The following is a 72089-nucleotide window of genomic DNA, read 5'->3' as shown; positions in this document are numbered from 1 at the left end:
ATATTACATCCAACTATAATTGACTTAAAATTAATCTTGATGAACTCAACGACTCGAATGAAACGTCTTTCAAAGTATGTCATGAATGACTCCAGGTAATATCCTTAAAATGAGCTAATGCACAGCGGAAGATTTCTTTAATACCTGAGAATAAACATGCTTTAAAGTGTCAACCAAAAGGTTGGTGAGTTCATTAGTTTATCATAATCAATCATTTCCGTAATAGTAATAGACCACAAGATTTCAGTTTCCATAAATATCCGTACACTCGCAAGTGTTTAAAAGTATTCTATAAGTTGTAGGCACCCGGTAACAAGCCTTAACATTCATGTTTTACCCTCTGAAGTACACCAGATCAGGTGTGTTTAAAATAACCTCGAAGTACTAAAGCATCCCATAGTCAGGATTGGGTTTGCCAGGCCCAATAGATCTATCTTTAGGATTCGCGCCTACCGTACATAGACAAGTAGTTTAATGTTACCAAGCTAAGGGTATATTTCTGGTTTAAACCCACATAGAATTAGTTTTAGTACTTGTGCCTACTTCGTAAAACATTTATAAAACAGCGCATGTATTCTCAGCCCAAAAATATATATTGCAAAAACAATTAAAAAGGGAGCAAATGAAACTCACAATACTGTATTTCGTAGCAATTATGTATATGACGGCACTGAAAATGATAAACGTTAGGTTGGCCTCACGAGCAATACCCTCGATCAATACCCATAACCTCCATAGCTATAACCCATAATTTCCTTAGCTCTATCCCGTTTGAAAACTTATTTTGAAATCGTCCGAGTATAACTCCGTCGTAGTATTTTATGTATACTAATAATATCTTGAAATAATACAAAATATATATATATATATATATTTGTAATTCGATTGAGAGAGTTTAGAGAAATATATTTTCAAGTTTCTATGAAATAATGAAACCTATTGAATTCTATTTATAATAGATTTTTGAATTATTAAAGTGAATTATTAAAGTATGAATTATTAAAGTGAATTATTAAAGTATGAATTATTAAAGTAAATTATTAAAGTGAATTATTAAAGTATGAATTATTAAAGTGAATTATTAAAGTGAATTATTAAAGTTAAAGTAAAATAAAAGTAAAGTAAAGGTAAAGTTAAAGTATAGTAAAAGTATAAAACTATATACGTATAATACGCGTATAAATATATATAATATTAATTTAAATCGTTATATATATTTAATAAAATAAAATATAAATATCGTTATCTTTATCATGCTGGTTAAGTAATGAGTTGTCGAAAGTGGTTCTAGATATTTATAAAAGATATATACGTTTTAATAATAAAGTTCTTTTTAAACTAAAAACGTTTTTTGTACTTTTGAAACTAAATCAAATAAATATGATAATTTTGTTTTCCAAAACAAAATATATTTAAGAATTATTTTGTTAAAAGGTTAAAATAATGGAAATCTTTATACCACAAAACATTTTAGAAAAGTAGAATTATATATATTCATAATAGGTTTCAAGTTTTTAAATTACAGTCTGTTGGTGAAGCATGGGATAAAGTCCAAAGGTTAAATAAACGTATGAAATCATCTTAATGAAAAATGTCGAGTTACTTAACTTGTCGATATCCAACATCTAAGTTATTTACACTCCACGTTCTTATTTTCATATTAAATAAAATGAAAGTTAACATAGTTATCTTATCAAGGTCACGAGGAAAATATTATAAAACATGCCTTGGAAATTAAACAGGAATTTCCACTAACCCTTGTCTAGTTCCCGTTAATTGACACATTTGTTCTTATTTATAAATCACTTTACCATTTTCCAAATATTGTCAAAAAGAATAGATTTCTTAAATCACAGTGGACCTCATAACATAGGCCCGTAATCATATCATAATGTATCTGATAATTCAATCATTTGATATTATCTCTTAATTCTGTCGATAAATATATCGAAACAAATACGTTCATGTAAAGTATCATATATCTAATACTTTGTTAATGTTTTCAGTTAATATTATATATTATATATACATATCTATATACTCATAATTGTTCGTGAATTGTCGAACACGGTCAAAGGGTAATTGATTACATAAATGTAGTTCCAAACTTTTTGAGATTCAACATTACAAATTCTGCTTATCGTGTCGAAAACATATAAAGGTTAAGTTTAAATTTGATCGGAAATTTTCGGGTCGTCACAGTACCTACCCGTTAAAGAAATTTCGTCCCGAAATTTGATCGAGGTCGTCATGGCTAACAATAAGAATGTTATTATGACGAATATAAGTTGATTCATAGGGTTTTATCATGATTGAGAAATATGGATAAAATAATTCGATTACTCGAAACATATTAGTGAAGCTATCGTAAAAGAGTGAAATGAGAAAATAGGGATTCGTCTTATCTTTTGACGTCATCACGGTTGATCTCCGGATTAAAGAAAATCTTTGTAATCTATATAGGATTTGATTCTTCGATGATTAAGGAAATTATGATCCTCTTCGATGTAATGCGATGATTCATCTCAATTTTTCTGTCGGATATTTCACTATAAATCCACCTCCTTCGTTTCCTTTTAATTTACACCTTCTATTCTTTCTCCCTCAATTTTTACTTTAAAATTATTCGTCAATATGCTTCATCCAGTGCTGATTCTCGATATACTCCTCACTTTCATATCTGTCGTTCTTCTTTTTCATCTACCTCCGGAAGAATCTATTTACTTCTACTATACTCTTGGTTTTATAGTGTTTTTTGTTCTCCCGTGTCTTTATATTGCTATATTCATCGATATATACGGTTTATAATTTCTGGGTTGTTGTTGGGTTTTATATCTTCCCTTATATTTCGATGTCCCTGCTTCTGTCTTCTATAATCATTGTCATCCCCAATTAATGCTCTCTTTTATTTGCTGCGATTTATACCCCAATTTCTATTTCGGAGTTTTATCCTTTCGTTTCTTCTTCTTGCGATTAAGCACCGCTTGTAATGGTCCAGAATTCGCATATATGAATTTTGGAATGAACATTGTTAATGTTCTAAGAAGGAAATTGTAATGGCACGATCTTGACTTGTCAAATTACTAGAATACCTCGGATAAGGCCGAATCATCAAGAAATATTTTCTTGATATTTTAGAGGTTAAAGAGAATACAAGAGTCGTGTAACATAGAACATGATGACGTTATAATCTGTGAATCATCACGTTCCATTTAGAAACTCAGCATGACTTACTGTAATATAATCACGTTGATCAAGTGTCATTATATTATACTAGTTCATGCTTCAGTTCCCAACACTACTTCAAAAATATTCCTATTTTAAATTCGAAAGTTTCAGAATTTAGAAACTAAAATAGTTTCTTTAATGATGTAATACAGACAGCACGAAGAGGTAAATGATTTCAGATAAGAATAATTATGGAAATATCTTCAGAAATATGGAGGATATTTATAATGAAAGATACGATGATATCTTAAAATTTCTAATATCAGAGGATGATGAAGAATATTGTCCGTAAGGGTTTAGAGTTAGGAGCAAGGTATTCGATAATGACTTCAGCAGACATGGAATCATTTGGATTCTTTGAAGGTAGATTTCGTCCTTGTGATTTATCCACAGCCTTCTTCATGGTTTGCTCAATCCGTATTTTTCAGTACCAAATCTTCTCTTTTTCTTAGCTTTGCTAACACACTACTCTTTATCATCAAACTTTATACTATTAAGGTCGTTTATATTTTTTGCTGCTTCATCAGTATTTCGAGAACTAGTTCGCAGTTAATCATCAAATCTTTTGCTAAAATCATGTTGAGAAGGATGCTATCTAAGAATTACTCAAGAAAAACGGTAAATTTCTACACCTAAACACCATTTAATCCGAAATTTGGTGTTCTTGAGTCATTTTTTTCCCAATTTGATTTTGATGCTTTTTAGTGTAATTAGGCTTAAATTGTTTATGTATTATGCTTGTATAACCTAGATTGATGCTGTTTAACATGATTAGAAGCCTTAAACTTCAAATTTTGAGTAATCTAGGGTTTGTGTTCTTGAGCAAATTTGGGGCTTTTTGATATAAACAGGTTATGGCCGATTTTTGTCATGAATTGTTGCTAAAATAAGTAATGTAACATGTTTAGGTAGTTAAATGATCCAAACTTTGAGCCTAAATATGATTTTGAGAATTAAAGTGGACTTTTTCAAGTCTAAAATTCATGAACTTGATTTTTGAAAGATAATGCCATTTGAGACTTGTTTAATTGCTAGTAATGATTATTTTGACATGTTATTTGAGTTGAATGCTTATGAACTTGGCGAACATTTTCGTATATGCTTATTTGCAAAAGTGTAGATTTGATAAAAATGTGAAAATGAGCTTAAGTTTGATATAAATTGATCATGTCATTGTAATTATTTTGATTGATGATTTTGCTGACACTAATGCATATTTGGATGCACAAAAATTGTGTTTGATGTGTTTTGCAGACTGAAAGGGGTGAATCTTTATCCCAAGCCCGCAATGCTCCTGCTGAGAATATGGAACAACAGGAGGTGGATAACTACTACAAGCAGGATATACCTCATCCAGTCATGACCTTTTCTGATATGCACTTGGAAGAGTTGCACCCGAACCTGAGATTTGACAAACTTTGGATAGATTATCCAAAATATCAAAGGGGTTTACATACTCTTCATTCTAAGGTTGTTGAGGTACCGAGGGTCATAGAATGGGGACCCTTAGAAGCTGTAGAATTGGCCGGGCCAATCAGGGAATTACTTGTACAGAGGTATGGTAATTCTACTTTTAATGACTGGGTACGTTTATTCACCATGCGTAGACCTGTATATAAAGTATGGTGTGAAGAATTGTTATGTAGTATAGAGTTGAATGATCGGGTAGCTAGTTTAACCGATCGTTCTTTTATTAGATTTTTGTTAGGCGGTTCGATGCGCCACATGTCTTTACTGGACATGGCTCAGGCTTTACGTATATATACGCCTGAGGAGTTAGCATCCGCTGATTGTAGAGGGTTGATACTAAACGGTAGAAAGATAGATGAAAATTTTGATACACACGGTGTGTGGAGTCAAATGACAAGCCATCACCGTTTCAAAGGGGGAAATTACTCTTATTTGGATATAGATAGAGCCGAATTAAGAGTGATACATAGGTTTTTAGCTAATTCGATTACACAAAGGGGTAAGAACAAGGAAAAAGTAAATGAACAGGATTTGTTTTACCATATGTGTATTCGAGACCCACAAAGCGCTGTAAGTATACCATATTGTGTGGGTTATTATTTATCAGCTATGGTTCGGGGGATGCGACCGCATAGCATAATAGGAGGTGGTATTTTTATTACTTTGATTGGTGAATATCTCGGTGTGGATATAAGTCGGGGGGGATTATTAGTAGAAGAACCGGAACCCCGCGATACTATAGGTTTAAATGTATACCATGGTGCAAAAGTTTTGAAGAGGCGAAATAACGCCGCAGTACGATACCATGGTAGACATCCACAGGTGGAGAGAAACCAACATCAAGGTAATGTAGGAGGGGGAATGAGATGCAAGAAATGCAAAGGTTTATAGCTTCTCAGGAATACGAAAATGCTAGACAGAGAGCATTTGAAGATTGGCAAGTTCATCAGAACCAAATCATATCTCATTGCCAACATATAGGTAGAAACTATATTCCTACACCGAAACCCATATTCCCTCCCTGGTCTATAGATATGCAGCCACCATATCCTACGTATAACCCTGCCGAAGCATTCTATAGCACCTATGGTTATGCCTGGAACCCCTATTGGTACCAGTATCATCCCTAGTATACTTATTTTTTTTTTTGTAATTTGTAATTATTGATACGTTTAATACTTTTGTTAATATTGTAATCATTTTTATAATTATCTAACTTTTATTCTTAGATTTTAATAATTTTTGAATGTGGGGTAATATACCAAACTTCAAAAATATGTATATATGTTTGCAGTTTATCTTATGTACACAACAGGGTAAAACAACGCATTTTCAAAGACTAGCATTAAGTTCAGCAAAAGCAACTAATTTTGACGACAAGATGCAAAATATATGTGAAATAACAACAAGACGGAATGAACAAATGATGTGCACCATTTATCATTCAGCAAACAAACATCAATATATTTGGAAACTTTGGTAAAATTTAATCATTTTCACACAAATCACCCTCAATAATTTAAATTGTTACTGATTTCTTGCAAATGAGGGCATTGCAAGATCTTAAGTGTGAGAAGGGGTTAAATTCTTTCGGATTTTAAAATTTTTTACTTTATACACTTGGTTACCATTAAAAATACTAGTAAAGCAGTAGTTGTATTAGAATCTAGTGCTCTCTGATAATAAAGAACAGCCCTAGTCTTATATACTGACTACCCAATTCTAGTAAAATTTTTCAAAATTTTCAATTAAATGAACTCAAAATCATGTTTATACATATTTATGAACGATAAAACTATGTTTTAACACCAAAATTATTGTTACCTCGGAAAGGACATAAATTGAGAAACAAACCAAAATGTTAAAATTCATTTAAAATGGAATAGAGGACGATAAAAAGGAAAATAAAAGCCAAGTGTGGGAAAATTTACCAAGTTATCTTAAACATATGTCACATATATCTGTAACAAATAACTGAAAATACTTTTGCTTTGGACTAAACTAAACTGTTTTACCCGATGAAAGAAAAGAAGAGATGGATCTACACGATGAATCAATTCCATCATTAAAAGGAAGTAAAGTCTTCCGAAAAAGACACGCGCTTTTTGATTTAGGTCATGAAGTTGTCGTCCAGACCAGCTGTAGGTTGACGAAAAATCTAGAAAAGTCATCACTAAAATCAGCAGGAAATCCACGGACCTCAGCATCAAACAGGGTCGCCAAGTGGTCAGATTTATCCTAACCATGAGAAGGATTTATCTCGTACAATGAGGGGGGCACCGTGCAAATTAGCTTGATAAGACTAATGAATCAGATCCCCAGAAAGGATAATCTCCTTAAAGATCAAAAATCAGCTTTTAAGACTGATATTACTCAATCCTAGAGATTGACCTTAAAGATTGAGAATTCAAACTCATGGAATTCAATGATATCTAAACTCGAGCTTGAACGAGAAAATATTTTGATCAAAAATAAAACCGATTTGTTTTCTGAAAACCCTATTTTCAATGCGTTCATTACCATTGAACGTAAAATCCTAGGAATTCACCTGGAATTCATTAGGTCACCTGAACTAAATCGGGTGTCAACCGTAAGAACGGTGGTTGCATAGCATGGTCAAAGACAGGACCTTGTGCCAGACCGAAAAAATCATAAGGGTGAGCTTTACTATTGCTCCTACCAAGGATAGTAATTGCGTCCGACACGTTATAGACCATAATTAAAAGCATGTCAGGGGACATTGCCTTAACAGTTGCTTGTTCATCGCTTTCCTTTACAACCGGACGGTAGTTTACCGAAAGGTAACATACGGGACAAGTAAACTGGACGTGTTGCTTTCCAAATACAAGGTTAGCAAGTGGGTGACACAAAACCGCAAGTTTTGAGCTAAAATTTTCAAATCTGAAACCCACCAAACCCACAAAAATATTTTGCAAACACCGGTAAAGGGTTATCCCGGAAAACTTATCTAGGGTAAAAACTAGATTTAATTTTCAAAAGATCAAATGTTTTCATAAAGATCCAATTTCCTTAATGGATCTAAATTTTTATAGTCATGTGGGACTGCAAACCATATCGTTACTACCATTGTTTATACCGCCATATAGAAATCACTGATGTACAAAGTGTGAAGAATAAAGAAGTGATTCTAGTATTTTAAGACGATATTGCTTGAGGACAAGCAACGCTCAAATGTGGGAATATTTGATAATGCTAAAAACGAACATATATTTCATAGCATTATTCCTCAAGAAAGACAAGCTTTTAGTTGCAATTGTTCTATTTACAAGTGATATTCGTTTAAATAATAAAAGGTGAAGACAAAAGACAGATTCGACGAATTGAAGATGCAAACGACCAAAAAGCTCAAAAGAACAAAAGACAATCAAAGAGGTTCCAATTATTAATAAGAAACGTCTCGAAATTACAAGAGTACAAGATTCAAAACGCAAAGTACAAAATATAAAATTGTACGCAAGGACGTTCGAAAATCCGGAACCGGGACCAGAGTCAACTCTTAACGCTCGACGCAACGGACTAAAAATTACAAGTTAACTATGTATATAAATATAATATAATATATAATTAATTATATTAATTATATATATATTATATTTATAAATAAAAACCGTCGGCAGAGAAAGACTCCAAGGGACTGAGCTGTAATTTCATTCTCCGCGACTCGCGGAGTTTGAAGGCAAAAATGCCGCGAGTCGCGGAGCCCCAAAAGTCGACTTTTCCTATAAAAGCAACCGAATTCTGATCGCAAAACATAATCATTTTCTTCTTCTCTCATATATACGTAAAATATATATATATAATTTATATTTTAATTTTAATTTTAATTATAATTCTAATAATAAGGGTATGTTAGCGAATGTTGTAAGGGTGTAAGTCGAAATTCTGTCCGTGTAACGCTACGCTATTTTTAATCATTGTAAGTTATGTTCAACCTTTTTACATTAATGTCTCGTAGCTAAGTTATTATTATGCTTATTTAAAACGAAGTAATCATGATGTTGGGCTAATTACTAAAATTGGGTAATTGGGCTTTGTACCATAATTGGGGTTTGGACAAAAGAACGACACTTGTGGAAATTAGACTATGGGCTATTAATGGGCTTTATATTTGTTTAACTAAATGATAGTTTGTTAATGTTAATATAAAGATTTACAATTGGGCGTCCCTATAAATTACCATATACACTCGATCGGACACGATGGGCGGGGTATTTATATGTACGAATAATCGTTCATTTAACCGGACACGGGAATGGATTAATAGCCACTAGAATAATTAAAACAAGAGTGAAATTACATTCAAGGGTAATTGGTGTAATTGCTAACAAAGTAGTAAAACCTTGGTTTACACGCAGTTGATAACCTGGTGTATTCATTAAACAAAGTATTAAAACCTTGTTACAATTCGAATCCCCAATTAGTTGGAATATTTAACTTCGGGTATAAGAATAATTTGACGAGGACACTCGCACTTTATATTTATAACTGATGGACTGTTATGGATAAAAACCAGACGGACATATTAAATAATCCAGGACAAAGGACAATTAACCAATGAGCATAAAACTAAAATCAACACGTCAAACATCATGATTACGGAAGTTTAAATAAGCATAATTCTTTTATTTCATATTTAATTTCCTTTATTTTATATTTAATTGCACTTCTAATTATCGCATTTTTATTTATTGTTATTGTATTTAATTGCACTTTTAATTATCGTACTTTTTAATTATCGCAAGTTTATTTTATCGCACTTTTATTATTCGCAATTTCATTATCATTATTTACTTTATGCTTTAATTTAAGTCTTGTATTTATTTTTTTTTTACATTTGGTTTTAACTGCGACTAAAGTTTTAAAATCGACAAACCGGTCATTAAACGGTAAAAAAACCCCCCTTTATAATAATAATATTACTTATATATGTTTGTATTTTTATAAAAGTAAACTAATATAGCGTTGAGCTTTTTTTAAAAAAGATTCCCTGTGGAACGAACCGGACTTACTAAAAACTACACTACTGTACGATTAGGTACACTGCCTATAAGTGTTGTAGCAAGGTTTAAGTATATCCATTCTATAAATAAATAAATATCTTGTATAAAATTGTATCGTATTTAATAGTATTTCCTGCAAAAAATTTAATAATATTTTGTATACACCCCCTACGACATCAAGTATTTTTGGCGCCGCTGCCGGGGAAACTTTCTAAACGCCGGAAGCGCAACGCTAATATAAAAAAAAACGTTTTAATTATTCAAAAATATAAAAAGAAAAACAAAAATATAAGTATTTTTAAGATTTTGTTAAATATTTAAGTTTTATAAGTTTCTTTATTTTTATTTTAGTTTATAAAAATATAAGTTTTATTTAAATATATCTTTTATTTATATAAAAACAGAAAACAGAAAAAAAAAAATAAATAAATAAATAAAGAAAAACGCGTCGAAGATTAAACCTGTCATCTGAATTTCTGAACCCCGCGAGTCGCGAGGTTTGAATCTTTAAATACCGCAAGTCGCGGAGGGGACCGACACACAGGAAGCCCTAATCCTGCATTTATTACGGATTATTATTAATTATTATTATTATTAACCCTAATTATTATTATTATTATAATTAAGTTTATTTTTAATTTAAGTTTTATTTAATTTATATTTTAGTTAAATTAGTTTAATTAAATTGTAAAATTAATAGTTTTATTAAATAAATAATATAAAAATAATATTTTTATAAAAATTGTAATTTTTACAACTTTTTGTATATTTTTATATTTTGTCCCTTTTTAATCATTGTAGCGTAATATTTGTATTTTTCACTCATATTTAATTTTAAACTTAGTTTTTGCCATAGTCATTTTTACTCCTAGATTTTTAGGCTTTGCCGTAGAATTCCTTAAGTGCTTTTTCTTTAGACTAAGATTTAGGTACTTTAGAATTTTGCGACGCCTTTTTAAGTTTTAGTTTCTTTTTAAGTTATTTCCATTTGGGATTTAGTTTTTCCTGTAAGCTTTAATATTTTTAGACACCTTTTACTATGTATCAATTATCATTCCAATTAGTAATTTCAATTTGCGATTATAATTTTAAGTTAGTTGTAGTAATAAGGTTAGGTTAGTCAAGTATTTTTAAGTTTTATAAGTTTCTTTTATTTTTTCGTCACCTTTTATTTTTCAACCATTTTTTTCTTTTTCGACCTTTTTCGACGAACTCTTTTTCTTTCTTATTTCTCGCTATTCTAGTTTTTAGGACATAGATTTTTATTCTACTTCTTATCTAAATTTCTTAAAATTACGAAAATTTATTTTAAGTGGTTAAATTAATAGACATCAAAATTTTCTGGTTCGTAGTAATAGTTGGATTTGTACGTGGACCGGGTTATTGGAGACAAACAGTCCTCAATTATATTGAGACCAAACGAATCCTGCCCCTCTGCTGCATCTTTTGGCTATTCGAAACGTGGGCAAAAATCAGAAAAGTCTATTGATTGGATAACTTATTATAATTTTTCTTTCCTTTTTAAAACTAATAGGATATTCAGTGAATGCACCGAGCAAGACGTTCAACACCTTTTGTACGTTCACCACCTGTAACTAGATCAAGACATTTAGCAAATATAACCGCCGTTGATTTTTCTTTAGAATCGTCATCCAGTCGACCAAGTACTTCAGTTCAAATTTCCGATAATCCGTTTTTTGAACCCGACCTCACAATTGAGAATCTGGAGAATATTCAGGAACGGTTCGTAGATCCTGAACCATTAAACTTTCCTCCGGAGCCACCAATCATTCAAACAGAGATTGTTGAGGAACGAACCATTAAATCAGAATCATCTAGTGATACCGATTCAACAAATTCAATTATGGAGAATCTGGAACCTTTAAGTATGGAAGACCGAATGAGAGCTAAACGCACTGGCCAAGGTCACGCAATTACTCATCCAGACATTAATGCGCCAGATTATGAAATCAAAGGACAAATTCTACACATGGTAACTAATCAATGCCAATTTAGTGGTGCGCCGAAGGAAGATCCAAATGAACATCTACGTACCTTTAATAGGATCTGCACACTATTTAAAATCCGAGAAGTGGAGGATGAACAGATATATCTCATGTTATTTCCCTGGACTTTAAAGGGAGAAGCCAAAGATTGGTTAGAATCGTTACCTGAAGGGGCGATTGATACATGGGATGTTTTAGTTGACAAATTTCTTAAACAATTCTTTCCTGCATCTAAAGCCGTAAGACTTCAAGCAGAAATTGTTACGTTCACACAGAAGCCAAATGAAACTCTATATGAGGCATGGACAAGATATGGAAAGTTGTTAAGAGGATGTCCGCAACATGGTTTAGACACCTGTCAAATAGTACAAATATTCTACCAAGGATGCGACATCACTACAAGGAAAGACATAGATATAGCAGCTGGTGGTTCTATTATGAAGAAAACTGAAACTGATGCTTACAAAATTATTGATAACACTGCTTCCCACTCACATGAGTGGCACCAAGAAAAAGACATCGTTAGATCATCTAAAGCAGCTAGAGCCGATTCTAGCCATGACTTAGATTCCATTTCCGCAAAGATAGATGTTGTGGAGAGACGAATGGAAAAGATGACTAAAGATATTCACTCAATACGAATTAGTTGTGAGCAGTGTGGAGGACCACATTTGACAAAAGATTGTCTCAGTATTGAATTAACAATGGAACAAAGAGAGAATATTTCATACATAAACCAAAGGCCTGGAAATAATTATCAGAATAATTATCAACCGCCAAGACCGATTTACAATCAAAACCAAAATTATAACCCAAATATTCCATACAACAACCAACATGGTCTTAGCAATCAACAAGTATCCAATAATACTTATAATCAGCAAAGACCTAATTTTCAAAACAAACCACCACAACAAACCGATGATAAAAAGCCGAATTTAGAAGATATGATGACGAAGCTAGTTGAAACTCAAACGCAGTTTTTCACATCTCAAAAACAAACTAATGAACAAAATGCTCAAGCATTTAGAAATCAACAAGCTTCTATTCAAAATCTGGAACAAGAAGTGAGTAACCTAGCAAGGTTAATAGGTGAAAGAAAACCGGGAAGTCTACCTAGTGATACAAATGCTAACCCCCGGAATGAAACAGCTAAAGCCATTACCACAAGAAGTGGTACAACACTTAAACCACCTGAAATACCTGTAACTTCTGATGAAGCCATTCCTACTCCACAAGAACCACAACCTGATCAAGATAAGGAAAAAGAACCGGTAGTTGAAAAGGTTAACGAAGATAACACAGTTAAGGATAAACCTTATGTTAAACCATACCAACCACCACTTCCTTACCCGAGTAAAATGAAGAAAGAAAAACTTGAAGCCGAGCAATCCAAATTCTTGGATATGTTTAAACAGATAAATGTAAATCTTCCTTTCATTGATGTGATTTCAGGAATGCCTAGATATGCTAAATTCTTGAAAGATCTAATTTCAAATAGAAAGAAAATGGAAGAACTCTCGGCTTTTACTATGAATGCTAATTGTTCAGCAGTGCTGTTGAATAAGATACCAGAAAAATTATCTGATCCAGGAAGTTTCACAATTCCATGTTATCTGGGTAGTCTTAGTTCAATAGAAGCATTGGCAGACTTAGGTGCTAGTATAAATCTAATGCCGTATTCACTATACGCTAAACTAAACCTTGGAGAATTGAAACCAACCAGAATAAGCATACAACTAGCAGATAGATCAATAAAATATCCTAGAGGGATAATGGAGAACATGCTAGTTAAAGTTGGTACTTTAGTATTTCCAGTAGATTTTGTTCTTTTGGACATGGAAGAAGATTCTCAAGTTCCTCTCATATTAGGAAGACCATTCTTAAACACGGCTAAAGCAATGATAGACGTGTTCGGTAAGAAATTGACCCTAAGTATAGAGGATGAGAGTGTTACCTTTTCAGTTGATAGAGCAATGCAACAACCACAATCTACAGATGATACATGTTATTATATTCAAACTATAGATGCACATGCAGAATTATTAGAAGAATTTCCAGAATTACAAGGAACAGGAGAATGTTCTTTAGGAGAAGGTAATGAACCAATTGATGAAGCTGAAATGTTAGCTACACTTATAGCTAATGGATATGAACCAACAACAGAAGAAATTCAAATGCTAAAAGAAGAAGACAGATATCGATACAAATCATCGATAGAAGAACCTCCGAAATTAGAGTTAAAGCCACTTCCAAACCATTTGGAATACGCTTATTTACATGGTGAATCTGAATTACCTGTAATAATATCGTCTTCTCTTACTGAAAATGAGAAATCACAACTCATTTCTGTGTTGAAAGCTCATAAACCAGCCATTGCATGGAAGATTCATGATATTAAAGGAATAAGTCCTTCGTATTGCACACATAAAATCCTTATGGAAGAAGGTCATAAAACGTATGTGCAACGCCAACGAAGACTAAATCCTAATATGCAAGATGTAGTTAAGAGAGAGATTATTAAACTGCTAGATGCAGGTCTAATTTATCCAATCTCTGATAGTCCATGGGTAAGCCCAGTTCAATGCGTGCCTAAGAAGGGTGGCATGACTGTCATCACAAATGAGAAAAATGAGCTTATTCCTACTAGGACTGTAACAGGATGGCGTGTGTGTATTGATTATAGAAAATTAAATGACGCCACCAGAAAAGATCACTTTCCCTTACCTTTCATAGATCAAATGTTGGAAAGATTAGCCGGAAATAGTTACTATTGTTTTCTAGATGGATTTTCCGGATATTTTCAAATTCCAATAGCACCCGAAGATCAAGAGAAAACCACATTCACGTGCCCTTATGGTACTTTTGCTTACAAACGCATGCCATTTAGACTTTGTAACGCCCCTGCAACCTTTCAAAGGTGTATGATGGCGATTTTTCACGACATGATAGAAGAATGCATGGAAGTTTTCATGGATGACTTTTCAGTCTTCGATGATACATTTAAATCATGTCTAGTTAATCTGGAACGAATGCTAATTAGATGTGAACAATCAAATCTAGTACTTAATTGGGAGAAATGCCATTTCATGGTTAAAGAAGGCATCGTTCTTGGACATAAAATTTCAAAAGAAGGAATTGAAGTGGATAGAGCTAAAGTAGATGTAATTGCTAAACTTCCACATCCCATAAATGTTAGAGGAGTTAGGAGTTTTCTAGGGCATGCCGGTTTTTACCGACGTTTCATAAAAGATTTTTCTAAAATTGCCACTCCTATGAATAAACTCCTAGAAAAGGATGCTCCATTCATCTTTTCAAATGAGTGTATCAAATCTTTTAATATTCTTAAAGAGAAACTCACTAATGCGCCGATCATGATAACACCAAATTGGAATCTACCATTTGAACTAATGTGCGATGCAAGTGATTTTGCAATGGGAGCCGTTTTAGGACAAAGGATTGAAAAACGATTTCAACCTATATATTATGCTAGTAAGACATTACAAGGAGCACAAACGAACTATACAACTACTGAAAAAGAACTCCTTGCTATTGTCTTTGCTTTTGACAAATTTCGATCATATCTCGTTCTAGCAAAAACGGTGGTCTATACCGACCATTCTGCTCTTAGATACCTATTTTCAAAACAAGATGCTAAACCAAGATTAATCCGTTGGATCTTACTCTTACAAGAGTTTGATATTGAAATCCGAGATAAAAGAGGAGCAGAAAATCTCGCCGCTGATCATCTTTCTCGTCTTGAAAATCCTGAGTTAGAAGTTCTAAATGAATCGGCCATACAAGACAACTTTCCTGATGAATATCTATTGAAGATAGATTATAATGAAATCCCATGGTTTGCAGACTATGCAAACTACTTAGTTTGTGGATTCCTTGAAAAAGGATTATCGTACCAAAGACGAAAGAAATTCTTCAGTGATATAAAACACTATTTCTGGGAAGATCCACATCTGTTTAAAAGTTGTCCCGATGGAATAATACGCCGATGTGTATTTGGAGATGAAGCTAGTAAAATTTTAAACCATTGTCACACAGGACCAACAGGAGGGCATTATGGGCCTCAACTAACAGCAAGAAAAGTTTATGAAGCTGGATTCTATTGGCCAACAATTTACAAAGACGCACACCTTCTTTGCAAATCCTGTGATGCATGTCAAAGGGCCGGAAAAATAAGTCAACGTGATGAAATGCCACAAAATATCATCCAAGTATGTGAAGTATTTGACATTTGGGGTATTGACTTTATGGGTCCATTTCCAAAATCTCATAATAATCTATATATACTCGTAGCCATTGATTATGTATCTAAATGGGCGGAAGAACAAGATCTCCCAACTAACGATGCACGAGTTGTAGTCAACTTTTTAAAACGTCTTTTTGCAAGGTTTGGAACACCGAAAGCTTTAATAAGTGATCGGGGTACTCATTTCTGTAATAATCAACTTGAGAAAGTTCTTAAAAGATATGGAGTAACTCATAAAATCTCCACCGCATATCATCCACAAACAAGTGGACAAGTTGAAAATACCAACCGAGCTTTAAAACGTATTCTAGAGAAAACCGTAGGATCAAATCCGAAGGAATGGTCCATTAAATTGGAGGATGCACTCTGGGCTTTTAGAACAGCCTACAAAACTCCAATTGGAACCACACCTTTTAGACTTGTTTATGGAAAAGCATGTCATCTTCCAGTAGAAATTGAACACAAAGCATTTTGGGCTTTGAAGACATGTAATCTTGATTTACATGAAGCCGGACGTCTACGATTAAGTCAACTAAACGAATTAGAAGAATTAAGACATGAAGCATACGATAATTGGTTAATCTATAAAGAAAGAACGAAGAAATGGCATGATAAAAGAATCAGAAGTTCAAAAGAATTTAAAGAAGGAGACAGAGTTCTTCTTTTAATTCACGATTCAAGCTATTTCCTGGAAAATTGAAATCAAGATGGTCTGGACCATTCATAGTCAAAAGAGTTTTCCCATACGGAACGATAGAATTAATAAATTCAAATGGGATTGAATTTAAAGTTAATGGTCACAGAGTTAAACATTACATACATGGTCCGATGGAAGTCGACAACGAAGTTAATCACAATTTCGACACCACAGCTAACTAAGTGTGGGGAGAATCAAGTCTTTAAAGGATAATATGTATTTCTGTTAGAGTTAGATTGTCTGTTTTCATGTAGTTCTCGAAAATGGAACCCGAATGGTCTTTCCCTAACAGACCCTAAAGAACTAGTCTTCTCCCCCCATTCTGAATTTTTATTTTTTTAGGTTTTTACGAAATGAAGACTGCCTGTGAACTAAACCATGGTCTAATGCTACACGCTTTGATCACTAAACGTAATAATGACATACTACCAAGTGAAATAGTATCAGTAATCAGAGAAAGAATGGACGGAGTTAGAAAAGAATCCAGATGCGAAGATAATAAGTTACAATTTGGTAAAGGAAAATCAAAATCCGCAGCGAAAAGAAGAGCACGACACCTAGAAAGATGTCACAAATGCGGAAAATGGTCACATGGAGGTAAATGTTCAAATAATCAAAACTATTCAAATACCGAATTTGTTACTTTATGCAGAGACGGACCGTTCATATGTTTAGAAGAAAAGACACTGAATGCTCGAGGTTACGCCTATGTAGCCATGGAAAACCAATTAAACCGACTATCTTATGAATGTGATAGATCATATAACTAAGAAATCTATCTCACAGGTATGTCTGTACAGTTTTTATTTTTATTTTTATTTTTAACCTTTTGATAATAAACGCTAATTTGTTCGCTAAAAAGTATTAAATTGGTATTGAATAAAATTAGGTTTGGCGACCGAAATTATTGATATCATTCAAAAATTTATTACATCACTGCGAAATTTAACGTTTATTCTTAAGGTATAAATATCTTTAATCAATCAACCCAAAATATTTCAAAAATTCGTCATGAGTTAAATTAGGTCTTGGAACCGAAATTACTTTACCGAAAAGAGGGGCGCATATTTTTGATAATATTTGATTGATTAAAGTGGGATAAAAAGACAAAAAGATTTTTAATTTTATTTTTACCATGTTTTTAAAATTAATATTTAAATCTTAAATTAATATTGTAAACTTTGTAAAAACAATATATTTAAAATTGTAAATATTTAAAAAATTAATATAAGTTTGGTGTGAATTTTTAAAGTATGAATTTTTAATTTTATGCATTTTAAGTTTGGTGTGAATTTTTAATATTAATTTTGAATTTTATATTTAAGTTGTGTGAATTTAAAAACAAAAATTTACTTTATCTTATTAAGTTAAAAATATGATTTTTAAAATTCGTCGTAAGTTGAAGACTAGGTCTTTGAACCGAAATTGCTTTACCCAAGGGAGGGACGAGAACTTTTATTATCATTGTTTTTAATCTTATTGAATTAAAGTATTCCAAAAACATTAAAAAACCGAAAAATCTTAGCTTTTAAAACAATCGCTACAAAAAGACAAATTTTAAAATTTTGTCGAGGGACGGACTAGGACATCGATCCGAAACGACCTCGTCCTAAATAACAAAGGAAACAAAATTTTAAAATTAAGTAATTAATTGTTTTATAAATTAATGATTATAAAATATATATATATATATATATATATATATATATATATATATATATATATATATATCAAACTCCGCGACTCGCGGAGTTTGAAGGGTTATTCACCGCGAGTCGCGGAGGGACCGAAAATCAGAAAAAAAATAAAAAGAGCTGAACGATCAGTTTCAGTCCACACAACCCAAAACTCAAAAACACAGCGAAATACCCACGAAAAAATCCGAAAAATACACCCCAAAATCACAATTTTTAACCGTTAATCATCAAATCTTTTGCTAAAATCATGTTGAGAAGGATGCTATCTAAGAATTACTCAAGAAAAACGGTAAATTTCTACACCTAAACACCATTTAATCCGAAATTTGGTGTTCTTGAGTCATTTTTTTCCCAATTTGATTTTGATGCTTTTTAGTGCAATTAGGCTTAAATTGTTTATGTATTATGCTTGTATAACCTAGATTGATGCTGTTTAACATGATTAGAAGCCTTAAACTTCAAATTTTGAGTAATCTAGGGTTTGTGTTCTTGAGCAAATTTGGGGCTTTTTGATATAAACAGGTTATGGCCGATTTTTGTCATGAATTGTTGCTAAAATAAGTAATGTAACATGTTTAGGTAGTTAAATGATCCAAACTTTGAGCCTAAATATGATTTTGAGAATTAAAGTGGACTTTTTCAAGTCTAAAATTCATGAACTTGATTTTTGAAAGATAATGCCATTTGAGACTTGTTTAATTGCTAGTAATGATTATTTTGACATGTTATTTGAGTTGAATGCTTATGAACTTGGCGAACATTTTCGTATATGCTTATTTGCAAAAGTGTAGATTTGATAAAAATGTGAAAATGAGCTTAAGTTTGATATAAATTGATCATGTCATTGTAATTATTTTGATTGATGATTTTGCTGACACTAATGCATATTTGGATGCACAAAAATTGTGTTTGATGTGTTTTGCAGACTGAAAGGGGTGAATCTTCATCCCAAGCCCGCAATGCTCCTGCTGAGAATATGGAACAACAGGGGGTGGATAACTACTACAAGCAGGATATACCTCATCCAGTCATGACCTTTTCTGATATGCACTTGGAAGAGTTGCACCCGAACCTGAGATTTGACAGACTTTGGATAGATTATCCAAAATATCAAAGGGGTTTGCATACTCTTCATTCTAAGGTTGTTGAGGTACCGAGGGTCATAGAATGGGGACCCTTAGAAGCTGTAGAATTGGCCGGGCCAATTAGGGAATTACTTGTACAGAGGTATGGTAATTCTACTTTTAATGACTGGGTACGTTTATTCACCATGCGTAGACCTGTATATAAAGTATGGTGTGAAGAATTGTTATGTAGTATAGAGTTGAATGATCGGGTAGCTAGTTTAACCGATCGTTCTTTTATTAGATTTTTGTTAGGCGGTTCGATGCGCCACATGTCTTTACTGGACATGGCTCAGGCTTTACGTATATATACGCCTGAGGAGTTAGCATCCGCTGATTGTAGAGGGTTGATACTAAACGGTAGAAAGATAGATGAAAATTTTGATACACACGGTGTGTGGAGTCAAATGACAAGCCATCACCGTTTCAAAGGGGGAAATTACTCTTATTTGGATATAGATAGAGCCGAATTAAGAGTGATACATAGGTTTTTAGCTAATTCGATTACACAAAGGGGTAAGAACAAGGAAAAAGTAAATGAACAGGATTTGTTTTACCATATGTGTATTCGAGACCCACAAAGCGCTGTAAGTATTCCATATTGTGTGGGTTATTATTTATTAGCTATGGTTCGGGGGATGCGACCGCATAGCATAATAGGAGGTGGCATTTTTATTACTTTGATTGGTGAATATCTCGGTGTGGATATAAGTCGGGGGGGATTATTAGTAGAAGAACCGGAACCCCGCGATACTATAGGTTTAAATGTATACCATGGTGCGAAAGTTTTGAAGAGGCGAAATAACGCCGCAGTACGATACCATGGTAGACATCCACAGGTGGAGAGAAACCAACAGCAAGGTAATGTAGGAGGGGGAATGAGATGCAAGAAATGCAAAGGTTTATAGCTTCTCAGGAATACGAAAATGCTAGACAGAGAGCATTTGAAGATTGGCAAGTTCATCAGAACCAAATCATAGCTCATTGCCAACATATAGGTAGAAACTATATTCCTACACCGAAACCCATATTCCCTCCCTGGTCTATAGAGATGCAGCCACCATATCCTACGTATAACCCTGCCGAAGCATTCTATAGCACCTATGGTTATGCCTGGAACCCCTATTGGTACCAGTATCATCCCTAGTATACTTATTTTTTTTTTATAATTTGTAATTATTGATACGTTTAATACTTTTGTTAATATTGTAATCATTTTTATAATTATCTAACTTTTATTCTTAGATTTTAATAATTTTTCAATGTGGGGTAATATACCAAACTTCAAAAATATGTATATATGTTTGCAGTTTATCTTATGTACACAATAGGGTAAAACAACGCATTTTCAAAGACTAGCATTAAGTTCAGCAAAAGCAACTAATTTTGACGACAAGATGCAAAATATATGTGAAATAACAACAAGACGGAATGAACAAATGATGTGCACCATTTATCATTCAGCAAACAAACGCCAATATATTTGGAAACTTTGGTAAAATTTAATCATTTTCACACAAATCACCCTCAATAATTTAAATTGTTACTGATTTCTTGCAAATGAGGGCATTGCAAGATCTTAAGTGTGAGAAGGGGTTAAATTTTTTCGGATTTTAAAATTTTTTACTTTATACACTTGGTTACCATTAAAATTACTAGTAAAGTAGTAGTTGTATTAGAATCTAGTGCTCTCTTATAATAAAGAACAGCCCTACTCTTATATACTGACTACCCAATTCTAGTAAAATTTTTCAAAATTTTCAATTAAATGAACTCAAAATCATGTTTATACATATTTATGAACGATAAAACTAGGTTTTAACACCGAAATTATTGTTACCTCGGAAAGGACATAAATTGAGAAACAAACCAAAATGTTAAAATTCATTTAAAATGGAATAGAGGACGATAAAAAGGAAAATAAAAGCCAAGTGTGGGAAAATTTACCAAGTTATCTTAAACATATGTCACATATATCTGTAACAAATAACTGAAAATACTTTTGCTTTGGACTAAACTAAACTGTTTTACCCAATGAAAGAAAAGAAGAGATGGATCTACACGATGAATCAATTCCATCATTAAAAGGAAGTAAAGTCTTCCGAAAAAGACACGCGCTTTTTGATTTAGGTCATGAAGTTGTCGTCCAGACCAGCTGTAGGTTGACGAAAAATCTAGAAAAGTCATCACTAAAATCAGCAGGAAATCCACGAACCTCAGCATCAAACAGGGTCGCCAAGTGGTCAGATTTATCCTAACCATGAGAAGGATTTATCTCGTACAATGGGGGGGCACCGTGCAAATTAGCTTGATAAGACTAATGAATCAGATCCCCAGAAAGGATAATCTCCTTAAAGATCAAAAATCAGCTTTTAAGACTGATATTACTCAATCCTAGAGATTGACCTTAAAGATTGAGAATTCAAACTCATGGAATTCAATGATATCTAAACTCGAGCTTGAACGAGAAAATATTTTGATCAAAAATAAAACCGATTTGTTTTCTGAAAACCCTATTTTCAATGCGTTCATTACCATTGAACGTAAAATCCTAGGAATTCACCTGGAATTCATTAGGTCACCTGAACTAAATCGGGTGTCAATCGTAAGAACGGTGGTTGCATAGCATGGTCAAAGACAGGACCTTGTGCCAGACCGAAAAAATCATAAGGGTGAGCTTTACTATTGCTCCTACCAAGGATAGTAATTGCGTCCGACACGTTATAGACCATAATTAAAAGCATTTCAGGGGACATTGCCTTAACAGTTGCTTGTTCATCGCTTTCCTTTACAACCGGACGGTAGTTTACCGAAAGGTAACATACGGGACAAGTAAACTGGACGTGTTGCTTTCCAAATACAAGGTTAGCAAGTGGGTGACACAAAACCGCAAGTTTTGAGCTAAAATTTTCAAATCTGAAACCCACCAAACTCACAAAAATATTTTGCAAACACCGGTAAAGGGTTATCCCGGAAAACTTATCTAGGGTAAAAACTAGATTTAATTTTCAAAAGATCAAATGTTTTCATAAAGATCCAATTTCCTTAATGGATCTAAATTTTTATAGTCATGTGGGACTGTAAACCATATCGTTACTACCATTGTTTATACCGCCATATAGAAATCACTGATGTACAAAGTGTGAAGAATAAAGAAGTGATTCTAGTATTTTAAGACGATATTGCTTGAGGACAAGCAACGCTCAAGTGTGGGAATATTTGATAATGCTAAAAACGAACATATATTTCATAGCATTATTCCTCAAGAAAGACAAGCTTTTAGTTGCAATTGTTCTATTTACAAGTGATATTCGTTTAAATAATAAAAGGTGAAGACAAAAGACAGATTCGACGAATTGAAGATGCAAACGACCAAAAAGCTCAAAAGAACAAAAGACAATCAAAGAGGTTCCAATTATTAATAAGAAACGTCTCGAAATTACAAGAGTACAAGATTCAAAACGCAAAGTACAAAATATAAAATTGTACGCAAGGACGTTCGAAAATCCGGAACCGGGACCAGAGTCAACTCTTAACGCTCGACGCAACGGACTAAAAATTACAAGTTAAATATGTATATAAATATAATATAATATATAATTAATTATATATATATATTATATTTATAAATAAAAACCGTCGGCAGAGAAAGACTCCAAGGGACTGAGCTGTAATTTCATTCTCCGCGACTCGCGGAGTTTGAAGGCAAAAATGCCGCGAGTTGCGGAGCCCCAAAAGTCGACTTTTCCTATAAAAGCAACCGAATTCTGATCGCAAAACATAATATTTTTCTTCTTCTCTCATATATACGTAAAATATATATATATAATTTATATTTTTATTTTAATTTTAATTATAATTCTAATAATAAGGGTATGTTAGCGAATGTTGTAAGGGTGTAAGTCGAAATTCTGTCCGTGTAACGCTACGCTATTTTTAATCATTGTAAGTTATGTTCAACCTTTTTACATTAATGTCTCGTAGCTAAGTTATTATTATGCTTATTTAAAACGAAGTAATCATGATGTTGGGCTAATTACTAAAATTGGGTAATTGGGCTTTGTACCATAATTGGGGTTTGGACAAAAGAACGACACTTTTAATTATCGTACTTTTTAATTATCGCAAGTTTATTTTATCGCACTTTTATTATTCGCAATTTCATTATCATTATTTACTTTATGCTTTAATTTAAGTCTTGTATTTATTTTTTTTTACATTTGGTTTTAACTGCGACTATAGTTTTAAAATCGACAAACCGGTCATTAAACGGTAAAAAAACCCCCTTTATAATAATAATATTACTTATATATGTTTGTATTTTTATAAAAGTAAACTAATATAGCGTTGAGCTTTGTTTAAAAAAGATTCCCTGTGGAACGAACCGGACTTACTAAAAACTACACTACTGTACGATTAGGTACACTGCCTATAAGTGTTGTAGCAAGGTTTAAGTATATCCATTCTATAAATAAATAAATATCTTGTGTAAAATTGTATCGTATTTAATAGTATTTCCTGCAAAAAATTTAATACTATTTTGTATACACCCCCTACGACATCAATATACATACGATGTTCTAACACAGTTTTGAAGTTAAAGTATAGCTTTGAAAGATGTAAGAATCTAAGAGTGATGATACCGGTTATAACTTGAATTGAATTCGGCGATTTCAAAATCAGAATATGTAATTAGATTTTTGAATGAGTATGGTTGTTTTGATTTCTATAAAAGAATGTATATTGTTGTGAAAGTAGGGAGTATAATGGATGATCTGCTGAATCAGATTCGAAGAATGTAACATATTAATTGTGAATTTATATATCTCTCGGGTGTTACCTACCCGTTAAAAAAATGTCACAATTAATATTTTGTACAAAAGAATTTTATTACAGTCTTTATGGAAATATATGTGTATATTTCTTCAGATGTAATATAGATTTAATGAGTTAATATTAAATTAAACTCACTTGATTTATGGTTAAGGCTAGGATAGATAATTTATAAACTTTAGAAATTACATAATCGTCGTAGAATGTTTTCCCAATGAAGTTATGAATCAATACTTCATCGTTGTGGTATTCCTTAGTATCTACAGGGCGTATGACGTCGATGCTCATGGGACAGATTGTGAAGTTGAGGTTTGCGATGCGGTTGTTGTTGGTGGTGGTAATGGTACTGTTGATGTTGTTGATGGTGGTACTTGTTATGTTGCTGGTGCTGCTGCTGGTGTTTGTAACCTTTGCACCATATTCTCCAAAGCCACTACCCGAGCGCGAAGCTCGTTGACTTCTTCTATTACACCTGGGTGATTGTCGGTTCGGACGAGCGGATAAATAAGATCTAGAATTTGGTGTAGTATATATTCATGACGATATACTCTGGAAATGAGAGAAAATGGTGTTTCGAACAGGTTCGTCGGTAAGTGCTTCAGGTTCATTGCCAAGAGGGCAATGTGGTGGATGGAAAGGATCGCCTTCTTCTTGTCTCCAATGATTAAGGAGGCTGAACCCATCCCCAATTCATCCAGAATAGATGATGGCTGATTGGTTGATCCATTCCAGTAACACTACTTTCGGAGCTTGAGTGGGATTCCATTTCGAAATCCGAGGAACTTGAACTGATGACGAATTCCTTTTCGGACGATTTGATAAAGGATTTTTCGATACGAAATGATTTTTCGGCTATCGGGTGGTATTCTAACTACATAGAATATCTATATATATATAGATCAAAAGATTTCATAGATTACGGAGGAATTTACGGAATATGTCAGGCAAAGTTTACGGTAATAGATACGATAAGATATGATTTAGCAGATACGCTAAGATATAAATTTTGTCTATACACTATTCATGCAATCAATGCAGCAAGACGTGTCTAGACTAAGAATGATAAGCAGGTAATTTCCTAAGGATGATAAGTAGATGATTTCCGACTAAAAATGATAAACAAAACTTTTGACATGCAGACACGGTCGAAGTTCAGACTCATTAATGCATCTTAACAACTATCAGTTAGACACACTAATGCAAGACCTGGTTCGCTAAGACCACCGCTCTGATACCAACTGAAAGTACCCGTTCATATAAATTATAAACGATTCACAATAGTTGATTACATCGCGAGGTATTTGACCTCTATATGATACGTTTTACAAACATTGCATTCGTTTTTAAAAGACAAACTTTCTTTACATCAAAAATTGATGGCATGCATACCATTTCATATTACAGCCAACTATAATTGACTTAATATTAATCTTGATGAACTCAACGACTCGAATGCAACGTCTTTCAAAGTATGTCATGAATGACTCCAGGTAATATCCTTAAAATGAGCTAATGCACAGCGGAAGATTTCTTTAATACCTGAGAATAAACATGCTTTAAAGTGTCAACCAAAAGGTTGGTGAGTTCATTAGTTTATCATAATCAATCATTTCCGTAATAGTAATAGACCACAAGATTTCAGTTTCCATAAATATCCGTACACTCGCAAGTGTTTAAAAGTATTCTATAAGTTGTAGGCACCCGGTAACAAGCCTTAACATTCATGTTTTACCCTCTGAAGTACACCAGATCAGGTGTGTTTAAAATAACCTCGAAGTACTAAAGCATCCCATAGTCAGGATGGGGTTTGTCAGGCCCAATAGATCTATCTTTAGGATTCGCGCCTACCGTACATAGACAAGTAGTTTAATGTTACCAAGCTAAGGGTATATTTCTGGTTTAAACCCACATAGAATTAGTTTTAGTACTTGTGCCTACTTGGTAAAACATTTATAAAACAGCGCATGTATTCTCAGCCCAAAAATATATATTGCAAAAACAATTAAAAAGGGAGCAAATGAAACTCACAAAACTGTATTTCGTAGCAATTATGTATATGACGGCACTGAAAATGATAAACGTTAGGTTGACCTCACGAGCAATACCCTCGATCAATACCCATAACCTCCATAGCTATAACCCATAATTTCCTTAGCTCTATCCCGTTTGAAAACTTATTTTGAAATCGTCCGAGTATAACTCCGTCGTAGTATTTTATGTATACTAATAATATCTTGAAATAATACAAAAAAAATATATATATATTTGTAATTCGATTGAGAGAGTTTAGAGAAATATATTTTCAAGTTTCTATGAAATAATGAAACCTATTGAATTCTATTTATAATAGATTTTTGAATTATTAAAGTGAATTATTAAAGTATGAATTATTAAAGTGAATTATTAAAGTATGAATTATTAAAGTGAATTATTAAAGTGAATTATTAAAGTATGAATTATTAAAGTGAATTATTAAAGTGAATTATTAAAGTTAAAGTAAAATAAAAGTAAAGTAAAGGTAAAGTTAAAGTATAGTAAAAGTATAAAACTATATACGTATAATACGCGTATAAATATATATAATATTAATTTAAATCGTTATATATATTTAATAAAATAAAATATAAATATCGTTATCTTTATCATGCTGGTTAAGTAATGAGTTGTCAAAAGTGGTTCTAGATATTTATAAAAGATATATACGTTTTAATAATAAAGTTTTTTTTAAACTGAAAACGTTTTTTGTACTTTTGAAACTAAATCAAATAAATATGATAATTTTGTTTTCCAAAACTAAATATATTTAAGAATTATTTTATTAAAAGGTTAAAATAATGGAAATCGTTATACCACAAAACATTTTAGAAAAGTAGAATTATATATATTCATAATAGGTTTCAAGTTTTTAAATTACAGTATGTTGGTGAAGCATGGGATAAAGTCCAAAGGTTAAATAAACGTATGAAATCATCTTAATGAAAAATGTCGAGTTACTTAACTTGTCGATATCCAACATCTAAGTTATTTACACTCCACGTTCTTATTTTCATATTAAATAAAATGAAAGTTAACATAATTATCTTATCAAGGTCACGAGAAAAATATTATAAAACATGCCTTGGAAATTAAACAGGAATTTCCACTAACCCTTGTCTAGTTCCCGTTAATTGACACATTTGTTCTTATTTATAAATCACTTTACCATTTTCCGAATGTTGTCAAAAAGAATAGATTTCTTAAATCACAGTGGACCTCATAACATAGGCCCGTAATCATATCATAATGTATCTGATAATTCAATCATTTGATATTATTTCTTAATTCTGTCGATAAATATATCGAAACAAATACGTTCATGTAAAGTATCATATATCTAATACTTTGTTAATGTTTTCAGTTAATATTATATATTATATATACATATCTATATACTCATAATTGTTCGTGTATCGTCGAACACGGTCAAAGGGTAATTGATTACATGAATGTAGTTCCAAACTTTTTGAGATTCAACATTACAAATTCTGCTTATCGTGTCGGAAACATATAAAGGTTAAGTTTAAATTTGGTCGGAAATTTTCGGGTCGTCACACTAGAGTTTTAGAAAAGTTACCCAAACGAGATGAAATTGGTATCAAGTTGTAGAGGATGAAGAGAGGATTCCAAATATGCAATTTGTTTTGTGATGAGCTTCCTAAATTGAATTTAGATGATGATTCTTTGGTGTTGGGGTTTGTGAGGAAAATTTGAAGTAATGAGAGATGAGGAGGTGATGAATGAATGAGTGGTGGTGGTGGGGTGGGTGACTAGTTAACCAAATTTTTCCAAGTGACAAGATTAGTCCCTCAAGTTTGGAGTCGGACAAATTTGGTTTGGAGTCGGACAAGACTAGTTAACCGAACGAATTATTTTTAAAACGCTAGAATAAACGGAAGATGTTATAATTAAATAACGGACTTTAAAATAGATAAACGGATGATACGAATATAGATGACGAAAGATATTATATAAAGAAAAAGACGCGCGTTAAAATAAATTAACGGAAAAAGGCGGGTCATTTCAACTAGCATGCAATACAATGTATAACGCTATAAACAAACGAAACACATGTGGTTAACCATAAACACCGATTACCCGATGACAAACGACTCTAAGTGAACCAACGCTCGGTCACATCCGTAATCGCTAATACCCGTTAATAAACGACCTATAGTGAATATGACAAACGATCAAAACACTATGATCCCCGTGGAGTTATCGAAAAATGGTATTTATTCGAGAAATGGAATAAGGTTGAAGTGAGAAATACGTTCAAAATACTAAAATGTTTTGAAGATCTCTCGGGCTTAAAATCAAGTTAAATAAAAGATGCGTATATGGCATTGGAACCTCTAAAAAAGAACATCATTATCTTGTCACATGATTCGGGTGTAAAGAAGGGACATTCCATTTTAATTACTTAGGTCTTCCGATTGGCGCTAACTTAAAAATACAACAAAATTGGTCACCAACTTTCAACAAATTAAAAAAACGCCTTGCCGATTGAAAAGTTAAATCTATTCCGTATGGTGGAAGAGTATCTCTAATTAACTCGGTACTAAGTAGCCTTCCATTATACTTCTTCTAATTATTCAAGTCTCCCGAGGCTGTTATCAAAAAACTTGAAGGTATGCGTCGTGATTTTTTTTGGGGTGGGTCTTCTGACAAAAAAAAAAGGGATGACATGGATTAAATGGGACCAAATCTTACAACCTTATGAATCGGGCGGTCAAAATATTGTTTCCTTCAAAAAATTTAAAAACTTGGCCTTATTATTCAAATGGTGGTGGAGATTCCTTACTTTCAATAACTCTTTTTGGGCTCGTGTAATTAAAAGTATCTACGGCGAAAAAGGTGGGTTGGATTGTTTTTTTCAAAATAACGTTAATAATTTAAAACATCCAATTGGTTGAACTTGATTTAACATAATAAATGTCGAACACACCCTAACTAAGTTAGGGTTTGACTTATCTTACTCCTTTGTTAAAGTAATAGGAAGCGGAAATGAAAATAAATTTTGGAGTGATAAATGGTGCGAAGATGAAGTCCTGAAAGATAAGTTCTCAAGACTCTACAGATTAGAATCAAATAAGGGTACATTTGTAGTTGAACGAGTCCAATGGTGAGAGACTGACATTACTTTCAACTGGACCTGAAACGTGCTGCCACAAGGGAGAACCGACGCGGAACTCATCACTCTCACTGATCTGATAAGAAATTATACACCTTCGAGAAAGAATTATGACTACTGGACATGGAAATTTAGCAACAACGGTTTATTCTCCACTAAATCACTTATTGACATCCTTGAATCGAATGTAAGCGCAAATCTACCTTTCGGTTCTCCAACTTTAATCAACAAGAAAATACCGCAAAAGATTGGCATTTTCGTATGGCGAGCGGTTCAATACAAACTCCCTGTAAGAACTGAACTAGACCATCGAGGCATAGATCTTCACTCGATTAGATGCCCGGTTTGTGATGACGGAATCGAGACTTTGGACCATGTGCTTATTTCATGTAAGTTTGCCTCCGACATTTGGGAAAGAATAAGACATTGGTGGAAATTAGACCATATCGACACCACGAGTCTATCGAGCACCTTTATTGCCTCGAATCCGGGTATAAAAACTTATACAGGCTCCTCCATTTGGCAAGCGGTGGTGTGAGTTAAGGGTTATACCATTTGAAAAAATCGTAATTCCTATGTTTATGGGAAAGATCATGCTAGTGATCCTTATTTGGTGTCCGAAATCCAATCCAAAAGCTTTGATTGGATGTCTAGTTGATGGAAAAAAGGAATTCTCGAATGACTTAAATTATCCAACCCTATATGCTTCGATGTCAACCCACCTGATAAAGCGACTAATAAAGCAGCTGTCTTCGACTAAATTCCCAGCTCTGTGAGTTTTTCCCTGTTTCAAGTTGGTGGTTAAAAAGAGATGTTCAATCTCTTCAATAGGTTGTTGTGATATAGTCATGTTATGTTTGATGTAAATAATTGATTGTCTTTATGTCATATGTTCTTTTCATAATCAATAATATACTTTTTCTACCAAATAGCTAGGGAATCTGAAAATCAATTAGATGTAAATATGTACTACCTTCAATACAAACAAGGAAGAGAATAATTAAGTAGTTGATTATATACAAGTGGAAAGATTGCTTGTGATAAAATAATGTGATGTTTAAACGAATCATTAGATGATGATGTCGATATATATGGCTTTTTATCTGATATAACATGATTTTAAAACCAATGGTTAGTGAGAACACCTAACGAATTATTACTTTTGTCAACATTACTGAAACTACGACATGAACACCTATAAAGCATCCCTAACAATGATGATATCGACCATAATCATTTGAGTAAAGGAAAATGATAAACAGATACGGAAATGATTTTCTTAACAACATAAATGTATTAAAACTAGCAATAAGAAAATAAAGTTACAAAGCATATAAAGGTTGAAGAAGTCAAATGTTTCAATCTAAACTACTACATACTTTTTTTTTTTAACAGTAGTACGGGATCATCGAGGGAAACTTAACCACTCACGCGTTAATCTCTCTGCAGTTGTATAACTCGCCCTCAACTGTTGTTCAGGAGATAAGCCGGCTCAATCCGAGAGCATGGGCGGTAAAAACCACGTCCCCCACTACTAAATTAGAAAGCGAAACAATATTTAACAATATATTTTATAGTCAAATATTACAATCTAAATTAGATTTAACAATATTTTTTGTGGCGTTTCATTCTTGGTAGGCTTTCTATGCCGGTTAAATCTTCCGAGAAGAAGTTTAGAAATAGAATCCATCAACTAGGAACGGAGAACTGGGGCGGATTTAAGGGTGTTCAACATGTGGGCTTCCACATGGCCCATAATTCAAAGGAACCTATAATCCAACAATATGTAGTAATTATGAATAATATTGTTATGATGAATGTTTTTACTCAACCTAATTTTTTAGTATTTAATGAACTTATTCTTACAATTGTTTAAAACTTTTGTATACTAAAGACCTATTTTTTAATAACTGAACAGGACCCATATGAAAAATTGAAATCGACAAGACAACTCTTACGGAGAATATAAGGGGTAGGTGGGCCCGACCACCCACAAAAATTTGTGTTAAATTGCAATTTAGAAGGTTTAGCATGAAAACTTTGACAACCGGGCCAACCCACATTACGTAACCTGACTCATCTATCCTCTAGTATCATATAAATCTCTAAAATGATAATGTCATAAATAAGGATTATTCAAGCTTAAAAAATTCAAAAATAAATAGAATAAATCTAAGCCTCCATGATGATGTCATAAAAACAATTAATTGTATTTAATAAAAATATTAACATGTTAATTGTATAGTATATGAAGTAGTATGTAAAACCTTATAATAAAACAACACATGACCATATTTACAATATTTGAATCATTATGTACAACCTTATGATAAATCACCCCCATAACCATATGTACAATACTTGAAGCATTATGTATAACCTTATAATAAAACACCCGTATGATTATATGTATAAACCAAAAAAAAAAAATTGTATAATCTTTTACAAAACATTCCATGAACACATGTACAAACTTTGAAGCATATTGTACAACTTTCATATAATAATTGTATTTTAATTTTTGAAAAAATTTCATGAAGTGTTTGTTATTACTAATAATTATTATTAAAAATATAAATACTCATTTTTAAAGCAAACTTTATTATAATAATTATAATTATATTATTATTATTATTATTATTATTATTATTATTATTATTATTATTATTATTATTATTATTATTATTATTATTATTATTATTATTATTATTATTATTATTATTATTATTATTATTATATGAGTTCTTTTTACGGGACTAATTACGTTACATATGTATGCGGAATACATGTCTCAATAAAAGGTTGTAATGTAGACTTTTATGACAAAGATATAGTAATTGTGATGAAAATTGAAAGATGGTGGTGGGAGAATAAATGTACTTCATTTATTTTGGTCAAATTAAGTATATCAATATGTTTGTAAAAAGAACGACAAGTTTTTTAGTCGAAATCCTTGGTTCCATGGTTCATTAAAACTAATGACTTTAGTATTTACATTAATTTAATACCTAAAAATATCATTAAACTGTTTTATTTAAACAAACTCGTGATTTTACGGGTCATTTCACTACTATTTTGAAATTTGAGTTTTTAATTTTCCCTTTCTTGGATTCTTGCGCTACTACACATCTGTTCTATTTCTAAAATCATACAATACAAACCTACTTTTCTTTTCATAATCTAGCAAATTTACATGAGTGCCCATGCAAAAGATATATTTATTACGGAGTATTATTATTTATTATTATACAATTGATAGAATATAGTCATAGCTTATGTTTATTCATTCTTTTTATTTCAACTAGTTGTGGAGCCCTCGCTTCGCGCCGGGGGCTCCGTTTTGAATGCGAGTTAAAAAAAAGTGTTGATCTATTTTGTAAAAAAAAAAAATTCGACATCTAACATTGAAGGGTTGTTCCTTTGTGAAAGTTGCTTCTTTTAGCGTTCGGGTTTTTTTTTTTTTTTAAAGTTAGTTGATCTATTTTGTAAAAAAGAATATTTTTCGACATCTTTTGGTAGCATTGAAGGGTTGTTCCTTTTATGAAAGTTGCTTTTTTATCGTTTGAGACAAAAAAAAAGTAGCACAGTAATAGCGTGGTGAGTGTTATTAATCAATATTTTTAGTGTTAGTGATGGGATAAATAATATTTTAGAATATAGGTATAAAATGGGGGGTTCGATTTGTATTTTAATGAAAGTTAGGGAGTTGGGTGTGTGAAAAATGAAATATTAAATAGTACTATAAAATGGGGGGTTCGATTTGTATTTTAATGAAAATTAAGGGAGTTGGGTGTGTGAAAAATGAAATATTAAATAGTACTATTCATAACTAATAAGACAAATTTTGTCTATTAGTTATATTAGTAAAGTAATTAGTCTTTATATAACTTTAATCTTTAATTAATTCCAAATTTAATATTATTGTTATACTGACTTTTAATAAATCTATATAACGAATCTTTAATTTTTTTAACGACGATTTTTTTGCATCAGTAGATTATTTATTTCAACGACCCTCATCATTTGCACGTATCACACACGTTAGGGTGGAAACCCGAACCCGATCGACGGTACCCGGGAACACACCCATTCGGGCAGTGTTCCTGGGTAGAAGTCCGTGAACGAATCTTTAATTAGTTGTAGTCCTTTTTTTTATTATTTAATGAATTTGTAACTTTTACCAATGATATATATATATATATATATATATATATATATATATATATATATATATATATATATATATATATGACATTACATGTTTTGCTTTATATAACTCGACCGCCATCATGTTAATCTTTAAGCTCCGTGCCTGCCATCAGTTGCATTGTTTGTAATCAAGGCGTGAAGAGCTCTGAGCAAACTTCTCCCGATGCGCATTCGCTAGTGATGTTTGGCATGCTACATTCTCTTAGTTAAATCTGCACTGTCTGGATCTTTCGGTCTTTAGTTGGATTCAAGGTGGTAACTAGTCGAGTGACGTGAAGACTCGCTTGTTTGCTATATATCGTGGTTGTTGTTCTTTGCCCTAATTGACGGTTTAACAATTGTTCATTATTTAATGACAAGTCCTTGAAGAAGTGTAACATGTTGAATAGTATTCGTTTTTATCCGTTTGCTAAAGCTTAGATATAGGGGTAGTTTTGTTTCTAATTGGAACAATTAGCTTATTTACCCCTTGTAATGTTTAAGCTATTTTGTCTCGTGTAATGCCCTTCCAGCTCTTTGCTAGAAGGCTGTTTGTTTGTGCAATAAAATTTTACTGTTGCTGATTAAAAATAAAGAGAGAGAATTATATACATAAATACATTTCTAATGTAAGTTACTTGATATTTAGAGAATTAAGTAATCAATAGATTTGTACATTTTAAAATGCTCTTTTCACCTCTCTTGTTTAAAACTAGATAAGGAATGGCCGCGCGTTGTTGTGACTAGGATATAACGATAGATGTTTTGTGTTTTTTCTATATATTGACAAAATAGTTAGTCATGCTGGAAGTAGTGATGATTCGATTTTGTATGTGGTTACGATTTGTTCTCGACGCTAGCTTTATACATACTTCATTCGTCTAGAACAGAAAGCTCACTCCTTTTATCCGTAAAATAATCCAAATTTGGTAATATAAAAATAATGCTGTGCCTACATCTCTAAATTGGTAATAGTAGTAGTGTGAAGATAAAAAAATATATATATATAAAATAAAAAAAAATAAAAAAAAAACTACCTGATATCAAGTAAACAAATGTTAGAACACACTTCGATTAAACAATTTGAAGTCAAGCTAGTACTCTGATTGGTTGCTACTTCCATACTTACGAAAATTGGAAATTTGCTATGGTTCTCCATATGAAAGAAACGCATATGATGTGTATAGTTGTCAGAAAATATATACCATTAAGAAAACAATAATGAGATAATAATCGTACTTTTTATATGATGTAATCTGATACATTGTTTTGTTTAAAATTTCACAACCCAGTGAGAATAACTTACTCGTATTATTCAACTATATGGTACCGGTTCAAGTATAGCTCACCCGCCCTCGAGATACTTTACTGTTTTAACCTTTTTTTTCCCAAGTCAATACGACTATATTATCCTCTGTTGCCCTTCCAGTTAAAACCTAAACTACGACACGTTAATATAATCAATGAGATGGTGAAATAATTTACGTAATATACGAGTTACACTTGAAATACTTGTGCTTTTTAACATGAAACTTCATACACCACCCTTATAAAATATTATAAGCTCACCGTGATGTCATATCTCTTCTCACAATATAATTAGCAGATCATTCCAACCTCATGATCCTCTTCTGGCCGTCTGCGTTATTATCGTATACAAAAGACTACAATAGTTAAGCTAACATTACAAAACAATGAACCATAGAATAGACATGTACAGACTAAGATATTGACACCCAATATGATGTTAGGAATAAAACACGTGAGCCTTAACAAGACTTGATAATATTAAATTCCATGATTATCGATTGATTGATTGAGTAAAATTGAGTACGTACATGATACATAAATAGAGCATAAACCTAGCACTAAGAGGGCTCGCAGGCCCATAACACTAAACAGCAAGGCACGCAGGCCCAATGCTAAAATACTACAACTGCAATAGAGCTGGGCTTGCAGGCCCAGAATAATACTCGGCTAACATCCCCCGCAGTTGGAGCGAGAGCAGGGCAGATGCTCAAACTGGACCGAAACTCATCAAACAAAGCCGCAGGAAGACCTTTGGTGAATATGTCAGCGAACTAATAGCGAGAGGGCACGTGAAGAACACGGACGTGACCTTTGAGCACAAGGTCGCGAACAACATGTATGTCAATCTCAATGTGTTTGGTTCGTTGATGTTGAACCAGATTGCCATACATGTATACCGCACTCACGTTGTCACAGTAGACAAGAGTAGCGGTAGAAAGTGGGCAGTAAGCTCGCGAAGAAGATTACGAAGCCAACATGTCTCTGCAACGGCGTTAGCCACGCCACGGTACTCAGCCTCTGCACTAGAACGAGACGGAGTGTGCTGCCGCTTAGAAGACCAAGAGAGAAGGTTATTTTCTATGAACACAGTAACCAGAAGTGGAACGTCGAGTACACGGAAAACCTGCCCAAGCAGTGTAAGAGTAGGTGACAAGGGAAGTTGTAGTTGAGGCATAGAGCTGAAGCCCGAGATCCATGGTGCCCTGAACATAACGAATGTTCCTCCGGAGAGCATCCATGTGAGGTTCCCGAGGATCATGCATGAAGAGACATATCTGCTGTACGGCATAAGAGATATCCGGCCTGATAAAAGTGAGATATTGAAGAGCACCCACAAGACTGCGATGTAGAGTGGGGTCCTTGACCGGTAAACCACTCGCAGTGAGTTTGGTTCTGGTATCGATGGGGATCCTGCAGGAGTGACATCTAACCATATCAGCACGCTCAATGACCTCAGAGGCATACTTTGTCTGAGATAAGAACATCCCAGAAGAAGTACGAGTAACAGAAATGCCTTGAAAATAGTGTAGCAGTCCTAAATCGGTCATAGCGAACTCCTGATGTAAAGAGGTGATAATTCGCTGACGAAGAGCAGTCGATGAAGCTGTCAGAATTATGTCATCGACATATAAGAGAAGGTAGGCTGTGTCGGTGCCCTGTTTGTAGATGAACAGGGATGTGTCACATCAGCTATGCTGGAAACCCACGCGTTAAGCGTATTCGAAAAATATCTAGAACCATACACGAGGAGCCTGCTTTAATCCATAAAATGAGCTCTGTACGCTGCAGACATAGTCTGGGTGAGCAGAGTCACAAAACCCTGGAGGCTGATGCATATAAAGAGACCTCTGCGTGCCTTGATGTTTAGTGTTATGGGCCTGCGAGCCCTCTTAGTGCTAGGTTTATGCTCTATTTATGTGTCATGTACGTATTCAGTTTTACTCAATCAATCAATCGATAATCATGTGATTTAACATGGTATCAGATGCCATCTCAAAATACACTCACCAATCCTAACAAACTTTTAACACAAACCCTAATTTCTGCTTGCAATCGCCGCTGCTGTTACTCTTTTTCACCTTCGTTGTTCATCTTCCATTCACAAAATACATGGCTCCATCCAATAAATTCGACAAAATATACACTGTTACATCTATTAGTTACCTTATCCTAATAAAGCTTGATCTAGCCAAACTCAATTACGTCCACTGGAGTAAGCATTTCACTACCATTGTGCAGGTTTCGATGTGCTTCAGTTCATTCAGGGAACATCAAATAGTGAGAAACGATCTTCGGTTGAATGGTCTAAGGCTGACTCTGTGGTTCTAGCTTGGATTTTTCTCACAATCTCCGAATCATTGTTAGAAAGAGTACTCAATTCTCAACCAAAAACCGCCCATGAAGCATGGTTGTTTCTCGAGAAAATTTTCCAAGACAACAAATGAGCCAAAACGGTGGAACTTACGGCAGAACTTAAACCTCTTGATATCGGTGATCAAACCGTAGAAGAATATTTCTAAAAAATTGACTCTCTAGCAGCCCTTCTAAAGAATCTGAGATCAGATGTTAAAGACGAGGATCTAGTGACATACATTATCAACGGGCTAAATGATAAGTTCCCTCGCGCGTCACACATTATCCTTCGTACCACCCCGTTCCTGAGCCTTGAAACTGTTCGATCGATGTTAACCCTTGAAGAGATGCGTTCGAACAGGAAAACGCCTGTCAACACTGAACACCATGCCACACCATCCAGCCCAACTATTCTTTTGGCTTATACAATGACGGCATCCACTCGTCCACAATCGTCTAATAATAACTCACAGCAGGTTTGTCGAAATTTCACACGAGGATTTTGTCAATTTGCTGATCAATGTAGGCATCTGCATCATTCAAGTCGTTCCAGTACTGGTAATAGTCGATTATCTCTGGGAAATCACTTAGCAGGGTCTTCTAATTCTCACTGGACCGCAGGTAATAATAGGTCCAATGGTAATACTCAAGCTAATCTGTTAAAAATAATTGAGGCCCAACAACAATTTATCAATCAGCTTAACTTATCCCCTACTATGGCCCAACGACTCAGTCCAAATCAACTGGCACATGTTTCTATTTTTCGCCCCACTAGTCAGATGCAACATTCGGCCCAACAAAACAGTACGGACCAACAGTATTTTAACAGCCCACTTGTTCCTCAAGCCCACACTGTTGGCCTACCATCACCATCTCATATGGGTCATCAATCAGTCCCGCCCAGTTCAGTTGGGCCGTATGGGTTTAGTGGGCCTTCGCAGCCTGCTCTTAATGGGCAGCAGTCATTCTTTGATCCTATTCCTCCTGGATTTTCTGGCTTACATACTCAGCCCAATTATGGACAGGAGACCATATTTCCTCATGCCTTTAGCACTGCTACTCTTCCGGACTGCAACAATACATGTTGGACTATGGACACGGGTGCGTCCACTCACCTTAGATCTAGCATTAATAATTTAAGTACTAATTTTAATCACTGTATGTATCCTCCGTTACCGTTGGCGACGGGAATCTCATTCTCGTCGTCAACACTAGCCATAGTGTTTTGCCTAACATCAACCGCCTTCTTCATTTATCTAATGTACTTGTCACCCCTAACATTGTTAAAAACCTTATCTATGTATGTCATTTTACTCGTGATAATAAAGTCTCTGTCTCTTTTGACGAATTTGGTTTTGCTGTGAAGGATTATCTGACTCGCCGCCTGCTCCTCCGATGTGACGGTACCGGTGATCTCTACCCCGTCACCACTCTAACACAAGCTCATCATGCTCTGATACCATGTTAAATCCCATGATTATCGATTGATTGATTGAGTAAAACTTAGTACGTACATGATACATAAATAGAGCATAAAGCTAGCACTAAGAGGGCTCGCATGCCCATAACACTAAACAGCAAGGCACGCAGGCCCAATGCTAAAATACTACAACTGCAATAGAGCTGGGCTTGCAGGCCCAGAATAATACTCGGCTGATAGATAACCCCAAGTTATCAAACCCACTGACAATAAACGGATTAAAGTGAAGAACACGAAGAAAAATAGCAAAAACAATAAAAACACAAGAATATAACGAGGTTATATGTAATCACGAATGATTACTTTAATCCTCAGCCACAAAAGAGAGTTCTTTTATTGATAATTTTTGTGGATACGTGTATGAGTTACAATAAGATGCTTAAATAGGCAAAATTCAACAAGAAAACAACTTAACGAGCAAGAAAAGAAGCTTCTAGACAAAACTGCCTGTCAGGACCCGACTCGCGATCGCGAGTCCTAAGCCTATACAAGTTTCGTGATCGCGAAACTCATGCCAACAGCAATCTCCAGTCGCGAGTTTTAAACTCGCGATCTTGAACCCGTTGAAGGATTAATGTGCAAGGTACAACATATAACTATATGGCTAAATTCATTTAAGCCTTTGGGGTCACACACATATACACCTAGACGTCAATTAATAATATGTATTTGATATATATTATTCTAGTAATTAAATAAAAGTAATTAATTAATTAATGATTAATTAATGTAATAAATCATATTCATGAATATGAAAAGGAGATTTGGATTGATTTTGGAAATCTTAAAAGTAGATTTGTTTAAATAAAAGGATCTTGGATTGATTTTGGAAATCTTAAAAGTTGATTTGTTTAAATAAAAGGATCTTGGATTGATTTTGGAAATCTTAAAAGTAGATTTGTTTAAATAAAAGGATCGTAGTCATTTTGTTGGCATGTGAGATACACATTAATATATATATCATGAGAGATTCTTGGTTAGAAAAACACACAAGGATTTATATCAATCAATAACAATACAATTCATCTCTCATTCTTTCGGTGAACTGAACAAAAACACATATTACATATTTTGGTTCATAATATTAATCAAAGGTTGATTAATTATTACTTGCATTTGAACTAGCATCCATTGACGTTGTTTGAAGTGTAGTGTGGACTATCCAAAGAGACGGTCATACTTTTGATCGTAGGTTTCTCTCCGTTCATCAGTTTCTTCAAGAAAGGTATGTCGTTAACTCCTCTTTTGTTTTATATTCATGACAATTATTATGGTGTAACTGGATCTAATTGGGATAAATTAATCGTGTGCATGTTTCATTAAATAAGTGATTATTTAATCTTGTAAAAGTTTTATGAAATAATAAAAGATTATTATTTTAACTATCTGCTGCGTTAATCTGATTTGTTAAAAATACACACGATTATCCAACAGTGGTATCCGAGCCGCTTTTACTCCATCTTAATTGTCGTGTGACTATTCTTTAGATTTAGCGTTGTGGTATATTGGTGAAAGTCGAAACCTTTTTGGTTTTTAAAGTCAACTCGGTTGATCTAGACTTAACTTCATGACGCACAAATATGATTGAAAGAATATCACTATTTTAAATTGTAGATTTAATTGTTATGGCTTGAATATTTATTATAATTGTTGATTGTTTTATTCCATGGTTATACATATGCATTGTAACCATGGACAAGCCATATTTAAGTTTTAATAATGTAGTTATTAAAATTGTGATTGCACACATAGCTCATAATGCCCCGACCTATGTATGATTGTTGTGATTATTGATTACGGTAATATTATGTCATGTTGATTATTTGTATTATTAGAAAGGCCATTTTGAAGCCAAAGCTGTATTATATTTATTTTTCATTTTCATAGTATTGTATTTAAGTTTATTTCAATTTGTAAAAGTACTAGTTTAGTTGTATTTTCAAATTTAAATAAATGTAACAAGATGAAGATTGAAGATAAAATACAACATGTTTTTGGCTTAGAAGATGGCGAACAGGTCAAGTAGACAACAATGGCGTTTATCAACTTTTCACTTGATTCTTGAATCAAGTGGGAGCTACAATATTACCCTTAGTTTTACCTCTTGATCTCATGTCGGCTCATGGGATCAAGCATAGGATTTTTGGGCTAGGCTAGGTGTGTGTGATACATGGTATGATTGTGTTTTATTTTATGCATTTATATTTAATTGTTGATTATAATATATGCAAAATGTTTTTGATGAAAACATCAAATAAAACTGGAAACAGTTTCAAAGATTAAAATTGATGATTTTAAAAGTTAAACTCTAACGAGTTTAAAGTTAAATGTTTTTTTTTTTTTTTGAAACACAAATTATATATATGACCGAAATCTTTTAAAATTGTTTTAAAACGATACACGTTTGTGTATTTGTTACTTTTATATATAAAATAAAATAACAAACTAGACGCATAAACACGATCGATCTATATAAAATTGGTTAAAATGATTTTTAACAAATAGTGTAGCGAATCTTGTGTGCATGCATTATTCGTTAACACAAACTTTTTTTAAAATACCCGTCAAATTTAAGTCATGCCATTCAATGAGCTTGCAAACACTCCTCGTTATTTTTTGATTACGGTGAGACCTAATCGAATTATAGCCATGAGGTGGATTTTCAGTTACGAGTGAGACTAGCCTGAATTTCCACTGTTTCCAAATTGGATGACTTAATCGTATTCACGGTGAGACCTGAGTTCGAGGCAAGGATGGGACAAACATGCCAATAGATAATAGTGGTTTGTTAGACTACACATATCTCAAGATCCCATAAACATCTAAGAGTTGCACAAGTGATACAATTGGTACTCGCTACCTACCAGTAGACTCTATAACTGCTAGCTGATCAACAGATGTAGTTATGGAACCTCTATGTGGATCTTAGGCTTTCGTAAATTAATTGTTTTTCTTTAAATATATTAAAACTTGGGTAATTAATTTATTAAAGTAATATATCGAAAATACTAAAATTGAACCTTGTTCTTTTGTAGATGTCAAACAATCAAAAGGTAAACCAAAACACCCTCCGTTCTTTGTTGGAGAAGGAGAAACTCAATGGTTCAAACTTCCTCGATTGGTACCGCAACCTGAGAATTGTTCTCAAATATGAAGGAAAGTTGAACAAAATTGAAGAACCCTTACCCGAAGCTCCTCCTGAGACAGCTACTGCTGCTCAAAAGAATGCTTATCAGAACTTGTTTGATGAGCAAGAGAAGATAGCTTTAATCATGCTTGCTAGTATGACTTCTGACCTCCAAAAGGAAATGGAAGATCGTACAGCATATGATATGATTACTGAGCTGAAAAATATGTTTCAAAAACAGACTAGTCAAGAGTTATATGAAACTTATAAGCTTCTTCAAACATGCAAAATGGAGGAGGGTCAATCAGTGAGCTCTCATGTCTTAAAAATGAAAAGCTACATTGACCGATTGGAAAAACTTGGAACTACCTTGCCGCCTAACTTGGCTGTGAACACGGTTTTGGTTTCACTACCAAAATCGTATCACCAATTTGTAATGAATTACAATATGCAAGGTTGGGAGAAATCTCTGGCAGAGGTGCACTCGATGCTCAAAACTGCTGAACAGGATATTCCATATAAGGTTTCCAATCTAGGTGTCCTGATGATTAGGGATGGTAAGGTGAGAAAGAATAAGCCGAAAACTTGGGGAAAAGGAAAAGGTAAGTCAATTGCTAAGAAAAAGATTCCACCACCTTCCAAGAAAGAAAACCCAGCGAAAGATGCCGAATGTTTACACTGTGGAAAGGTTGGCCACTGGAGGAGGAACTGTCCTGCCTACCTATCTGAGTTGAGAAAAGGCAAAGCTGGCCAGACCAGTAAATCAGGTATATTTCATATACAGTTATATACTTTTTCTAGTGATTCCTGGATTTTTGATACTGGTTGTGGTACTCACGTCTGTAACAATATGCAGGGAATGAGAAGAAGTAGGAGACTGAAGAAAGACACACTAGACTTAAGAGTGGGCAATGGGGCTCGAGCTGCCGTTGAAGCTATTGGCACCTATGAGCTTACTTTACCTAGTGGTCTTATTGTTTTGTTGGAACAATGTCATTATGCTCCTAGTATTACGAGCAATGTAATTTCAGTTTCTCTTTTGAAAAATATTGGTTTTGAACTTACTTTTACGCACCTTGGTATTTCAGTTTCTAAGAATAATGTATTTTATTATAATGCTATTCCACGTGATGGTATTTTTGAAATTGATATGCATGGTGTGATTTTAAATAATAATTCTGTATATACCTGTACTGCCAAACGAGTCAAGAAAGACTTGAATAATACCTATCTATGGCATTGTCGTCTTAGTCATATAAACAAACAACGCATTTCAAAACTCCAATCTGATGGGATTTTAGAATCAACTGGCTCTGAGTCATTTGATGTATGCGAGTCATGTTTATGTGGAAATATGACAAAGGCTCCTTTCTCCGGTTTAGGTAAAAGAGCTAAAGATCTTTTAGGACTAATACATACTGATGTATGTGGCCCTTTTAGAACTATGTCTAGAAATGGTGAAACATACTTCGTTACATTTACTGATGATTATAGTAGATATGATTATGTTTACTTGCTGAAACATAAACATGAAGTTTTTGAAACGTTCAAAATCTTCCAAAATGAAGTAGAGAATCAACTTGGAAAGACCATTAAAGCCCTTCTTTCTGATCGGGGAGGGGAATATATGAGTCAAGAGTTTTTGGACCACCTGAAGAATCGTGGGATTGTCTCACAATTCACTCCACCTTATACACCACAGCACAATGGTGTGTCAAAGCGGAGGAATCGAACTTTACTTGATATGGTTTGATCTATGATGAGTCTAACTACTCTACCGATGTCTTTTTGGGGTTATGCATTAGAGTCTGCTGCACGCATACTCGATATGGTTCCAACCAAGAAGGTAGAAAAGACACCATATGAGTTATGGCATGGAAAGAGTTCTAAATTATCTTATTTGAAAGTCTGAGGTTGTGAAGCGTATGTGAAACGTGACACTTCAAACAAGTTAGAACCCAGAGGTATCAAATGTCACTTTGTGGGATACCCAAAGGAAACAATGGGTTACTACTTTTACTACCAAGCTGAAAACAAAGAGTTTACTGCCCGGTTTGCTGAATTCTTTAAAAGAGATCTTCTCTTACAAGAAGTCAGTGGGAGTAAAGTAGATCTTGAGGAAATTCAAGAATCACAAAGTAACATACCTTCTAAAGGCACTAGCCAACCGCACGTTGAAGCTGAACACACTGTTGGTCAGCCAGAACGTGTTGCACCTATACTTCGTAGATCTAGTAGAACTCTTCATCAACCTGAGAGGTTAAATCTTCTGATTAATTCAGATGAACCTCATCTAGGGGATTATGATGAACCCTCTAGCTATGGTGAAGCCATGTCAGATCCACAATTTGACAAATGGGGAGATGCTATGAAGGCAGAGATGCAGTCCATGAAAGATAATCAGGTATGGGACTTGATTGATCTTCCACCCAATTGCAAGACAGTGGGCAGTAAATGGGTCTTTAAGAAGAAGGCTGACATGGACGGTAATGTAAACACTTTTAAGGCTCGATTGGTGGCAAAAGATTATACTCAAACTCAAGGAATTGATTATGAGGAAAATTTTTCACCAGTCGCGAGCATTAAATCAATTAGGATACTTATTGCCATAGCTGCTTTTCATGATTATGAAATATGGCAAATGGATGTCAAAACTGCTTTCCTAAATGGCGAACTAAGCGAGGACGTATATATGGTTCAGCCGGAAGGGTTTGTGAATCTTAAACATCCTACTAAAGTATGCAAGCTTCTAAAATCTATTTATGGATTAAAGCAAGCATCCAAGAGCTGGAATCCTAAGTTTGATCAGAAAATCAAAGAGTTTGGTTTTTCTCAAAACCAAGATGAGCCCTGTGTTTACATTAGAGCTAGTGGGAGCAAAGTTGTCTTCTTGATCTTGTATGTTGATAACATACTACTTATTGGAAATGACATTCCAACTTTGCAAGATGTCAAATCTTGGCTTGGAAAATGTTTTGCCATGAAAGATCTTGGAGAAGCTAAGTATATTCTAGGAATCAGGATCTATAGAAATAGATCTAAAAGGCTTATTGGTTTGATTCAAAGTACATACATTGACAAAATCTTACGAAGATTTAACATGCAAAACTCCAAGCGCGGAGCATTGCCCATGCAAATGGGCATAACCTTGAGCAAGTCTCAAAGTCCTATCACACCTGATGAGATAAGATGAATGAAATGTGTTCCGTATGCTTCGGCTATAGGATCCATTATGTATGCCATGTTATGTACTATACCTGATGTCTCGTTAGCTTTGAGTTTGAAGAGTCGTTATCAACAGAATCCAGGTGAAGAACATTGGATTGCTGTTAAGAGCATTCTTAAATATTTGCGGAGAACTAAAGATATGTTCTTGGTTTACGGTGGTTTGGAAGAAGAGTTGAGTATTAGATGTTATACAGATGCTAGTTTCCAAACTGATCGAGATGATTCTCGATCCCAATCAGGGTATGTCTTTGTCATGAATGGCGGGGCAGTTGATTGGAGAAGCTCAAAGCAGAGCACAGTTGCACAGTCTACAACGAAAGCAGAATACATTGCTGCCTCAGAAGCTGCTCAAGAAGCTGTATGGATAAGGAAGTTTATTGCTGAACTCGGAGTAGTTCCCAGCATTGAATCCCCTATGGAAATGTACTGTGATAATTCAAGTGCTATTATACTTGCGAAAGAATCACTTGTACGTAAAGGTAGCAGACACATTCTTCGAAAGTTTGACTACATTCAAGAAGTCGTTGAGAGGAATGATATTAGTATTCTTAAGGTTCATACAGATGATAATGTGGCTGACCCATTCACGAGGCCCATGACACACAACAAGCATGATGATCATGCTAGTAGTATTGGACTTCGTTATGCTGCTGATATTTTTAATTTGTAATTTAGTATTTGGATATTTTTGGAACACTAAACAGTTTTATCATAATGAATTGATATATTGATGGTATGATCGTTTTCATATATATCACTGTGTTCTATATTAGCATGTTTAATCCATGAGTAATTGTTGATTATTCAAAATCTCCAAAATCAATCATGTTATGGGAATAACATGAATTAAGATTAATATGAAGTTTTGGTTATATTTATTGATGATAAATAGTTAACTTGTTGAGACCAAATTTCATATGTATTCATTGATGATGAATATTGGAATGACCCAACCTTGAGATATCACTACATGGATCGTAGTCAGTAGTGAATCTTTTAGTAATTATGTCTTTGTGTCCTTAGACTTGAGATGCATGCTCGTCTTAATGAGTGTAGTATTGTACTTTGATATGGTTAAACGTTGTCCTGAATAAGGCTGTTATAAAGGCCATTATTGGGTATAATGTAAAGCTCGTGATAGACACGTGTATGCAATATAGGATTTGTTCCTCCGAAATGTTTGGAGTTAGATACTTTTGAGCTCCTCGATGAATGAATAAGATATTTGTGTGGCCGCACCCAGATGTAATTAAGATGATACTTAATTAATTTGGTGATCTAATTCAGTTCTAAGATCAAGAAATAAAATTGTTAAACAAATGAGAATGACCGATGATCCATATCTCAAGTTTAACTAAAGTATCTGAAACAAAAGGACGAATGATATTTAAAACTTACCATAAACAGTTTCGAGAAACTACCCTCACGTGAATTTGGGGACAATGACGTGTTGCTAGACGCTTACTATTGTTTGTATAGTTACTTGGTGTTGTGCCATGCACAAGTAGGAGTCTGAAGGATTAATGTGCAAGGTACAACATATAACTATATGGCTAAATTCATTTGAGCCTTCGGGGTCACACACATATACACCTAGACGTCAATTAATAATATATATTTGATATATATTATTCTAGTAATTAAATAAAAGTAATTAATTAATTAATTTAATGAATCATATTCATGAATATGAAAAGGAGATTTGGATTGATTTTGGAAATCTTAAAAGTAGATTTGTTTAAATAAAAGGATCTTTTGGAAATCTTAAAAGTAGATTTGTTTAAATAAAAGGATCGTAGTCATTTTGTTGGCATGTGAGATACACATTAATATATATATCATGAGAGATTCTTGGTTAGAAAAACACACAAGGATTTATATCAATCAATAACAATACAATTCATCTCTCATTCTTTCGGTGAACTGAACAAAAACACATATTACATATTTTGGTTCATAATATTAATCAAAGGTTGATTAATTATTACTTGCATTTGAACTAGCATCCATTGACGTTGTTTGAAGTGTAGTGTGGACTATCCAAAGAGACGGTCATACTTTTGATCGTAGGTTTCTCTCCGTTCATCAGTTTCTTCAAGAAAGGTATGTCGTTAACTCCTCTTTTGTTTTATATTCATGACAATTATTATGGTGTAACTGGATCTAATTGGGATAAATTAATCGTGTGCATGTTTCATTAAATAAGTGATTATTTAATCTTGTAAAAGTTTTATGAAATAATAAAAGATTATTATTTTAACTATCCGCTGCGTTAATCTGATTTGTTAAAAATACACACGATTATCCAACACCCGTGCAGCTGTTTTTCATTTTCTTGATTCTTTGTAAAACTCGATTCGCACTCCCACATATAATTAAAGTATTAATGATTACATTCGAAATGGTAAATATTAGTTAATACGGAGTAGTAAAGTTGTAATAAATATGATTCTATATGTAATTATCGATCTCACTCACGTTTATTTGTTTCTAGAATCGGTGAAATAAATCATGTTGTTTCATTTAGAATCTGGTAACGATCCGTAAATTGTTGGGAATTTTAGTGAGCCCTAACAAGAACTTGATACCCCCAAGTTGTCAACCCACGAGACAATAAACGAATAATAATGATAAACACGAAGAAACTAGCAAGAACGAAAAAAATAACACGAGAATATAACGTGGTTATATCCAATATTGCTATTGGTTTAATCCACGGCCAACCAAAGAGAAGTTCTTATTAATTTTTGTAGGTGATAATTTACAAGGTTACATATGGGGTTATTTATAGGAGAAAACAATAGCTTAGGGAGCAAGCTATTCTAGAACAAGAATTAAATCTTCGACTCCTAATTATATACGGAATATAATAATTCGTAAATGTTCAAAGCAATTGTACGAGATGAGGAATTCTAGAAAATTCCTAGGTGAGACCAAATCTCACATTTGGTGATAAACATGTCACCATACGTGACATATTTAATCTACTTGCTCCAAATTGCTCGATTCATATTCTCGTGTTTTGTAACACTATCTCGCGTTTGAGTATTACCAATTTATTTAATTCTCATTCAACTTTACTCCAACAATCTCCCACAATCTCCCACTTGAAGGAGAATTTAAACAAACCCATCTTTAACCTGACTTTATCCCACAGCAACAACCCGACCCGCTAATTACACCTCCTTTTAACACCGCCGGATTTGCACCCGAATCACGCCGCACTTCACTCGATAACCTTCTAGCAAGTGAAGTCTTTCGACATCAAAAAATACCGCTGAGCTATAATTCGATCTTTATGTTACTAGCTTGGGACCAAGAACTACTCTTTGGTTATGGCACCTACCTCCTTAGTTTAGGAGATAACGGGTCGTTTGAGTCTGACCCGAACCAATCAACCCCATCGCCCAAGCGATCCATCCGTACAAAACTCCATCCACCCGATTTATCTTTCCAACAAAGAATAAACTCACCGGTAGAACAAACATGTGGATTACGCCATCAAGGCAGCCGAGTGAGAATGTATGTTATTACATTTACATGTTGCCATGACTAAACGTACTTGACTTTAATTGCCCGAAACGTCTTTGTGACACAAGAAACTTACACGAATAATATTTTCACATATTATTTACATTCATGATTAGTTTTATTAATCATTTTAATTAACTAAAAGTTACTAGTTAATTACTTGGGCCTTTATTAGTATTAATGGACTTTTATTGAGTTACTTGTTAACTACTTACAAACTTGGGCTTTACTTTTGTACATGGACTTGATTAGCCCACCCTACTTCTTAAATGGACTATTTAGCCCAAGTCTTTCATGTGTAAGTACCACTTAGGAGCCTAACTAGTTAGTTGTTTCAATTGGAATCTAGTTGGCACTTAATCCCCATGTAAACCATCCTTTTAACCAACTTTTGAAGCTTTACATACTAGTGACCAAAGAACCAAGCCATCCCCTCTTGTGAGACTGCAGGCCGTCAGCCTTAATGGCTAGAAGGAGGATTTTTGATTTCATTTTTCATTACTTCACTTGCTAAGTTCTCTCTCAAAAACACACACTTCAACTTAATTTCATTCTTCTCTCATTTTTCTCTCTAAACTAGTAAGTAACAAGGCTCTTTTCTCTCTTTGATTCTTCATGAAAACTGTAGCATATGCTACATGTATCATCATCATCATCTTTTGTTACTTGTGTTGATTACTAGTAGTTGTTTGTTACTTTACTTACTAGTCTCCAAGAACCAAACTTTCTAGTTTGATTCTTCATTTTATCTTGTTATAACAAGAACAACAAGAACTAACTTACTAGTTTATGTTCTACTTTTAAAGTTTCAAAGACTTAAGTTCATGTGTTGTGAAGACATACTTGTAGTTCTTGAAGTAAACTTAAAGTTTACTTTACTTAAAGATCAAACCTTGGTTGAATCTTTAAAAGTATGAACAACCATGAACCTTTTACTTATTTACTTAGTTTATCTCTTTATATCATGCACTTTAATTTCATGTTTGTTAGTTAAATGGTCAAGTACTACAAGTTAGTCTTGATCTCATTAATCTTGAACTAAAAGTTAACTTGAAAGTCAAGAACACATAAATAAGCTTCTTTATTATAACTTGGTACACTTATGCTTGATCTAGGCTTTTGAGTCTTGAATCTTCAAGATCTAACTAAGAACTATGTTCTACTACTTAAGATCTTGATTTCATAAGTTTACTTCAAGTTTGTAACTTGTTTTTACTTTTAAAGTTCATGTAAGTGTTAGATCTAAGACCTTGATGTAACTTTGGTTCATCAACTTCATACAACTCTTAAGTGAGTTGATCTACATGTCTTAGACTCACACTTGTGTCATAATTTTCAAAACTCAGTTAGTATTACTTTTATATTTCATGTATGTGCTAAATCTAAGACTTTGATGAAACTTTGGTTCATCAAAACACTTGCAACACTTAAGTGAGTTGTGCTTCATGTCTTAGACTTGCACTTGGGTTATGATGGTCAAATCTTGGTCAAGATGATGCAAACACATCAACGAGTTGTACACTTGAAGCTATACGCATCAAGGATGAGAACCGTGATAAGCATCAAGCATCAAACTCACCGGAACCCATTATTTTACTGCTTTCTGTCTCCTACCTACTGTTCTCTGTGTTCTGTAACAGACCAATTGACCTGGGCTGCTGTGGTTATGATTTTCAAATAGCTCTGTTCGAGTAGATAACTTTTCATATAGGACTCGTCTTAATCTGAGTTACGGTTTAGGATTTATGGCCCTCCGATTGTCCCTATGTCCTTTAACATTGTGCAGAAATTTCTGACCTACTCGCACTTAGACCGTCGCCACGGTCAAACGAAGACGATTTTGCTTCTGTAAATTTTATCACACTTAAAAGACTCATATATGGAGCCATGGCCACTGGTCTCACCTTAATTCAGTAAGGGTAGAGGCCGTGGTGACTAACTGAAGTCAGCCTTTGTTTTAAACTACTTTCATAAACGAAACTACTTTACGCCTTTTGTTTGATGATGAATGATGATGACCTTTAAGACCTTATTTACATACTTTTAAACCTATTCGGACGATTTAATGACTTAGTACTATTTGACTTAGGTTTAGGACTTTCGGACCGATTACTTGCACACTTTTCCCGACTCGACTTTACGACTACTTTATCATTGTGAGTTATAGCATCCCTTTTTACTTTAACTATTTTGGGAACTGAGAATACATGAGAATTTTATGTTTTACATACTAGGCACGAGTACTTAAACTTATATATGTGTGGGTTATATAACGGCAGAAACATTCCCTTTAGCTCGGTAACGTTTAGTCATTAGTTTTTGAACCGGTGAACGCGAATCTTAGATATGGATCCATAGGGTTTGACATCCCCACTCGGGCTAGTCGCGCTAGCATTTAACGAGTGTTTAATACTTCGTAGATATACGCACTTGCCAAGTGTACTTTCAGGGGGTATAAACGTTAAGTTAGTTACCAAGTGCCCACGGTTAACATATACTTTATCATACTATTTTGAAACGCTCTTTGTAGCACTGAAATCTCGTGGCCTACCTTACATACTGTTATACTTAAACTATAGCTCACCAACCTTTGTGTTGATGTTTTTAAGCATGTTTTTCTCAGGTGCTTGAGGTTAGCTTCCGCTGTGTACTAGTCGTGCTGTAGTGATGTCAAAGCTAAGGTATACGAAATAGTTTATATTTTACTAGGAAAAACTATTAAATACGATACAATTTTATACAAGATATTTATTTATTTATAGAATGGATATACTTAAACCTTGCTACAACACTTATAGGCAGTGTACCTAATCGTACAGTAGTGTAGTTTTTAGTAAGTCCGGTTCGTTCCACAGGGAAATCTTTTATATTATTATTATAAAGGGGGTTTTTACCGTTTAATGACCGGTTTGTCGATTTTAAAACTTTAGTCGCAGTTAAAACCTAATGTAAAATATAAACTAAATACAAGACTTAAATTAAATCGTAAAGTAAATAACGATAATGAAATTGCGAATAATAAAAGTGCGATAAAATAAACTTGCGATAATTAAAAAGTACGATAATTAAAAGTGCGATTAAATAACAATAAATAAAAGTGCGATAATTAGAAGTGCAATTAAATATAAAATAAAGGAAATTAAATATGAAATAAAAGAATTATGCTTATTTAAACTTCCGTAATCATGATGTTTGACGTGTTGATTTTAGTTTTATGCCCATGGGTTAATTGTCCTTTGTCCTGGATTATTTAATATGTCCGTCTGGTTTTTGTCCATAACAGTCCATCAGTCATAAATATAAAGTGCGAGTGTCCTCGTCAAATTATTCTTATACCCGAAGTTAAATATTCCAACTAATTGGGGATTCGAATTGTAACAAGGTTTTAATACTTTGTTTAATGAATACACCAGGTTATCGACTGCGTGTAAACCAAGGTTTTACTACTTTGTTAACAATTACACCAATTACCCTTGAATGTAATTTCACCCCTGTTTTAATTATTCTAGTGGCTATTAATCCATTCCCGTGTCCGGTTAAATGAACGATTATTCGTACATATAAATACCCCGCTCATCGTGTCCGATCGAGTGTATATGGTAATTTATAGGGACGCCCAATTGTAAATCTTTATATTAACATTAACAAACTATCATTTAGTTAAACAAATATAAAGCCCATTAATAGCCCATAGTCTAATTTCCACAAGTGTCGTTCTTTTGTCCAAACCCCAATTATGGTACAAAGCCCAATTACCCAATTTTAGTAATTAGCCCAACATCATGATTACTTCGTTTTAAATAAGCATAATAATAACTTAGCTACGAGACATTAATATAAAAAGGTTGAACATAACTTACAATGATTAAAAATAGCGTAGCGTTACACGGACAGAATTTCGACTTACACCCTTACAACATTCGCTAACATACCCTTATTATTAGAATTAAAATTAAAATTAAAATATAAATTATATATATATATATATATATATATATATATATATATATATATATATCGTTTACGTATGATAAGAAGAAAAAAAAGATTATGAATTGCGATCAGAATTCGGTTGCTTTTATAGGAAAAGTCAAATTTTGGGGCTCCGCGACTCGCGGTGAAAACCTCTTCAAACTCCGCGAGTCGCGGAGGTTACTTTTACAGCTCAGAGGAGTTTGGCTCTTTGTTTACCGACGGTTTATAATATATATATAATATATATATAATTAATATAATTAATTATATATTATATTATATTTATATGCATAGTTAACTTGTAATTTTTAGTCCGTTGCATCGAGCGTTAAGAGTTGACTCTGGTCCCGGTTCCGGATTTTCGAACGTCCTTGCGTACAATTTTATATTTTGTACTTTGCGTTTTGAATCTTGTACTCTTGTGATTTCGAGACGTTTCTTATCAATAATTGGAACCTCTTTGATTGTCTTTTGTTCTTTTGAGCTTTTTGGTCGTTTGCGTCTTCAATTCGTCGAATCTGTCTTTTGTCTTCACCTTTTATTATTTAAACGAATATCACTTGTAAATAGAACAATTGCAACTAAAAGCTTGTCTTTCTTGAGGAATAATGCTATGAAATATATGTTCGTTTTTAGCATTATCATGTAGACACCTGCTGCTTAGAGTTGTCATCGCATGAACTACTTTACCTTGCATTCAAACTTTAGTACTTTTGAACTATGACTTGTAACGACCATTGTGGTCACATACACTTATTATTTGCTTCTACTTAGTGAATCATGCTTTGGGATTGTAAAACATTCGATGTTGGTTTAGACATCACTTTATTTATGAATGCAAACTCTTTTTGAAATCGCATATAGTACTTAACCTTGTAATGATCCTGTTGTTGATGATTCGTACACGATGGTTTTGTACGGGGCATCACATTTGGTATCAGAGCATTGGTTGTAGGGAATTAGGTTGCATTAGTGAGTCTAAGACCGACCTGAGTAGGATTCACTAATAGGACTAATCTACAACTTGCTAGTTTACTTGTTTCCACTGAACTTACTGCATACTGCTGCTTACTTTTACTGCTATATGCCGTATGCTACTACATGATTTCACTACTGTATGATATTACTTGCTTCCGATTGCATGCTACTTGATGTTTTAGCAGAGTGGTATAAAATACTATTAATTTCAGCAGGAAATACTATTAAATATGATACAATTTTACACAAGATATTTATTTATTTAGAGAATAGATATACTTAAACCTTGCTACAACACTTATAGGCAGTGTACCTAATCGTACAGTAGTGTAGTTTTTAGTAAGTCCGGTTCGTTCCACAGGGAAAATCTTTAAACAAAGCTTAACGCTATATTAGTTTACTTTTATAAAAATACAAATATATATATAAGTAATATTATTATTATAAAGGGGGGTTTTTACCGTTTAATGACCGGTTTGTCGATTTTAAAACTTTAGTCGCAGTTAAAACCAAATGTAAAATAATAAATAAATACAAGACTTAATTTAGAGCGTAAAGTAAATAACGATAATGAAATTGCGAATAATAAAAGTGCGATAAAATAAAATTGAGATAATAAAAAAAATACGATAATTAAAAGTGCAATTAAATACAATAACAATAAAAATGCGATAATTAGAAGTGCAATTAAATATAAAATAAAAGAAATTAAATATGAAATAAAATAATTATGCTTATTTAAACTTCCGTAATCATGATGTTTGACGTGTTGATTTTAGTTTTATGCCCATGGGTTAATTGTCCTTTGTCATGGATTATTTAATATGTCCGTCTGGTTTTTGTCCATAACAGTCCATCAGTCATAAATATAAAGTGCGAGTGTCCTCGTCAAATTATCCTTATACCCGAAGTCAAATATTCCAACTAATTGGGGACTTAAACTGTAACAAGGTTTTATTACTTTGTTTAATAATGACACCAGGATGTCGACTGAGTGTAACTCAAGGTTTTAATACTTTGTTATCAATTATGCCAAGTGTCCTTGTACATAATTTCACCCGTGTTTTAATAATTCTAGTGGCTATTAATCCATTCCCGTGTCCGGTTAAATGAACGATTATTCGTACATATAAATACCCCGCCCATCGTGTCTGATCGAGTGTATATGGTAATTTATAGGGACGCCCAATTGTAAATCTTTATATTAACATTAACAAACTATCATTTAGTTAAACAAATATAAAGCCCATTAATAGCCCATAGTCTAATTTCCACAAGTGTCGTTCTTTTATCCAAACCCCAATTATGGTACAAAGCCCAATTACCCAATTTTAGTAATTAGCCCAACATCATGATTACTTCGGATTAAATAAGCATAATAATAACTTAGCTACGAGACATTAAATTAAAAAGGTTGAACATAACTTACAATGATTAAAAATAGCATAGCGTTACACGGACAGAATTTCGACTTACACCCTTACAACATTTGCTAACATACCCTTATTATTAGGATTTAAAATTAAAATTAAAATATAAATTATATATATATATTTTTACGTATATATTGAGAGAGAGATAGATATTGGATTGTGAAAATGATCAGAATTCGGTTGGCTTTATAGGGAATTGAGTTCAGGGGTACTCCGTGACTCGCAGCAATTTTTGCCTTCAAACTCCACGAGTCGCGGAGTTTGAAAATACAGCTCACCAACTTTGGAGTCTTTCTTGCCGACGGATTTTTATTATTTATATAATATATAAATAATTATAAGAATTATTTAAATATTATATTATATTTATGTGCATAGTTGACTTGTAATTTTTAGTCCGTTGCGTCAAGCGTTGAGAGTTGACTCTGGTCCCGGTTCCGGATTTTCGAACGTCCTTGCGTACAATTTAATATCTTGTACTTTGCGTTTTGAATCTAGTACTCTTGTAATTTCGAGACGTTTCTTATCAATAATTGGAACCTCTTTGATTGTATTTTGTACTTTTGAGCTTTTTGGTCGTTTGCGTCTTCAATTCGTCGAATCTGTCTTTTGTCTTCACCTTTTATTATTTAAACGAATATCACTTGTAAATAGAACAATTGCAACTAAAAGCTTGTCTTTCTTGAGGAATAATGCTATGAAATATATGTTCATTTTTAGCATTATCAAATATTCCCACACTTGAGCGTTGCTTGTCCTCAAGCAATATCGTCTTGAAATACTAGAATCACTTCTTTATTCTTCACACTTTGTACATCAGTGATTTCTATACCGCAGTATAAACAATGGTAGTAACGATATGGTTTACAGTCCCACATGACTATAAAAATTTAGATCCATTAAGGAAATTGGATCTTTATGAAAACATTTGATCTTTTGAAAATTAAATCTAGTTTTTACCCTAGATAAGTTTTCCGGAATAACCCTTTGCCGGTGTTTGCAAAATATTTTTGTGGGTTTGGTGGGTTTCAGATTTGAAAATTTTAGCTCAAAACTTATGGTTTTGTATCACCCACTTGCTAACCTTGTATTTGGAAAGCAACACGTCCAGTTTACTTGTCCCGTATATTACCTTTCGGTAAACTACCGTCCGGTTGTAAAGGAAAGCGTTGAACAAGCAACTGTTAAGGCAATGTCCCCTGACATGCATTTAATTATGGTCTATAACGTGTCAGACGCAATTACTATCCTTGGTAGGAGCAATAGTAAAGCTCACCCTTATTATTTTTCGGTCTGGCACAAGGTCCTGTCTTTGACCATGCTATGCAACCACCGTTCTTACGGTTGACACCCGATTTGGTTCAGGTGACCTAATGAATTCCAGGTGAATTCCTAGAATTTTACGTTCAATGGTAATGAACGCATTGAAAATGGGTTTTCAGAAAACAAATCGGTTTATAATTTGATCAAAATATTTTCTCGTTCAAGCTCGAGTTTAGATATCATTGAATTCCATGAGTTTGAATTCTCAATCTTTAAGGTCAATCTCAAGGATTGAGTAATATCAGTCTTAAAAGCTGATTTTTAATCTTTAAGGAGATTATCCTTTCTGGGGATCTGATTCATTAGTCTTATCCAGCTAATTTGCATGGTGCCCCCCCATTGTACGAGATAAATCCTTCTCATGGTTAGGATAAATCTGACCACTTGGCGACCCTGTTTAATGCTGAGGTCCGTGGATTTCCTGCTGATTTTAGTGATGACTTTTCTAGATTTTTCGTCAACCTACAGATGGTCTGGACGACAACTTCCTGACCTAAATCAAGAAGCGCGTTTCTTTTTTGGAAGACTTTACTTCCTTTTAATGATGGAATTGATTCATCGTGTAGATCCATCTTTCTTACAGTAAATCAGGTAAAAAAAAAATTTTTTTTTTTTTTTTTAGTTTAGTCCAAAGCAAAAGTATTTTCAGTTATTTGTACAAAAATATGTGACATATGTTTTGAATAACTTGGAGAATTTTCTCACACTTGGCTTTTATTTTCCTTTTTATTGTCCTCTATTCCATTTTAAATGAATTTTAACATTTTGGTTTATTTCTCAATTTATGTCCTTTTCGAGGTAACAATAATTTCGGTGTTAACACCTAGTTTTATCGTTCATAAATATGTATAACATGATTTTGAGTTCATTTAATTGAAAATTTTGAAAAATTTTACTAGAATTGGGTAGTCAGTATATAAGACTAGGGCTGTTCTTTATTATCAGAGAGCACTAGATTCTAATACAACTACTGCTTTACTAGTATTTCTAATGGTAACCAAGTGTATAAAGTAAAAATTTTAAAATCCGAAAGAATTTAACCCCTTCCCACACTTAAGATCTTGCAATGCCCTCATTTGCAAGAAATCAGTAACAATTTAAATTATTGAGGGTGATTTGTGTGAAAATGATTAAATTTTACCAAAGTTTCCAAACATATTTGTGTTTGCTTGCTGAATGATAAATGGTGCATATCATTTGTTCATTCCGTCTTGTTGTTATTTCACATATATTTTGCATCTTGTCGTCAAAATTAGTTGCTTTTGCTGAACTTAATGCCAGTCTTTGAAAATTCATTGTTTTACCCTGTTGTATACATAAGATAAACTGCAAACATATATACATATTTTTGAAGTTTGGTATATTACCCCACATTCAAAAATTATTAAAATCTAAGAATAAAAGTTAGAAAATTATAACAACTATTACAATATTAACATAAGTATTAAACGTATCAACATTACAAATTACAAAATAAATAAAACTAAGTAGACTAGGGATGATACTAATACCAATAGGGGTTCCATGCATAACCATAGGTGCTATAAAATGCTTCGGCTGGGTTATACGTAGGATACGGTGGTTGAATCTCTATAGACCAGGGAGGGAATATGGGCTTTGGAGTAGGAATATAGTTTCTACCTATATGTTGGCAATAAGCTATGATTTGGTTTTGATGAACTTGCCAATCTTCAAATGCTCTTTGTCTAGCATTTTTGTACTCCTGTGAAGCTATAAACCTTTGCATTTCTTGCATTTCATTTCCCCCTCCTACATTACCTTGCTGTTGGTTTCTCTCAACCTGTGGATGTCTACCATGGTATTGTACTGTGGCGTTATTTCGCCTTTTCAAAACTTTCGCACCATGGTATACATTTAAACATATTGTATCACGGGATTCTGGTTCTTCGACTAATAATCCCCCCCGACTTATATCCACACCGAGATATTCAGCAATCAAAGTAATAAATATACCACCTCCTATTATGCTATCCGGTCTCATCCCCCTAACCATAGCTGATAAATAATAACCCACACAATAAGGTATACTTACAGCGCTTTGTGGGTCTCGAATACACATATGGTAAAACAAATCCTGTTCATTTACCTTTTCCTTGTTCTTACCTCTTTGTGTAATCGAATTAGCTAAAAACCTATGAATTACTCTTAATTCAGCTCTATCTATATCCAAATAAGAGTAATTTCCCCCTTTGAATCGGTGATGGCTTGTCATTTGACTCCATACACCATGTGTATCAAAATTTTCATCTATCTTTCTACCATTTAGTATCAACCCTCTACAATCGGCAGATGCTAACTCCTCAGGCGTATATATACGTAAAGCCTGAGCCATGTCTAGTAAAGACATGTGGCGCATCGAACCTCCTAACAAAAATCTAATAAAAGATCGATCGGTTAAACTAGCTACCCGATCATTTAATTCTATACTACACAACAATTCTTCACACCATACTTTATATACAGGTCTACGCATGGTGAATAAACGTACCCAGTCATTAAAAGTAGAATTACCATACCTCTGTGCAAGTAATTCCCTAATTGGCCCGGCCAATTCTACAGCTTCTAATGGTCCCCATTCTATGACCCTAGGTACCTCAACAACTTTAGAATGAAGAGTATGCAAACCCCTTTGGTATTTTGGATAATCTATCCAAAGTCTGTCAAATCTCAGGTTCGGGTGCAAATCTTCCAAGTGCATATCAGAAAATGTCATGACTGGATGAGGTATATCTTGTTTGTAGTAGTTATCCACCTCCTGTTTTTCCGCATTCTCAGCAGGAGCATTGCGAGCTTGGGATGAAGATTCACCCCTTTCAGTCTGCAAAACACATCAAACACAATTTTTGTGCATCCAAATATGCATTAGTGTCAGCAAAATCATCAATCAAAATAATTACAATGACATGATCAATTTATATCAAACTTAAGCTCATTTTCATATTTTCATCAAATCTACACTTTTTCAAATAAGCATATACGATAATGTTCGGCAAGTTCATAAGCATTCAACTCAAATAACATGTCAAAATAATCATCACTAGTAATTAAACAAGTTTCAAATGGCATTATCTCTCAAAAATCAAGTTCATGAATTTTAGACTTGAAAAAGTCCACTTTAATTCTCAAAATCATGTTTAGGCTCAAAGTTTGGATCATTTAACTACCTAAACATGTTACACTACTTAATTTAGCAACAATTCATGACAAAAATCGGCCATAACCTGTTTATATCAAAAAGCCCCAAATTGCTCAAGAACACAAACCCTAGATTACTCAAAATTTGAAGTTTAAGGCTTCTAATCATGTTAAATAGCATCAATCTAGGTTATACAAGCATAATACATAAACAATTTAAGCATAATTACACTAAAAAGTATCAAAATCAAATTGGGTATAAAATTGCTCAAGAACACTAATTTTCGGATTAAATGGTGTTTAGGTGTAGAAATTTACCGTTTTTCTTGAGTAATTCCTTGATAGCATCCTTCTCAACATGATTTTAGTAAAAGATTTGATGATTAACTGTTAAAAATTGTGATTTTGGGGGTGTTTTTGCGCAGTATTTTCGCAGTGTTTTGTGTGTTGTGGTGTTCAACTGATCAGTTCTGCGTTTTTATTTTTTTTCTGTATTTCAGTCCCTCCGCGAGTCGCGGGGTTTAAACCTTCAAACTCCGCGAGTCACGGAGTTTTTTTTTTTTTTACAATCTTTAACTTATAAAACAATTAAGTAATTAATTTTAAAATTTTGTTTCCCTTGTTATTTAGGACGAGGTCGTTTCGGATCGATGTCCTAGTCCGTCCTTCATCAAAATTTTAAAATTTGTCTTTTTGTAGCGATTGCTTTAAAAGCTATGATTTTTGGGTTTTTTTAATGTTTTTGGCATACTTTAATTCAATAAGATTAAAAATAATGATAATAAAAGTTCTCGTCCCTCCTTTGGGTAAAGCAATTTCGGTTCAAAGACCTAGTCTTCAACTTACGACGAATTTTAAAAATCATATTTTTAACTTAATGAGATAAAGTAAATTTTTGTTTTTAAATTCACACAATTTAAATATAAAATTCAAAATTAATATTAAAAATTCACACCAAACTTAAAATTTGAAATGCATAAAATTAAAAATTCATATTTTAAAAATTAAAAATTCACACCAAACTTAATTTAAAAATTCATATTATAAATTCACACCAAACTTATATTAATTTTTCAAATATTTACAATTTTAAATATATTGTTTTTACAAAGTTTACAATATTAATTTAAGATTTATATATTAATTTTAAAAACATGGTAAAAATAAAATTAAAAATCTTTTTGGCTTTTTATCCCACTTTAATCAATCAAATATTATCAAAAATATGCGCCCCTCTTTTCGGTAAAGTAATTTCGGTTCCAAGACCTAATTTAACTCATGACGAATTTTTGAAATATTTTGGGTTGATTGATTAAAGATATTTATACCTTAAGAATAAACGTTAAATTTCGCAGTGATGTAATAAATTTTTGAATGATATCAATAATTTCGGTCGCCAAACCTAATTTTATTCAATACCAATTTAATACTTTATAGCGAACAAATTAGCGTTTATTATCAAAAGGTTAAAAATAAAAAAAAATAAAAACTGTACAAACATACCTGTGAAATAGATTTCTTAGTTATATGATCTATCCCATTCATAAGATAGTCGGTTTAATTGATTTTCCATGGCTACATAGGTGTAACCTCGAGTACTCAGTGTTTTTTCTTCTAAACATATGAACGGTCCGTCTCTGCATAAAGTAACAAATTCGGTATTTGAATAGGTTTGATTATTTGAACATTTACCTCCATGTGACCATTTTCCGCATTTGTGACATCTTTCTAGGTGTCGTGCTCTTCTTTTCGCTGCGGATTTTGATTTTCCTTTACCAAATTGTAACTTATTATCTTCGCATCTGGATTCTTTTCTAACTCCGTCCAATCTTTCTCTGATTACTGATACTATTTCACTCGGAAGTGTGTCATTATTACGTTTAGTGATCAAAGCGTGTAGCATTAGACCATGGTTTAGTTCACAGGCAGTCTTCATTTCCTAAAAAAAATAAAAATTCAGAATGGGAGGAGAAGACTAGTTCTTTAGGGTCTGCTAGGGAAAGACCGTTCGGGTTCCATTTTCGAGAACTACACGAAAACAGACAATCTAACTCTAACAGAAATACATATTATCCTTTAAAGACTTGATTCTCCCCACACTTAGTTAGCTGTGGTGCCGAAATTGTGATTAACTTCGTTGTCGACTTCCATCGGACTATCTATATAATGTTTAACTCTGTGACCATTAACTTTAAATTCAATCCCATTTGAATTTATTAATTCTATCGTTCTGTATGGGAAAACTCTTTTGACTATGAATGGTCCAGACCATCTTGATTTCAATTTTCCAGGAAATAGCTTGAATCGTGAATTGAAAAGAAGAACTCTGTCTCCTTCTTTAAATTCTTTTGAACTTCTGATTCTTTTATCATGCCATTTCTTCGTTCTTTCTTTATAGATTAACGAATTATCGTATGCTTCATGTCTTAATTCTTCTAATTCGTTTAGTTGACTTAATCGTAGAAGTCCGGCTTCATGTAAATCAAGATTTCATGTCTTCAAAGCCCAAAATACTTTGTGTTCAATTTCTACTGGAAGATGACATGCTTTTCCATAAACAAGTCTATAAGGTGTGGTTCCAATTGGAGTTTTGTCGGCTGTTCTAAAAGCCCAGAGTGCATCCTCCAATTTAATGGACCATTCCTTCGGATTTGATCCTACGGTTTTCTCTAGAATACGTTTTAAAGCTCGGTTGGTATTTTCAACTTGTCCACTTGTTTGTGGATGATATGCGGTGGAGATTTTATGAGTTACTCCATATCTTTTAAGAACTTTTTCAAGTTGATTATTACAGAAATGAGTACCCCGATCACTTATTAAAGCTTTCGGTGTTCCAAACCTTGCAAAAAGACGTTTTAAAAAGTTGACTACTGAAATGTCCCGTTCTTATTGATTAAAAACGTTCCATATTAATTGATTTCGTTGCGAGGTTTTGACCTCTATATGAGACGTTTTTCAAAGACTGCATTCATTTTAAAACAAACCATAACCTTTATTTCATCAATAAAGGTTTAAAAAGCTTTACGTAGATTATCAAATAATGATAATCTAAAATATCCTGTTTACACACGACCATTACATAATGGTTTACAATACAAATATGTTACAACAAAATAAGTTTCTTGAATGCAGTTTTTACACAATATCATACAAGCATGGACTCCAAATCTCGTCCTTATTTAAGTATGCGACAGCGGAAGCTCTTAATAATCACCTGAGAATAAACATGCTTAAAACGTCAACAAAAATGTTGGTGAGTTATAGGTTTAACCTATATATATCAAATCATAATAATAGACCACAAGATTTCATATTTCAATACACATCCCCTACATAGAGATAAAAATCATTCATATGGTGAACACCTGGTAACCGACATTAACAAGATGCATATATAAGAATATCCCCATCATTCCGGGACACCCTTCGGATATGATATAAATTTCGAAGTACTAAAGCATCCGGTACTTTGGATGGGGTTTGTTAGGCCCAATAGATCTATCTTTAGGATTCGCGTCAATTCGGGTGTCTGTTCCCTAATTCTTAGATTACCAGACTTAATAAAAAGGGGCATATTCGATTTCGATAATTCAACCATAGAATGTAGTTTCACGTACTTGTGTCTATTTTGTAAATCATTTATAAAACTTGCATGTATTCTCATCCCAAAAATATTAGATTTTAAAAGTGGGACTATAACTCACTTTCACAGATTTTTACTTCGTCGGGAAGTAAGACTTGGCCACTGGTTGATTCACGAACCTATAACAATATATACATATATATCAAAGTATGTTCAAAAATATATTTACAACACTTTTAATATATTTTGATGTTTTAAGTTTATTAAGTCAGCTGTCCTCGTTAGTAACCTACAACTAGTTGTCCACAGTTAGATGTACAGAAATAAATCGATAAATATTATCTTGAATCAATCCACGACCCAGTGTATACGTATCTCAGTATTGATCACAACTCAAACTATATATATTTTGGAATCAACCTCAACCCTGTATAGCTAACTCCAACATTCACATATATAGTGTCTATGGTTGTTCCGAAATATATATAGATGTGTCGACATGATAGGTCGAAACATTGTATACGTGTCTATGGTATCTCAAGATTACATAATATACAATACAAGTTGATTAAGTTATGGTTGGAATAGATTTGTTACCAATTTTCACGTAGCTAAAATGAGAAAAATTATCCAATCTTGTTTTACCCATAACTTCTTCATTTTAAAGCCGTTTTGAGTGAATCAAATTGCTATGGTTTCATATTGAACTCTATTTTATGAATCTAAACAGAAAAAGTATAGGTTTATAGTCGGAAAAATAAGTTACAAGTCGTTTTTGTAAAGGTAGTCATTTCAGTCGAAAGAACGACGTCTAGATGACCATTTTAGAAAACATACTTCCACTTTGAGTTTAACCATAATTTTTGGATATAGTTTCATGTTCATAATAAGAATCATTTTCTCAGAATAACAACTTTTAAATCAAAGTTTATCATAGTTTTTAATTAACTAACCCAAAACAGCCCGCGGTGTTACTACGACGGCGTAAATCCGGTTTTACGGTGTTTTTCGTGTTTCCAGGTTTTAAATCATTAAGTTAGCATATCATATAGATATAGAACATGTGTTTAGTTGATTTTAAAAGTCAAGTTAGAAGGATTAACTTTTGTTTGCGAACAAGTTTAGAATTAACTAAACTATGTTCTAGTGATTACAAGTTTAAACCTTCGAATAAGATAGCTTTATATGTATGAATCGAATGATGTTATGAACATCATTACTACCTTAAGTTCCTTGGATAAACCTACTGGAAAAGAGAAAAATGGATCTAGCTTCAATGGATCCTTGGATGGCTCGAAGTTCTTGAAGCAGAATCATGACACGAAAACAAGTTCAAGTAAGATCATCACTTGAAATAAGATTGTTATAGTTATAGAAATTGAACCAAAGTTTGAATATGATTATTACCTTGTATTAGAATGATAACCTACTGTAAGAAACAAAGATTTCTTGAGGTTGGATGATCACCTTACAAGATTGGAAGTGAGCTAGCAAACTTGAAAGTATTCTTGATTTTATGAAACTAGAACTTTTGGAATTTATGAAGAACACTTAGAACTTGAAGATAGAACTTGAGAGAGATCAATTAGATGAAGAAAATTGAAGAATGAAAGTGTTTGTAGGTGTTTTTGGTCGTTGGTGTATGGATTAGATATAAAGGATATGTAATTTTGTTTTCATGTAAATAAGTCATGAATGATTACTCATATTTTTGTAATTTTATGAGATATTTCATGCTAGTTGCCAAATGATGGTTCCCACATGTGTTAGGTGACTCACATGGGCTGCTAAGAGCTGATCATTGGAGTGTATATACCAATAGTACATACATCTAAAAGCTGTGTATTGTACGAGTACGAATACGGGTGTATACGAGTAGAATTGTTGATGAAACTGAACGAGGATGTAATTGTAAGCATTTTTGTTAAGTAGAAGTATTTTGATAAGTGTATTGAAGTCTTTTAAAAGTGTATAAATACATATTAAAACACTACATGTATATACATTTTAACTGAGTCGTTAAGTCATCGTTAGTCGTTACATGTAAGTGTTGTTTTGAAACCTTTAGGTTAACGACCTTGTTAAATGTTGTTAACCCAATGTTTATAATATCAAATGAGATTTTAAATTATTATATTATCATGATATTATCATGTATGAATATCTCTTAATATGATATATATACATTAAATGTCTTTACAACGATAATCGTTACATATATGTCTCGTTTAAAAATCATTAAGTTAGTAGTCTTGTTTTTACATATGTAGTTCATTGTTAATATACTTAATGATATGTTTACTTATCATAGTATCATGTTAACTATATATATATCCATATATATGTCATCATATAGTTTTTACAAGTTTTAACGTTCGTGAATCACCGGTCAACTTGGGTGGTCAATTGTCTATATGAAACATATTTCAATTAATCAAGTCTTAACAAGTTTGATTGCTTAACATGTTGGAAACATTTAATCATGTAAATATCAATCTCAATTAATATATATAAACATGGAAAAGTTCGGGTCACTACAGTACCTACCCGTTAAATAAATTTCGTCCCGAAATTTTAAGCTGTTGAAGGTGTTGACGAATCTTCTGGAAATAGATGCGGGTATTTTTTCTTCATCTGATCTTCACGCTCCCAGGTGAACTCGGGTCCTCTACGAGCATTCCATCGAACCTTAACAATTGGTATCTTGTTTTACTTAAGTCTTTTAACCTCACGATCCATTATTTCGACGGGTTCTTCGATGAATTGAAGTTTTTCGTTGATTTGGATTTCATCTAACGGAATAGTGAGATCTTCTTTAGCAAAACATTTCTTTAAATTCGAGACGTGGAAAGTGTTATGTACAGTCGCGAGTTGTTGAGGTAACTCTAGTCGGTAAGCTACTGGTCCGATACGATCAATAATCTTGAATGGTCCAATATACCTTGGATTTAATTTCCCTCGTTTACCAAATCGAACAACGCCTTTCCAAGGTGCAACTTTAAGCATGACCATCTCTCCAATTTCAAATTCTATATCTTTTCTTTTAATGTCAGCGTAGCTCTTTTGTCGACTTTGGGCGGTTTTCAACCGTTGTTGAATTTGGATGATCTTCTCGGTAGTTTCTTGTATAATCTCCGGACCCGTAATCTGTCTATCCCCCACTTCACTCCAACAAATCGGAGACCTGCACTTTCTACCATAAAGTACTTCAAACGGCGCCATCTCAATGCTTGAATGGTAGCTGTTGTTGTAGGAAAATTCTGCTAACGGTAGATGTCGATCCCAACTGTTTCCGAAATCAATAACACATGCTCGTAGCATGTCTTCAAGCGTTTGTATCGTCCTTTCGCTCTGCCCATCAGTTTGTGGATGATAGGCAGTACTCATGTCTAGACGAGTTCCTAATGCTTGCTGTAATGTCTGCCAGAATCTTGAAATAAATCTGCCATCCCTATCAGAGATAATAGAGATTGGTATTCCATGTCTGGAGCTGACTTCCTTCAAATACAGTCGTGCTAACTTCTCCATCTTGTCATCTTCTCTTATTGGCAGGAAGTGTGCTGATTTGGTGAGACGATCAACTATTACCCAAATAGTATCAAAACCACTTGCAGTCCTTGGCAATTTAGTGATGAAATCCATGGTAATGTTTTCCCATTTCCATTCCGGGATTTCGGGTTGTTGAAGTAGACCTGATGGTTTCTGATGCTCAGCTTTGACCTTAGAACACGTCAAACATTCTCCTACGTATTTAGCAACATCGGCTTTCATACCCGGCCACCAAAAATGTTTCTTGAGATCCTTGTACATCTTCCCCGTTCCAGGATGTATTGAGTATCTGGTTTTATGAGCTTCTCTAAGTACCATTTCTCTCATATCTCCAAATTTTGGTACCCAAATCCTTTCAGCCCTATACCGGGTTCCGTCTTCCCGAATATTAAGATGCTTCTCCGATCCTTTGGGTATTTCATCCTTTAAATTTCCATCTTTTAAAACTCCTTGTTGCGCCTCCTTTATTTGAGTAGTAAGGTTATTATGAATCATTATATTCATAGATTTTACTCGAATGGGTTCTCTGTCCTTCCTGCTCAAGGCATCGGCTACCACATTTGCCTTCCCCGGGTGGTAACGAATCTCAAAGTCGTAATCATTCAATAATTCAATCCACCTACGCTGCCTCATATTCAGTTGTTTCTGATTAAATATGTGTTGAAGACTTTTGTGGTCGGTATATATAATACTTTTAACCCCATATAAGTAGTGCCTCCAAGTCTTTAATGCAAAAACAACTGCGCCTAATTCCAAATCATGCGTCATATAATTTTGTTCGTGAATCTTCAATTGTCTAGATGCATAAGCAATCACCTTCGTTCGTTGCATTAATACACAACCGAGACCTTGCTTTGATGCGTCACAATAAATCACAAAATCATCATTCCCTTCAGGCAATGACAATATAGGTGCCGTAGTTAGCTTTTTCTTCAATAACTGAAACGCTTTCTCTTGTTCATCATTCCATTCAAATTTCTTCCCTTTATGCGTTAATGCAGTCAGGGGTTTTGCTATTCTGGAAAAGTCTTGGATGAACCTTCTGTAGTAACCAGCTAGTCCTAAAAACTGGCGTATGTGTTTCGAAGTTTTCGGGGTTTCCCACTTTTCAACAGTTTCTATCTTTGCCGGATCCACCTTAATACCTTCTTTGTTCACTATGTGACCGAGGAATTGAACTTCTTCCAACCAAAATGCACACTTTGAAAACTTAGCGTACAATTCTTCCTTCCTCAATACTTCTAACACCTTTCTCAAATGTTCACCGTGTTCTTGGTCATTCTTTGAGTAAATAAGTATGTCATCAATGAAAACAATGACAAACTTATCAAGGTATGGTCCACACACTCGGTTCATAAGGTCCATGAACACAGCTAGTGCATTAGTTAAACCAAACTGCATGACCATAAACTCGTAATGACCGTAACGTGTTCTGAAAGCAGTCTTTGGAATATCATCTTCTTTCACCCGCATTTGATGATACCCGGAACGTAAGTCAATCTTTGAATAAACAGACGAGCCTTATAGTTGATCAAATAAGTCATCGATTCTCGGTAGTGGGTAGCGGTTCTTGATGGTAAGTTTGTTCAACTCTCGGTAGTCGATACACAACCTGAATGTACCATCTTTCTTCTTGACAAACAAAACAGGAGCTCCCCACGGTGATGTGCTTGGTCGAATGAAACCACGCTCTAAAAGTTCTTATAATTGGCTTTGCAGTTCTTTCATCTCGCTGGGTGCGAGTCTGTAAGGAGCACGAGCTATTGGTGCAGCTCCTGGTACAAGATCTATTTGAAATTCAACGGATCGATGTGGGGGTAATCCCGGTAATTCTTTCGGAAATACATCGGGAAATTCTTTTGCAATGGGAACATCATTGATGCTCTTTTCTTCAGTTTGTACTTTATCGACGTGTGCTAGAACAGCATAGCAACCTTTTCTTATTAGTTTTTGTGCCTTCAAATTACTAATAAGATGTAGCTTCGTGTTGCCCTTTTCTCCGTACACCATTAAGGGTTTTCCTTTTTCTCGTATAATGCGAATTGCATTTTTGTAACAAACAATCTCTGCTTTCACTTCTTTCAACCAGTCCATACCGATTATCACATCAAAACTCCCTAACTCTACTGGTATCAAATCAATCTTAAATGTTTCACTAACCAGTTTAATTTCTCGATTTCGACATATATTATCTGCTGAAATTAATTTACCATTTGCTAATTCGAGTAAAAATTTACTATCCAAAGGCGTCAATGGACAACTTAATTTAGCACAAAAATCTCTACTCATATAGCTTCTATCCGCACCCGAATCAAATAAAACGTAAGCAGATTTATTGTCAATAAGAAACGTACCCGTAACAAGCTCCGGGTCTTCTTGTGCCTCTGCCGCATTAATATTGAAAACTCTTCCGCGGCCTTGTCCATTCGTGTTCTCCTGGTTCGGGCAATTTCTAATAATGTGGCCCGGTTTTCCACATTTATAACAAACTACATTGGCATAACTTGCTCCGACACTACTTGCTCCACCATTACTCGTTCCGACACCATTTGTTCCTTTCGTTCTATTAACCCCTGGTCCGTAGACCTCACACTTCGCCGCGCTATGACCATTTCTTTTACACTTGTTGCAAAATTTGGTGCAGAACCCCGAGTGATTCTTTTCACACCTTTGGCATAGCTGCTTCTGATTGTTGTTGTTGTTGCGGTTATTATTGTTGTTGGGATGATTGTTGTAGTTGCTGTTGTTGTTGTTGTTGTTGTTGTTGGGCCGTTTGTTGTAGTTGCCATTGATGTTGCGATTGTTGGGATAATTGTTGCGATTATTGTTGTAATTGCTGTTGTTGTTGTATTGGTGATTCTTATCACCGTTTTCCTCCCACTTTCTTTTGACTTGCTTCACATTGGCCTCTTCAGCAGTCTGTTCTTTACTTCTTTCTTCAATCTGGTTCACTAGTTTGTGAGCCATTCTACATGCCTGTTGTATGGAGGCGGGCTCGTGTGAACTTATATCTTCTTGGATTCTTTCCGGTAATCCTTTCACAAACGCGTCGATCTTCTCTTCCTCATCTTCGAATGCTCCCGGACACAATAGGCACAATTCTGTGAATCGTCTTTCGTACGTGGTAATATCAAATCCTTGGGTTCGTAACCCTCTAAGTTCTGTCTTGAGCTTATTGACCTCGGTTCTGGGACGGTACTTCTCGTTCATCAAGTGCTTGAATGCTGACCACGGTAGTGCGTACGCATCATCTTGTCCCACTTGCTCTAGATAGGTATTCCACCATGTTAACGTAGAACCTGTGAAGGTATGCGTAGCGTACTTCACTTTGTCCTCTTCAGTACACTTACTTATGGCAAACACCGATTCGACCTTCTCGGTCCACCGTTTCAATCCGATCGGTCCTTCGGTTCCATCAAATTCCAAAGGTTTGCAGGCAGTGAATTCTTTGTAGGTGCATCCTACACGATTTCCTGTACTGCTAGATCCAAGGTTATTGTTGGTATGTAGCGCAGCCTGTACTGCGGCTATGTTTGAAGCTAGAAAAGTACGGAATTCCTCTTCATTCATATTCACGGTGTGTCGAGTAGTCGGTGCCATTTCCTTCAAAATAGTCAAATGGAACAAGTTAATCATACAGAATATTAAGAGTAGTTAATAGTATTTCGTAGCATAATATGAACTCATTTATAAAAGCTTTTTCTTCATATTAGCGTTTTATAAGTTTAAATTCGGGTAGTACCTACTCGTTAAGTTCATACTTAGTAGCTAATATACAATTCAACTACTACAATTCTATATGAAAAACTGATTATAATAATATTTCGCGTTCAAACTTTTATACAATATTTTACAAACTTACAATACCGCTTATTTTACATAAAGCATGAAATATAGCACACAATAACTTTGATACAAGATAGTTGTGAAGATAATTCTAGCTAGTACACAAGTCGTTCAGCAAAGGCAATAAAGACACGTAATTCATACGTCCAGAAACAAGTCATGCATTCTGGTTTTACTAGGACTACTTCCCATCCTTGGTCTTGTGCAACATAACCGTTATGGCCGTTGATAAGACAGCGTGTTGTAACGTCGTCAAAGGGACGAGGGTTACGTAATGTCCAACAGTCTCGTAACAATCTAAAAACCTCATTTCTTACCCCAATTACCGACTCTGTCACTTGTGGGAACATTTTGTTTAATAGTTGTAGCCCGATGTTCTTGTTCTCACTTTGGTGAGAAGCGAACATTACTAATCCGTAAGCATAACATGCTTCTTTATGTTGCATGTTAGCCGCTTTTTCTAAATCACGAAGTCCAATATTCGGATATATTGAGTCAAAATAATTTCTTAACCCATTGCGTAAAATAGCATTTGGGTTCCCCGCAATATATGCATCAAAGTAAACACATCGTAACTTATGGATTTCCCAATGCGATATCCCCCATATTTCGAACGAAACCCTTTTATAAACCAAGGCATTCTTGGAATGTTCTTCGAATGTCTTACAAACTGATCTCGCCTTAAATAGTTGTGCCGAAGAATTCTGACCGACTCTAGACAAGATTTCATCAATCATGTCTCCGGGTAGGTCTCTTAAAATATTGGGTTGTCTATCCATTTTGTGTTTTTATACTGTAAAATAGACAAGAGTTAGATTCATAAAAAAAATACTTATTAATACAAGCATTTTTACATATATCATAAAGCATAAGCACACTATATTACATATATTACACCACACGAATACAACTATCTTATTCCGACTCGCTTGTTTCTTCTTCTTCGGTTTTGGTTCGTTTTGCCAAGTTTCTAGGGATATATGATGTTCCCCTAATACGAGCCGTAATTTTCCACATTGGTTTAGAAAAACCTGGTGGTTTAGAGGTTCCCGGGTCATTGTTACAACTTAAGGACTTCGGGGGTTGACGATACATATAAAGTTCATCGGGGTTGGAATTAGATTTCTCTATTTTTATGCCCTTTCCCTTATTATTTTCTTTTGCCTTTTTAAATTCAGTTGGGGTAATTTCTATAACATCATCGGAATTCTCGTCGGAATCCGATTCATCGGAGAATTGGTAATCCTCCCAATATTTTGCTTCCTTGGCGGAAACACCATTGACCATAATTAACCTTGGTCGGTTGGTTGAGGATTTTCTTTTACTTAACCGTTTTATTATTTCCCCCACCGGTTCTATTTCTTCATCCGGTTCCGATTCTTCTTCCGGTTCCGATTCTTCTTCCGGTTCCGACTCTTCTTCCGGTTCCTCTTCGGGAACTTGTGAATCAGTCCACGAATCATTCCAATTTACATTTGACTCTTCATTATTATTAGGTGAGTCAATGGGACTTGTTCTA

General features: G+C 33.8%; 1 protein-coding gene across 1 annotated transcript; it reads right to left on the bottom strand.

Moving 5' to 3' along the window:
- Positions 1 to 35910: 35910 nt before the first annotated feature.
- On the bottom strand, positions 35911 to 36844 carry LOC139870405 (uncharacterized mitochondrial protein AtMg00810-like). The gene is made up of 3 exons (XM_071858216.1): positions 36752 to 36844; positions 36133 to 36664; positions 35911 to 36086 (listed from the first exon to the last, which is right to left on the bottom strand). The coding sequence occupies exons 1-3, from the start codon at positions 36842 to 36844 to the stop codon at positions 35911 to 35913; spliced, it is 801 nt and encodes a 266-aa protein (XP_071714317.1).
- Between the last annotated feature and the right edge of the window lie 35245 nt (positions 36845 to 72089).

The sequence above is a fragment of the Rutidosis leptorrhynchoides genome, chromosome 10, assembly GCF_046630445.1.
Source record: "Rutidosis leptorrhynchoides isolate AG116_Rl617_1_P2 chromosome 10, CSIRO_AGI_Rlap_v1, whole genome shotgun sequence".
NCBI classification, from domain to species: Eukaryota; Viridiplantae; Streptophyta; class Magnoliopsida; order Asterales; family Asteraceae; genus Rutidosis; species Rutidosis leptorrhynchoides.
The sequence above is the reverse complement of the archived record's forward strand: the minus strand, read 5'-3'. Positions and strand labels throughout refer to the sequence as shown.

Bases quoted from the DNA above. Each gene is read 5' to 3' on its own strand.
- LOC139870405 (XM_071858216.1), bottom strand. From the start codon at position 36,844: ATGCATCAGCCTCCAGGGTTTTGTGACTCTGCTCACCCAGACTATGTC. The intron at 36,665-36,751 runs GTATGGTTCTAG...ATCTACAAACAG, and splicing joins GATTAAAGCAGGCTCCTCGT to GGCACCGACACAGCCTACCT. The intron at 36,087-36,132 runs GTTTTCCGTGTA...CTGTGTTCATAG, and splicing joins CTCTTACACTGCTTGGGCAG to AAAATAACCTTCTCTCTTGG.